At 39.0% G+C, this 55,828-nt stretch overlaps 1 protein-coding gene and 1 long non-coding RNA gene across 2 annotated transcripts; one reads left to right on the forward strand and one right to left on the reverse strand.

The window, feature by feature from the left end:
- Window positions 1-15,630: 15,630 nt before the first annotated feature.
- Window positions 15,631-40,643, reverse strand: GGH (gamma-glutamyl hydrolase). Its single transcript, XM_003902803.5, has 9 exons — window positions 39,781-40,643; window positions 37,009-37,123; window positions 31,573-31,623; window positions 28,249-28,333; window positions 27,187-27,325; window positions 24,806-24,912; window positions 24,633-24,723; window positions 18,165-18,302; window positions 15,631-16,088 (listed from the first exon to the last, which is right to left on the reverse strand). Exons 1-9 carry the CDS (start codon window positions 39,887-39,889, stop codon window positions 15,967-15,969), a joined length of 957 nt encoding a protein of 318 aa, XP_003902852.1. The 5' UTR covers window positions 39,890-40,643; the 3' UTR covers window positions 15,631-15,966.
- Window positions 29,771-35,183, forward strand: LOC108587246. Its single transcript, XR_001905588.3, has 3 exons — window positions 29,771-29,853; window positions 34,915-34,944; window positions 35,055-35,183. It is a non-coding gene; the product is annotated as an uncharacterized LOC108587246 (long non-coding RNA).
- Window positions 40,644-55,828: the final 15,185 nt, after the last annotated feature.

Raw genomic sequence — 55,828 nt, forward strand, 5'->3', positions numbered from 1 at the left:
GAGAGATACCATGCTGTTTTAAACAATCAGCTCCCATGTGAACTAATAGAGTGAGAACTCACTTATTTCTGTAGCGAGGGCATCAAGCCATTTAAAAGGGATCCATCCTCATGACACAAACACCACTATCTCCCACCTCCAACACTGGGGATGACATTTCAACATGAGATTCGGAAGGGACAAATATCCAAACTATATCATATGGTTTGCAGATATTTTCTTCCACTCCTTGAGTTATCTTTTCATTTTGTTAATTGTTTCCTTTGCTGTGCTGAAGCGGCTTAGTTTAATGAAATCCCGTTTGTCTATTTTTGCTTTTGTTGCCTGTGCTTTTGGGATCCTATCTAAAATATTATTGCCCGAAGCATTGTTGTGAAGCTTCCCCCTATATATTCTTTTAGTAGTTTTACAGTTTCAGGTCTACTATTTAAGTCTTCAATCAATTTTGAGATTTTTTTTTTAATATGATATGAGATGGATATCCAACTTTATTCTTCTGAATGTGGATATCTGATTTTCCCAGCACCATTTTTTGAAGAGACTGCCCTTTCCCCATTGTATGCTCTTGGCACCTTTGTCAAAAATCAATTGACTGTAAATGTGTGAGTTTATTGTGGTGTTGGTAAGAATGTAGAGAAATGGGACCCCTTTGCACTGCTGGTAGGACCGCACATTAGTACAGCCATAATGGAAAATAGTATGGAGGTGCCTCAAAAGACTAAAAATAGAACCACCATATAACCCAGCAATTCTGCTTCTTGATATGTAGTCAAAAGAATTGAAATACGTATGTTGAAAAGATAGCTGCACTCTCATGTTTACTGCAGCATTATTCACAATAGCCATGATATGGACTCAAACTAAATGTTCATCAATGAATGGATACAGAAAATATGGTATATATACACAATGGAATACTATTCAGCCTCTAACACGAAGGAAATTCTGTCATTTATGACAACATGAATGAAGCTGAAGGAAATGATGCTAAATGAAGTAAGCGAGGCACACAAAGACAAATACTGCATGGTCTCACTTATACATTGAATCCGAAAGAAATCAAATTCATAAAAGTAGAGAATAGAATGGTGGTTACTAGGGGTGGGGAGGGAAGGCAAGAAAGGAAATGGGGAGTTACTGGTCAAAAGGAGCAAAATTTCAATTAGGCAAGATAAATAAGTTTTTCATTGTTGTTGTTTCTTGGTTTTTGGTTTGTTTGTTTGTTTATTTATTTATTTATGTAGAGATAGAGTCTTGCTTCCTCATCCAGGCTGGAGTGCAGTGGCGTGATCTCAACTCACTGCAACCTCCGCCTCCCAGATTCAAGCAATTCTCCCACTTCAGTCTTCCAGGTAGCTGGGACTACAGGTTATTTGCCACCACATCTGGCTAATTTTTCTATTTTTACTAGAAATGGGGTTTCGCCATGTTGCCCAGACTGGTTTCGAACAGGAGTTCGAAACTCAAGATATCCGCCTGCCTCGGCCTCCCAAAGGGCTAGCATTACAGGGGTGAGGAATAAGTTTTTGAGATCTGTGGCACAGCAGGGTGACTATAGCCAATAATAGTGTATGATATATTTCAAAATAGCTATGAGAGTAAATTTCAGACGTCTCACTATAAAAAATGATAAGTAAATGAGGTGACGGATGTTAGTTAACTGAATTTAGTCATTCTACATTGTATACGTGTATCAAAAGATCACATTGTACTCCATAAATGTATACAATTATAATTTTACAATTAAAAACAATATTAATAAGAAAAATATTTTAAGGAGCATGTCTTCCTAGTGCCAAAGTGTTTCCAGAAGCAAAGAAGGACAACCACACCAAATAACAGATAAAGTTACATGAGGACTTGGGACATTGGATTCAGCCACCTGGAGGTCATTGGTAACCTTGACAAGAGTAGTTTCTATGGAGCACAGGGGTGAAAACACCAAAGTCCTGTGGAATAGATTTGAGAGACGATAGAAGGGGAGAAATGAGAGTCATCAAGTATAGATGACTCTTTCGAGAAGGTTTATTGTAAAAGTATACAGCAAATTAATGAGATAATGCGAGAATGTGCAGAGTCAACAGAGGACTTTTAAAGGTAGGAGGTACTATAGTATGTAAGTGTGATTACTGGAATGAGTCTGGAGAGACGTAAATATTGATGATGTAGGAGGAGGGGCCCATTTGCTTGTGTGATGCCCCTGGGTAGTAGAAAATGGAAAGGATCTGGTGCACAGTGGAGGAGGTGGTCTCAGCTGACAATACGTGATTGGCCAGAGCTTCAGGTAGGGAAGGGAGAGAATATGTGTACAGATGATGGTGGGGGAGGACTGAACAGTGGGGCTTGTTGGGGGTTCTTTTCTAATCCTTTTCAATATTTCTGAGCTAACAGAAGGAAGTTCATCAGCTTACAGTGAAGAGAGAGGAAAGGTGTTGGAGATTTGACAGGAAGGGTGAGAAGCAGTTGCTGGGGAGAATGAAGAAGGAAACAGACTAGGAAAGTGTATTCAGATGGTGCAGCAGCACTGAGGTCCTGCTTATCGTAGTGACAAAATCAGCTCAGTCCTCTTCAGGTGAGCACCAAATGAAAGAATTGGTTTGCATTTAGGGGCCATTTATACACAAAATACAGTGTTTTGGTTTTTATCATTATAGCTTTTTCAATAGTTTTTTGTTGATTGTGCACAGTAGAGTTTGAGAAAATTGAGAAATTATATGCACATCTGATGGCATTCACTGACCTTCCCTTTTTACTGATATTTATTCACCTAAGGATTATGGTTCCAGACTCATATTCAGTGGCTGTCAATATTATCCTGCTCTCAGCAGTTTCTCATGGGTGACACTTAAGTAGAACAAGCAAATATTAAAGAAAAAAAGACTTAAATTTCCTAGAAGCAGGTGACATTTCTCCTATTTGTTTCACAAACTTTCACAAGTGAGAAACATCATGAAAGACTTGGTCCTTGATCTCTTTCACCTCTTGAAAATGATGCAACTTTTCTTTCTAGTTTACAAGGTGAGTATTTTTTTGAATGTTTTAAATCTCAAAATTCAAACAATGGTGTCAAAGTGCCAGGCTGGGGATCACCATGGGGAGCCAGCTGGGGTCCTGTGCCCTGGGTGGCACTGAGGCTCACGCTGTACACGGGGCATGGGGACAGTTCTGGAGCTCAGGAAGAGGCTTTGGTCCCGAATATGGACCACAGGCCCAGGATGCACTGCTTATTCCTTAGACTTCACACTCTCAAATGCTTTCCTTCAAGAAATACAGTTTAAATTCCAGGCTTTGATTTAGGCACAGGGTTTACAAAAGTAAACAACTGTGGTCCTTCCTCCTCAAGAGCTAACTCCCAGTCCAGTGGAGAAGAAACGTATTAAATTAGTGAGCTCCAGGGAAGGCTAGAAGAGCCTGCAAAAGTCAAAGTCTATATGGAGCCAAGTGTCAGAGAGGGCCAAGGTAAATTTCATGGATCATTTCAGAAGGAGTGTGTTGAAGGGGAGGATTTAGATTACAAAATGTCTTATCTCCAACTGTGTAGCTTTAGGCAGGTCACAATCTCTGAGCACCCATTTTCCCATTTGCATAATGGGGTAGTAGTAATAATAATAAGTTACAAGAGGATGTGCTAATTAAATGTTTATCAACTGCCCTCTACGAGGGCTTTTCAAGTGCTCAGCAAATGTTAATTCCCTTCCCATGTTTCTGCCCTTGTATGTTTGAATTCTTTAACAATAAGTTGGAGCTAAATGTTTTCAGATTAGACATGGAAAAATTAAGATAATCAGAGAGTTCAATTGCAAGTTAAAAGTCATGCCTCTGGAATTAATTGAAGATTTATAATTAAGAGAAAGTTTCTACAAAATACCTAGCCTATAGTCTTCACAAATGTCAAGGTCACAAAAGACAAAAACTGAGGAGCAGATTAAGGACTATGGAGACATGAAAGTTAAATGCAACTTGTGATTCTGAATTGGATTCTAGACCTGAAAATACTTTTATTATTTACATAGTGGATGATGTCAGGACAATGTGTAAAATTTTAATAAGGTCTATTGATGTTGATAATTATGTAGTATTATGTAAGAGAGTGTCATTGCTTTTAGGAAATATACATTGAAGTATTTAGGTGTAAAAGGCAACACATCTGCAAGTTAATCTCAAGTGGTTAAAAATAATATGTATATATGTGTCGGTGAATATACACACACACCACACACATACACAGAGAATAGAGAATAGGAGAGAAAGAGAATAATAATGCAAATGTGTAAAATGTTAACATTTGGGTGTGGGTGAAGGGAATATGGGAATTTTTTGTACAATATTTGCAATTTCTCCATAAGACTAAAATTATTTCAAAATAAAGAGTTTCCCATTATAAAAGGCAAAATAAATGACTTTTAAGTCATAATGATCCAGGAAATCCTACAGAAAAAAAAAAAATCTAAATTAGCAGCCAGGCTTTAAAATGGAAACACATTAAAATGACCCAAGCCAGAATCCTGGCAAGGTTCACAGAATTCGAGAAGCCCTAATTAGAAGTGATGAGACCTGAACTGGTAATACCTTGACACACTCTCATTAGTTCAGCATCAGTTCTTGCCTTAAGGTACAGTTCAACAGGAGGGCACCATTTGTGTGGTTGCTGGGCACCCTGAGGCCCTTCATAGTTTGTCAGGCCTTTCTGTTTGAAAGTAAAGAAAAAGTAAAAGCTTAATTGTAGTAGCAGAACAGCAACAAAGTACATACAACTGATCCTACATGTAAATAGCTGGTTTGGGATCATGCCTTCTGGAAAACTTCATACTGTGATGATCACCTCTTGGAATGCTTTTATTCGTGTAAAGCAGAAGTCTGTAAGCCTTAACCAGGCTACTTTAATTATACCATTTCAATGTCAGAATGATTCAGGCCCCTCTTAATTTAATGAGCACAATCAATTTTTTATTTCTGACAAAAATCCATTACATAAAATATGAAAATATTCATATGTATAAAAATATAAATTAATAATTCTAATGTATTATATTTATGTGCAATAAGTAATTATATATTTATGCATAAATATATTATATATAATATAATAAGCCCTTAGGAATTAATTTAAAAGTTGCTAGAATTAATAAATGGCTCAATAAAAAGAACAGGTACAAAATTCACAGACAAACATATCAGTGGAATGCTAGTAAACAAACTCCCCACTCCCACATCCCTAAAAAATCTGTTAAAAAATTTTAGAGATACTCTTTTGATAGGTTCAAGAGGTGTATGTTTAAAACTTTCTATTTAAGATAGTAAACTAATCCCAATTGAGAAATACCAACAGATAATGAAATAACTGATCCAATGAGAAATGTATCATATAAAAAACTACTTAGCTGAACTAGGAGATATAAAAGACACTTTGTATGTTGCCATATCAAAAAAGCTAAACACTGTAAAGATATGGGGTTTTTTTCCAAATTAATACATAGGCTTATTGTATTCCCAATAAAATCCATGTTGTGGGGGAGAAGGGAGAGTTTGAGAAAATAATTGTAAAATTGATCTTACCGTATAAATAGGAAAAGATATCAAAACAAATTCTTTAAAAGAAAACAAATAAGAGTCTGTCTTATATTAAAATGTTACAAATATATTGCAATTAAATGAGAGGTATTGGCATAAGAAAAAGCACAAATTAATGAAACAAAATAGATGGCAGAAAACAGACAACAGTGTTTATAGTAATTCATTATATCCTATAGACAGCATCATGAATAACTGGAGAAAGAAATTATTTGACAATGATTCTGGAAAAACTAGTTGTAAATATGGAACAAAAAATTAGCTACTAACTTCACTTCATACTCCAAAATGAACTGTGGTTGAATTATAGCATTAAAAAATTATAATACAGAAAATCAGAAAAAAAAAATAAAACAAAAAGGAGGGCAATACTTTCTAGGCTTAAAAAAAGAGCTAAACAAACATTGAAAGAACATCTAAAAATGTGGCTACATTAAAAACAATGTCTTTATGTCAAGGAAAAAAGAAGACATAAAGTCAAGGAAGACTGAGATACAAACATTTTCTATAAAGATGACAAATAAAGGGTTAATAATGTTATGTAAAGAGCTATATACCTAACTTGTTAGCTTGAAAGTAGGGTAAAAGAAAAATAAAATAAAGTAAGAATTACATACCAAAATAAAAACAAACGATATACCAAATAAGATAAACATTAAGAAACTAATAAAAAGTAAAACAAACAAACAAACAAACAAAAATGAATAATTTGCAATATAGATAAAACAAATATTGAGCCTAGTGTGGTGGTGTGTGCCTATAGTCCCAGCTGCTTGGGAGACTGAGGCAGGAGGACCACTTGAGCCCAGAAGACGCTATACTATGATTATGCTCATGAATAGCCTCTGCATTCCAGCCTGAGCAATACCAAGAGACCCTGTCTCTAAAAAAAAAATTAATAATTAAAGAAATAAAGAAACAAATACTGCTGGGCACAGTGGCTCCTGCCTGTAATCCCAGCACTTTGGGAAGCCAAGGCAGGTGGATCACCTGAGGTTGGGAGTTCGAGACCAGCCTGACCAACATGGAGAAACACTGTCTCTACTAAAAATACAAAATTAGCTGGACATGGTGGTGCATGCCTGTAATCCCAGCTACTCTGGAGACTGAGGCAGGAGAATGGCTTGAACCCGGGAGGCAGAGGTTGCGGTGAGCCAAGATTGCGCTGTTGCACTCCAGCCTGGGCAACAAGACTGAAACTCTGTCTCAAAAAAAAAAAAAAAGAAAAGAAATAAAAAAAAAAAAATACTGAGCTCATTTATTCTCACTAGCCATCAAAGAAATGAGAGAAACAATAATGTACCTTTCCTCATTTATTAGCAAATAATGAAATAAAATGTTTCTCTTGCTTGGTCCATTCAGGCTGCTTTAACAAAACTTATTTCTCACAGTTCTGGAGGCTAGAAAGTCCAAGAACAAGCGTCTGGCAGATTTGATGTCTGGTGAGGGCCTCTTTCCTGGTTCATAGATGGACAGCTTCTTACTCTAACCTCACATGGTAGAAGAGGCAGTAGGTCTCTTTCAGGCCTCTTTTATAAGTACACTAACACCATTCACAAAGGCTCCACACTAAACACCTACCAAAGGCCCCACATCCTAATACTATCACCTTGGGGATTAGGATCTCAACCTATGAACTTGTGGGTGAAACAAGCATTCAGACTGTAGCAGTATTCAATAATATTCACGGCTACTGAGGGTCTGGTAAAATTGGTGCCATAAAGTGTTGCCAGACACAGTGGCTCATGCCTGTAATCCCAGCACTTTGGGAGGCCAAGGTGGGAGGATCGCCTGAGCCCAAGAGTTTGAGATCAGCCTGGGCAACATGGCGAAACCCCATCTCTACAAAAAGTACAAAAAATTAGCTGGGCATGATGGCGTACACCTGTAGTCCCAGCTACTCGGGAGGCTGAGGTGTGAGGATCACCTGAACCTGGGAGGTCAAGGCTGCAGTGAGCTGTGATTGCACCACTGCACCCCAGCCTGGGTAACAGACCCTGTCTCAAAATAATAATAATAATAATAATAATAATAACAACAACTAATTTTTTAAAATGTTGTCAGATACACTGTAAAATACATTGATTCTTGTGGAAAGCAACTTTGCAACTGAATCAAGAACCAAAGGTTTCCCAGTAATCCCATTTTGGAAATCAAGGAAATTATCCCAAAGTTCCTGTTCAGGAACCAGGGCAGGATGTCACTTGACACTGGTAGCACCAGCTGTCAGATGCCGCTATAGCTAAGGAAGATGCCGAATCAAAAAGCAGCGACGATCCCTAATCCCTGTGGGTCAAAGGCACCCCGGAGGTCCCTTTGGGTGACCCTTTGGTTGTCCCAGGCAGTGACCAGCAGCCAGGTAAGTATCTTATCAGAGGAAGTGAGGAAGTAGTCAGGGTAAAAACCACCGTTTATGTGAAAGGGAAATGGGCAGCAATGGTGGCAGAGGTGTGCTTGACCAGATGCAAGGGGCTCTAGGCCCTAACCTGAAAGCTCTCTTTCGCTTTGGATCTATCAGTGAAGAATCCTGAACAATGAACCTGATTCAGACGTTTCAGAATCCAGGCACAAACTGAGCGCTGGGATCAAATGTTGACTAACTTGGCCATCCATAAAGCCATCAGCTGTTGCTGGTAATCAGTGGAGAATGGAATGGGGGACTTGCACTCCAGGGGACAGCATCCACCATTTTTATGAGGGTGTCACATAAATCTCACAACCATAAGAGGAGGCAAATAGAAAGAGAAGTCCAAGCAAGAACTTCCTGGGGGCACTTGGAGATTAGATATGGCACAAGTCATCTGGCCAAGGCACAGAAGGCACAGAAGTGACTGTATTAACCACCTGTTTTCTAGCTTCAATATCGGATGCTTTGACCTGAGAGGCCTTCCTGAAGGGGAGGGAGGCCTGTGGGGGGAGGCGGGGTGCTGCTCCTCCCAGCGCCAGCTAATTCTTAGAGGTAACAAACCCTCCTGTGAGGGTGCCTTTCATAAGCAAACTAACCAATTCAGAGCCCGCTCCCCACCCCCTGCTTAATGAGCTCTTACACTGGGGGACACTATTCCCCTGTCCTAATCACCTCGGGAGCAGGCGAGGCACCGAGTTAAGCAAGTGAGCCAATCTTAAACCTGCTTAGCCTGTTCACCCGGCCTCGCCCACACCTTCCTGCAAACACCACAAAAAGGCTCTTTCCGGCGGCAGTTCGCCTCACTCTCTGCGCCTACAACCGACCTCAGCACCCCTCCTGTGGCCTGCGTGGGTGGCTGACCTGCCCCCCTCCTCCTGGAAACTGTAATAAACTATCATTTCATTGGCAATTGTCTCCTGATCTGTTGGCCTCATGATACTTAAATAAATAAAATCTACATTTTAAAAGGGGCTCAGGGGCAGACTGTCAGCCTCCTTCCAAGCTGGCAAATTTGAGCAGTCTTGTCTCAGTGTTTTCAGGGGTCCATGGTATCTAACTGGCTCAAGACTTGGACAAAGACAGCTCATGTATACAAAAGGAATCAACCCCCTTGCGATGCTTTCAGCGTCTCTTATGCTTATCTTGGGAGGAGTTGGGTCTCAGGAAGGACAGACACATGGTTGTCTGTAGGCTGCCAGCCCAGACGACAAGGACTGCCCAGTGGTCCCACAGTATTCGAAGCTAAATAAAATGGTTATTTTAAACCACTAAAATAATAAGAGTTGCTGCACAACAAACAAGAGCTTCTGATTCGGCTTGATGTCCTGAGGTTAGCACTCCCTCAATCTGGACCTGGAGCCCCTTCCTGTGGGAGGACTAGATGAACATGGAACTGAGCCTGGCAGTTCTGCAAATGAGGCTCCTGCCAGCCAGGAGAAGCATCGATAGGAACACCAAGGGTATCCTGAGGAAGGCAGTGAGGTCCAGCTCCAGGAAGCTGCAGCAACATTAGGCCACTGCAACGGACCTCATCTTCAGAAGGATTTTAAGCCGAAGCCCAAGGTAAAGGGGAACAAGGACTTTTATGCAGCTTGTTTTTGTGCAGGTATTAGGGACTCTGAGAAAGCCCGGTCCTTCCGGGTTTTTTTGTTTGTTTTTGTTTGTTTGTTTGTTTTCTATACACATGGGAGAAGATTCAAATGCAGTAATCACTTTCTTGCTCTTTTTTTTTTTTTCTTTTTAAATAGAGACAGAATCTCGCTATATTGCCCAGACTGGTTTCAAATTCCTGGGCTCAAATTATCCTCATGCATCAGCCTCCAAAACTGCTGAGATTACAGGCATGAACCCCCATGCTTGGCCAATTTCCTTGTTCTGTAAAGCTGCACTGCTTAAGCACAGGGCCAAATTGAGGTCTCTCACCACTTCTGCTTGAATAAAACCCACTCAGTTAATGCTGGGCTAGGCAGTCAGTCTTCCCCACATGTGGTAATGTTCTGCTCTCGTCATGTTCTGACCACAAGGCAGCAAACACTGGTGGAGCTGAGGCTGAGGCTGGGGCTGCAGACTGAACTTGTATATTACTCAGTTAATTACAAAGCCAGGCAAATCACCCCAAAGATCCAAACACCCAAGGGTGCTGGATAAGAAAAAAATCCTGAATATCAAACCCTCTCTGGGAGAGACCAGGGAGAGCATGGAAGAGAAGAGGTCTGGGGTAGGCAGTGGCTGGTGGCCTAAAGCAATTCTAACCCAGGAGGCCTCAACAGGGAGCCTACACCTGAGCATTGGAAGAAGCAGGGTTACTGTCAGTCTGTTGACTTTAAAGGCACCATCCTTCATGCTCAAAGGAGGCAAGTGTTTGGCAGCTTTTCCAGATGGAATGTCTTGCAGTTATTGAAAATTTTTTAAAGTGTAATTCTTGATACTGTATCTCCAAGACAGAGAGACAAGCCCCTAGTCACCTTCCTGAACACCATAAAGTTGTGATCTCCATCAGACACTGGGGCACTTGTCCTGGACACTCTCGGCTTGTGGGAACCTGCTTGCATGTCAAGCTTTCTTCAGTTCTGTTCCTAATTCCGAGCTCCATTGTCCAGTTACTAAATTGCTCTGGTCCTTTGGCTCTTGCACTTTGATTCCCCAGGTGGACTTTGGCTTGGATCTGCCTCCCTGCCCCACTTTGGGCCATAACAAGTAGAATTCCTGACCTGTCTGCACCCTCGATCCACCTCCTACACGGACCAATCCTAGCCTGCTGAGCTTAGTCACTCAGCAGGGCAATCCGACCCTCCCAGAGGGTAAAGACCCAGCAGCTCAGGCCGCCCTGCAGCAATAAGGAAATGTGCTTTTGATCTAGTTAAGTAAAAAGAGCAGAACACAAAGTATTGGCAACTGTGTGAAAACAGGCCAAGGGGAAATAACAAAAGGAGTTTCTTAATTCAATTCTTTTATTGTTCTAAAGTCCATTCTAAGTTCAAATCTTGTTTTATGTGGTTATTTTCCCTCAAAACTGGGGTCAATCATTATATTTAATTATATTAAGAGATTCACATATATTATTTGTTAGCTCCTTTGTCCTTGGGTAGAGACTAGCAAAGAGGAACCAAGTAATTTAGATTCTTTTGACTAGAGAAGAGAAAAAATGCAAATTCCCATCCTCACTTCATTTTACAAAACTGAAAGAGAAAGGATAGTTTTAACTAGTGGCAAAGTAAAACTGCTATTCTAGCTGCTCAAGGTGAATACTTTTATTGTGCAAATTATTAATTTTATTAAAAGTGTAGGAAATAATTTTTTAGATTATCAGAGACTATAAAAGAAAAAGTATCTTTCCTCGGTTTAAAAATGCAGAAAAAATGTAAAGGACTCAAAGTATGCAGAGTATAAACAGAAACTTTCATGGCTAAGGTTACACAGTTAGCGAATGGCACAAATAAAACCTGACCCTTGGCATCTGACTTCTGGTGCGCTTGCCCACTCTTCTCCACTGGGAAGCTGGATGGAAGGTATGACATACGAACTGGTTAAGAAAGAATTGCAATTTTTAGTTTGTGAACAGTTCATTGTAATAATCCAGGAGTGGTGTGGCTGGCCTAAAACAAATACTATGTAGGCTTCGTTAATGGAAATACAGTCTTCCCACTACCCAGTGTGAGCAACTAAATTCTCTTCCATTCTGAGATTCTCTAATTCCCTCAAACCCTTGAGTTTCTCCCTGAAAAACTTCTAAGATTAATTTGAATGCTGAACTATAGCAAAAGATGTTACAGTGTTATTGTAAAATTTTTCTAAAGGGAATCTATGCTATGAAACAAACTGACTCTAAATTAAGATTATGAGAAATTGTAATAAATGTCAGAGAACTGGAAGCCGAAAAGCATGCCAAATTTATGCAAAAAGGAACAAGTTCAACAGGAAAGCTAATGATTAGAAACTTTCCTTTAAATTTGGAAGAGAAACCATGACAAGATTTAGAGTACATTAAGTTGAGAAACCTTACGCTATAGGAAAAAACAAACAAACAAACAAACAAACAAAACTCAAGTTCATGCTCATTTGAAGCACTTCTCCTGCCCACACCCTTAGAAATGACCAAGGAATGCTTGATTGATTTGGTACCTTCCCTGCAGGCCTTCCCAGAAGCATCTCTCATTACATGAGGTGTTGATTCTTTCTTCAAACACACCCCCCCCAAAAAACACTCTGCTAGCTTAGATTTTGGACAGTTAAGCATCAGGGGAGAGAAAATCGGAATTGTATGTACAATCTATAGATTTATGTACATGATAGCACCTGGCCCTCAATACATGCTTAAAAGTGTTTTTATTGAGTCATCAGGACCTCCTCATAGATCAGAGTGGAAAACATCCAGTATTAGATGTAAGTCTATGTTTATGTTTATATTTAAATAAATATATATTTAAATAAATTAAATACAATATTTAACAAATGCAATTTACTTGTAAATGTTCCTTAGGTTTCTAACAATTTCCTAAAATCTACTATTCTAAATAATTGAGTGCAAACACAACCAGTTAAACATTAGGTTAGCTTGTTCTCTCCTGACATCTAGTGTTTCCTATACATTACTGCAAAACACCTCCAGTTTTTCATTTTTCATGTTTACAGGTTTATTATAAAGGACATTACAAAGGACACAGATGAAGAGACACATAGGGCGAGGTACCAGGGAAGGGGCACGGAGCTTCCATGCCCTCCCTGGGCGCGCCTCCCTACAGGAACCTCCCTGTGTTCAGCTATCCAGAAGCTCTCCAAACTCCATCCTCTTGGGCTTTAATGGAAGCTTCATGAGGTCAGCATTCCTTCCCCCAGGGTATACGGTGGGGCCCTCTCTGGAGAACCCCAGTTAATTTTTAACTACTAAAATAAAAATGCTGGCCAAGCGCGCAGTGGCTCATGCCTGTAATTCTAGCACTTTAGGAGACTGAGGCAGGGGGATCACTTGAAGTCAGGAATTCAAGACCAGTCTGACCAACATGGTGAAACCCCATCTCTACTAAAAATACAAAAATTAGCCAGCTGTGGTGGTGCGTGCCTGTAATCCCAGCTGCTTGGGAGGCTGACGCAGGAGAGTCACCTGAATCCCGGAGATGGAGGTTGCAGTGAGCTGAGATTGCACCACTGCACTCCATCCAGTCTGGGGTGACAGAACGAGACTCTGTTTCCAAAAAAAAAAAAAAAGAAGAAGAAGAAAAAGAAAAGAAAAAAGAAAAGAAAATGCTATGTGGAACAAAAATTTTATTTATTTTTGAAATAAATTTGTTTAAACGAAATAAAATCCCAAGCAAACAACAAAGTTGTGTCTGAGGAGTGAAAGACCTTTTTTGCTTAATTATTTCCATAGGAGAAAATTCTTTTAAATATTTTCTTGCAATTTGATAAAAATGGAAAGACCTAGCATGTAGGCAGGGCTGCTTGATTATTGCAATGGAGGGAGGGAACATGGGGGAAGCGCATGCAGCCCTTCTGTGCGCCAGGTTCCAGGTGCGAGGACTCCCATAGGACCATTTGTGCAACGAGGGATTCGGCCTACTGACAAGGTTTTGAGGATTTCCCTACTCTGCTATGTGGAAATGGAGACACTCAACATCTCCTCATAAAATATCTTGAGCCAGCCCTCAAGATACATAAAGCTGTGGGCCCTCAGAAACATCTGGCTCAACAGAAATGAGTGCAGGGCCTGCCTTTGAAGCCCAGCGTATCTACTCCATTTGGGATATTCCACACAGGAAGAGAATTGGAAATGCTGGAGGTAAGAGCTTTGGCAATCGCTCTCCAAAAACCCTTGGAAACTCCAATCAGTTTTGGCTGGGGAAGGGAACACATTAGCCGTCTCTTCCATACCCACCCAGTCCTTCCTGTTTCTGTTTTCTTATTCCTTTCTAATCCACACCTGCTCCCTCAGTCACACTTTCTTTCAGCCTCTGCCCTCTCCTGCTGACAGAGGGCTGTGACCTCCCCTCCTCCCCAGGCTCCCCACATCGGGCCGTCTTCCAGGAGTGGCCATCCATCTCTCAGGGCTTTCCAGACTGCTGTCCAGCAACTCCAACAGGCACCTCTAATCAACGACCTCTACAGCGTCCACTAATGGAGGGATGCCAGGCTTCTGAACGGCACTGCTCTCCTCACTTGCCTTCAAGCTGGCCTGTCTTTCCTGCTGATGGTGGTGGGCAGAGGCAAGGGTGTGGTCAGCTTTGAAAGAGATTCCATTCTTGGAATAAAGTTACCTAGCAAATAAAGTTTTCAAAAAAAAAAAAAATACATGATGGGAAAAACGATAAGCTGAACATGAGCAGAAACACATCTTCTTGCATTTGTGGTGGTCTATGAAGCACAGTAAGAACCTCTGGAAGCCAGTATTCAAGGAAAAGGATGGAGGATGCAGCATCATGAGTAACCAGAGTCCGGATGAAGTTGTTCTTGGGAACTGCACAGATAAGCAGTTCTGTATGGTTTCAACACAAATGGGTTGGGAAAAACCCCGGCACCGTGAGCAATAATAGTGTCACTACCTTTTTCTAGTGGTAGGAGACAAAAACTTAGCCAGGCACATTCAACAGTAAGACTCAACAAATACTCATGTTCACAGACAGAAACTAAATCTGCCACATTTCTAGTAAAGTTCTTTGTTAATTAAATGTATTAATCTCTTCCAATTTATATGTGCATTTGTCCCCACTCTCCAAAGATTACGGCTTAGCTCAGTGTCTGCAGGTGATTGTTCTTCTCTTATTGCGTGTGAAATCGTCCACGATGCCCTCCAACATCATCCCTACTCACGGTTCTCTATTTCCCCTTCTCTTGCAGAAGCTCTGGAAGCCCACAGAGAACAGATGTACAAATACCATTTACCATTCACAGCTCAGCAAACCCTCTCTCTCTTCCTTCCAGCAGCTTGGTTGTCCTCAAGGAGTTCCTAAATTTCATACTTCTGAGGGTTATATGGGATGGTGAAGGGTGGAGGAAAGTAGCACGGATTGAAAAATACATTAAAGTTGGCCAGGTGCAGTGGCTCATGCCTGTAATCCCAGCATTTTCGGAGGCCGAGGCTGGTGGATCACCTGAGGTCAGGAGTTTGAGACCAGCCTGGCCAACATGGCGAAACCCCATCTCTACTAAAAATACAAAATTTAGCCGGGTGTGGTGGCGCATGCTTGTAATCCCAGCTACTCAGGACACTGAGGCAGGAGAATCGCTTGAACTCAGGAAGCGGAGGTTGCAGTGAGCTGAGATTGTATCATTGCACTCCACCCTGGGTGACAAGAGAGAAGCTCCATCTCAAAAAAGAAAAAAAAAAAAAAAAGAAAAGAAAAAAAAAAGACAGAAAGAAAAGTACATTAAAGTGTGCCAAAATAAATATATGACAGCTTTTAAATTATTTTCCATGGGAAAAAACTTACAAGTAGTGACAATTACTTAGTGAGGGCCTACTGGGCTAGACACTGAAAGATAAAAAGTTCAAGACACAGACTCTGTTTTCAGGATGTGTACGCTTGAAATGTGAAGTTAACACAGGGCAGAAAAGGAGATACACACATACACACACATATCTATACACACATACCTACACACACACACACACATACTCCTGAGACCCAAAGGAGGGAGACATCACAATGAACAAGTGGTAGGATTTTAAAAGATTCTTTTCTTTTTCAGCAAGGAGGACGGGGTGGGCAGGTATTTATTTCCAAAGCAAATCAATTAGAAAAAAATTTGTATTTCAGTAAATTTATTTTTTCCAATCTTCAGATATAAGGCTTTTCCATGAAAACACTCTGATTATTTATGTCTCACTAATTATCAAACATTATATAAATAGTCCTATACTGAATGAAGAATCAGAGCCAGTCACATTATAGAAAAGAATCTGTGACTTTCTAATCTTGCCATGAGTAGCAAGTTATTCTAACAGTTTAATCATGGAATTATTCAAATTTGCTCTGTCAACAAATTGAAGATTCTCAATCAAATATATAACATTGCTGAAATGAAGAAATATTTCCAGTATAAACAGGACTGAACTGATAAATCAGTGCTTTCTCCTCTTCAGATTCAGATTGAAAATGATGGTTGTTTTTCCGAGCTGGAAGAAAAAAAAGTTAATTTTTAAAAATATTAGATGACAAAATCTTCAAGAGACTATTTTATAACATTTCTTCCTGCAATCAGCATTATTAAGTGGGAAAATATCAACAAGAAGAGAAATACGACTGCTCTGCCTATAGAGCAGCCATCTTTTTTTTTCTTTACTTCTCTAATAAACTTGCTTTCAAGGAGGAGGAGGAGGAGGAGAAGGGGGAGGGGGAGGGGGAAGAAGGAGGAGGAGGAGGAGGGAGGGAGGGAGGGAAATGCTTTACAACATTTCCCCAAATAAAGCAGTGCCCGATTTATGGCACAGTCGCCCACAGACACAGCAGCTGTGCTGCATTCGCCCTGCAGCATATCCCATGTGGTGCTCAATCAGCAACTCATTCAAATACTTACCAAGTGGCTATGTGTACACAAGACTTGATACACAGCCTGGGGATGGAACTATAAACAGAACAGATCCTAACACTCAAGAAGTTCAGCCTCGTAACCACACAGAATCATATGATAAAAATGTTTTTATGGCATATCATCACTGGATGCTACAAGAGTAAAAAGGATGGAGAAACTGGCGAAGCTGAGGCAGACGGAGAAGTGAGACATTTTCACAGGTAAGGCAGAATTACGAAAAACTAGGAGGCACAGTGAGAAGTTCGGCATGAGGGAAGCTGAAATGTGAGGAGGTGAGAGCTCCTAGAGCTCCCAAAGTCAAAGTAAATACAGGCTCTTACGGCATTTTTAGAAAGAAGAATGTTGGAAGATAAAGACCACATAGACTAAACGCCACGTGACTACTACTGCAGCAAATGCGGCACTGCCACTGCTGCCCTCATTCACTCCACACACACATGAAAACGTTCCTTTGGACTAATACTGTATATGGGATACTTTTTTTTTTTTAATTTGGAGTTTTTGTCATAAAACCACCCACTCAGCTTTGCATAATTCTAAAGCAGAGTAAACTCAGTAGGAAGTACTTAACTTCCCAGCAATGGCAGGAGAGTTGATAAAAACTTAGGGCAAGCTTGGAGATGGAATGACAACAAAGTTCACTGAAGTCTTTAAATGGCTATACCTCACCAAAGTGATCTCTATCCTTTACAAGTTGTTTCTGTACCTCTGTCTTACAGTCTCACTTAACATCATTGATAGGTTCTTGTACTACTTTTAAGCAAAACAATGTATAACAAAACCATTTTCCATCAATGTTATAATGAAACAGCTTCAAAGTAAACAATGTTGTTCAAGGACCTGCTATACACAGTTCTGCTTAAATCATAGGACTTATTGTACCTAAAATGCTCAACTAAGAAATGAGCATTTACAACCAAATTCTTGGTTTACCACAAACATAACACGGCATGAATATGTCTATGTTTTCATCACCAAAAAGCAGGCAGAGTTTATCTGCTTTCTCCACTATGCCAACGCCTACAGACAGGTAGCCTTAAAATCACCAACTGGTGGTATATATTCAATTTCTATCACTGTCTTGGAAAAGTAACACCTAATTCTCAGAGACTGTTATAATTAAAGCATTATTCTTAAAAATGGAGAGTAATGGGGAAGAATCTAAATGAAAAGTATCCGAGAAGAAAGAGCTCGGCATGGTAGTGTGCACCTGTAGTCCCAGCAACTCAGGATGCTGAGGCAGGAGGATCCCCTGAGCCCAGGAGTTTGAGGCTGCAATAAGCTATGATCACATCAATGCATTTCAGCCTAGGCAACAGAGCAAGATCCTGTCAAAACAAAACAAAACAAAACAAAAACAACAAAGAAAAAGAAAGAAAAAAAAAAAAACTCTCAACATTCTTTATGCTGTTGTTCAAGAATTCTGCCCACTGAAGCATGTATGATACTGTTAATTGAAATAACTGTCCTGGTTTTATCAGAATACCTAACATCTCAATTTCAGGGCTTTCACATTACTTAACATTTGTATTATTCATTAAAGTTAAACCTATAGAACTTTCAAAACATTTATAGAGCAAAAAGGTAGGTAAAAGTTCAGATGAGGGCAATTTTCTTCAAAACCACCCCAAAATGACAAAATTATATACCCTCATATTACCTTCATTAACAAAAAACTCTGCTAAATAAAATGCAGTTTTCACAGCATTAGGTGCATGGGAAATGCCATCCAAATTCTTCCACTCATAAGGTGCCTTCTCTGGATGCCACTGAACACCATATACTGGATATTTATATCCTGTAAGAACACAAATTAGTAAGTACTAAGAATGGTTTAAGATGTTACTTATAATGAAATTGGCTTATGTCTTATGTAAAACATATTATAACTCACAATAGCAGACAAGGTAAAATTGTACATATTCTCTCAGACACAAAATAATTTCCATTCACACTCACTGTGAAAATTCCCAGTAATGTACTTCACTGATTAGCAAACCTTTTACAATTTGTAGAGCGATTTGCTTTTCAAGATATTCATAGCAAAGTAGAAGCTGAGCTGAGGAATGTATCCCTGTCCAAAAGTCACATGCACATTTTATTGGTGATACAAGCTTCTTCCACAGTTGGTCTCCTTCTCTCCCGTCTCATAACATGCTTTCCTGTCCTCCCATAACGACTTATTCATATGAGAATGAAGTATGGCAGCACTTCTGGTGTCCTTTCACACAAGCCAGTTTGTCCCAGCCTGAACTGTGTCTCTCTCTCTCAGTCTATGGAATGACTGATGACTTTGTGGTATACATTTTTAAAATACTTTTTAGAAATTTAAAAGCAGACATAAAACAAGAAGGGACACAGAGCTACTGACAATCGTCGAAGCTAACTGAGACAGACACCCAGGGTTCATATTACTCTCTCTACTTTTACATAAGCATGAACAATTCCACAATTCAAGAAAATGTGAATATGTGTAATAGTTACCTTCAGAAAAATACACATATTCATCTCTTTTTCAGATGTGCCTTTCCCTCATTTTGATTTGAAAAAAATAAAAATCTCCCCTCTATTATTTTTTGCTTTGGAATTGTAACCATGACCACCATCAGAAAGTACTTGGAGGAATGAAGACAATTAATGAAAGAAGAGATATCTAGGGGTAAGAGCACTGTCCATTCTCATCCCAGTAAGCTTTCTGACTAGAGAGCAGGCCACAGAAGGGAAACATTTTATCCCAGCTTTGTGGATATTCACGAGAGGAAACTGCCGCCTCATGCAATTCCAGGCACTCAGCTCCCTGCCTCCCCCACTTTCGTGTGACACTACCATTTCTTCCTCTCTATTCTGGGACTACCTGTGAAGCTACCGGCAAGAGGCCCACAGGCTGGGGGACTAGCAAATTAACTGTGATGTACGGTTAACTGAAAGGCAGATCTTCTAGTAAATTTTCCAATGCATGAAGCACTATTGAGGACAAAAAATGTCTTAAATCATAAAAAGGATTTACATCCAATAGAATCAGAGACAGAAAGAGAAAGAGAGACATACATAACATATATATAAGAAGTCTTCAAAAAGCTCATGGAAAATGTGTATTATGAAAAAAATTATGCAAGGGTTTCAACTTTTTTGCACCAAAATAAACTTGAAGTAACTTGTATGAACAGGATCGAGTATGAGGCACTAAGAAGGATAAGACATCAGTTTTAAAAGAACCCCTATAACAGCAATATGAATTTTGCTAAAATTGAAGACAGAAAAAATAGCAAATTTATGGTGAAGCTTGGATGAAAGAATGGTGAAATCACTAACGCTTTATGAAAAATGTATGGGGATAATGACCCAAAGAAGTCAGCACTTTCCCAATGGATAACTCATTTTAAGACGGAATGACACAATGTTGAAGCCCTCCAGGCAGACTATCACATCAATTTGCCAGGAAAATATGTATCTTGTTCGTGTCTTAGTGGAAGAAGATCGACAATAAACAGCAGAATAGCCAATACCACAGACATCTCAATTGGGACAGCTTACACAACCCTGACTGAAAAACCAGAGTTGAACAAACTTCCCACTCGATGGGTGCCAAAACCACTGCACACAGATCAGCTGCACACAAGAGGAGAACTTTCAATGGACATTTTAACAGGTGGGATCAAGACCCTAGAGCATTACTTTGAAGAACTGCCACTGCAGATAAAACACGGCTTTACCAGTATGAACCTGAAAACACAATCAAAGCAATGGCTACCAAGACATGGAAGTGGTCCAGTCAAAGCCAAAGTGAACTGGTCAAGGGCAAAGGTCATAATGTTTTTTTGGATGCTCCAAGGCATTTTGCTTGTTGATTTTCTGGAGAACCAAAGAACAGTAACATTTGCTTTTTATGTGTTTTCAGAAAGTCAGCCAAAGCTTTAGCAGAAAAACGCCCAAGAAAGCTTCTCCAGAGTCCTTCTCCACCATGACATTGTTCCTGCTCATTCCTTTCATCCAACAAGGGCTATTTAGTGAGCATTTTGATGAGAACCCATTAGGATCTTATGGTCCTGATTTGGCTCCTTCTGACTTATTCTTGTTTCCTGATCTTAAAAAGTCTTTAAAGGGCACTTATTTCTGTTAAGAATGTAAAAAAGACTGCATTTGACATGGTTCAATTCACAGGACTCTCAGTTCTTTAGGGATGAACTAAAAGGCTGGTATCATCATGGGCAAAAATGTCTTAAACTTGATAGAGCTTGAGAAACAAAGTTTATAGTTTTTATTTTTATATTTTAATTCAATTTTTCCCATAAACTTTTTGAAGTCACCGACATTCAGTAACAAGTGAAATTTACTCTTCTTTAGTAAACTGCATTACTAAAAGACCAGTGCAGTTTCCTGAAAATGAGGAATCATACCCTGCCTCACTGATTTAGACAAAAGTATCAAGAGGGGAAAGAAAATATGCAAATAATAAAGCATCTCAAGTGTTCCTATTTTGGAGGTGGGAGAAAATTTTCAAATGAGCCTGGTATGGCATAGTCAAAAGCAGAACCAACATGGAACCTGATTCCCTAACTTCTAACCCAATATTCTATCATTTAAATAAGTAGGCATTCATTCAACATCTATGAGGTTTACATAAAGCCCTGGAAACACAAAGGAGAATAAGATACAGTTCCTGATCTCAAAGAGCTCTTCATCTAGAGGGATGGTAGAACAAGAGCAAATACGTGCTCTTAGGAAACATTCCCACATAGCACAAAGCACCAAGGTTGTGGAGAAGAGGAATGATGGTAGAGAAGGCCTCTAGGGATGACAAGTGGCCTGGGTTTTTCAAGACGGCTAAGAGTTCATCAGGAGAAACAAATAGGGGAAAGCGGGAGCTTTTCAGAGAAGAGGAAAGCACATGAGGAGCGCAGAGCCAAGAAGCATGGCTCTGTGGAAGGGCTGTGTGTAGCAGGGTCATGCTACTCTAGCAGGGTACAAGCTAGAGGTGAAGGCAGAGAGAGGGCGTGGAGGAAGTGAGCTCATAAATCTAGACTTCATCCTCCCATGAAGACGAGCCACTGAGGAGTTTTGTTCAGGCAATATTATCAGACTGGTTCTTCAGCAGAACACGAGTGGGTGGCTGGAAGAAGATGGGTTTTTGGAAGCCTTAGAAGGCTGCTGATGCAGCAATCCAGGTAGCAGGTGGTTAATGCTGATGTAGTGAGGTCTGCCGGATTGGGAGGAGGAAACATGACTAATACTTCCAAAGCCCTTCTACTGTCCTTCCCACCCCTTCAGCTCTCATATTTATTCATCACCCCATCCTTGCCTTAAATTTACCACCAAACAATACATTGTTTCTTTTTTGCTAAATTTTAATTATCATATAAATGAAAACATACAGCATGTATTCCCTTGGGACTTGCTTCAACTCAAAATTGTCTTCATAATTCATTCAGTGGTACACGCCAGTGTGCTCACTGATTTTAATAGCTATGTAGTATTACTTATCCTTTGCACTATTGGACTTTTGAGTGGTTTCCCATTTTTTTGCTGGTATGAACATAATGTCACGTACATTTCTACATACATGAAATTATTTAATTAAGGTATTTTTTAACCAATAAATAAAACTGCCAGGTAACAAAACTGGAAAATGTTTGATTTTACTAAGAAATGCCAAAATGTTTTCCAATCATAAGTGCATGAAAGCACCTGCTGTGCCACATCCTGGGTAACACTAGTTATCAGCAGGCTTCTTAATTTTGCCAATCTGATGGGTATAAAATGGTTTTTACTTTGGTTTCCATTTGCATTCCCTGATCATGAATTAATTCCCTGTAATTACACTGAGCAACTTATTTCACCAAGCCATAAGTGGACAAGTTTCTCTGGTATGGTATCTATTCAAATATCATATCCTTTTTTTTTTCTTTTTTTTTTTTGAGGCTGAGTCTCACTCTGTCGCCCAGGCTGGAGTGCAGTGGTGCAATCTCAGCTTACTGAAACCTCCGCCCGCTAGGTTCAAGCAATTCTCCTGCCTCAGCCTCCCAAGTAGCTGGGATTACAAGTGTGTGCCACCACGCCTGGCTAATTTTTGTATTTTTAGTAGAGACGCGGTTTCACTAGGTTGATCACGCTGGTCTCAAACTCCTGACCTCAAGCAATCTGCCGCCTTGGTCTCTGAAAGTTCTGGGATTACAGGCGTGAGTTACCATGCCCAGCCCTCATATCCATTTTTCATAAGTTATCTTTTCTTCTTAAATTACATAGCTTTACTGTATGTAAGCTAGACGCACAACTTTTGTCAGTTATATGCATTACAAATACCTCCCCTTTTTTTCCTTGTGTAATTTGTTTTCTTTTATGAACACAACTTCTTCATTTGATTGAATTCATCAATCTTTTCCTTTATGGTTTGTTTATATTTTGTCTTCAAAACTCCTTCCCTTAAACAAGATCATAAAGACAATTCTCCTTTACTTTTTCTAAAACCTTATTGTAGTGTGCCTTTCTCCTTAGGTCTTTTACCCACCTGAATTTTTTTTTTTTTAAACACAGAAAAAAGAGTCTGTCTCTGTCCTACTTTTTCCCATTCCTTCAAGAGTTCTGGTTAGGTATGTAAGAAATCACTTTACCCTCCAGATTCCCACCTTTCTTCTGACACATTTGGCATTTACATTTACATGTCTGGCTATGTTGGATGCTGAATGGTTCCTTCACATCTATCTTCTATTCTAGTTCATTAACTTCTCCTCAACTGTGTCTAACCTTCTGATTAACATGTCTACTGAGGGTTTTATTTCAATTACAATTTCTTCTTTTTTTTTTGAAACAGAGTCTCGCTTTGTCATCCAGGCTGGAGTGCAGTGGCACAGTCTCGACTCACTGCAACCTCCAAGTAGGGGACTACAGGCACATGCCACCATGTCCGGCTTTCTTTTTTTTTTTTTTTTTTTTTTTGTATTTTTAGTAGAGACGGGATTTCACCACATTGGCCAGGCTGGTCTTGAACTTCTGACCTCAGGTGATCCACCTCGGCCTCTCAGAGTGCTGGGATTACAGGTGTGAGCCACCACACCTAGCCTCAATTATAATTTCTAATAGCTGAATTTGGTTATTTTCAAATCTGATTGTTTCATGCCTATATTTGCAAGCATTCTTATTTCTTTCTTTAAAACTTAAAATATATTATACTTTATCTCATAATACTAATATCTAACATTTATGCAGGTCTGCTTCCACATCTGTTATCTCTGCAAGTTCTCATTCACAGTACTTTGCTTGCTTGTACATTAGTAGTATTTTGGCTGTGAAGTGTTCATTTTCCTTCAAACTTCATATATGGAAATTCCATGAAGCCTGGGATGGACCTCTGGTCCTCTCAAAATAATTATTTACATTTGCTTCAGCATCACATGTGAGGGCATTACCAGTCTGAGACAACCCTGAACAAAATTACTTACTTAAGATTTGTCCAACTTCCCAGTTAGTATAATGCTGGCCACACTAGGAGAACAGCCCATCATTATAAACATTCAAGGCTTTATTCACTGACCCCCATCCCACTCCCTTAGCCCCAAGGCTCAGGATGGGCAATTCTCCTTGCCATTCTGTAGGGCGGATTCCAGCTGTATTTTGAGTTCAGCCTGACATTGCAGGTATAGCCTTCCAAGTCCTGCTCCATGTAGAGGGTCCTGACTGTCTCAAGTTCTCCTGATTCAGTAACAACACTGGTTTAAATATTCCACTCAACTCTTAAAATTTTGAACCTGAGTATCTTTATTTGTTTGCCAATTCATCAGCGTATTTACTATGTTTTTCCGTTATCACCCACATTTATTTTGTTGTTGGCTGGAGGAAAGTCTATCAAGTTATTTAATCTGCAATATTGCCAGAAACAGAAGTCATTTTCTTCATTTCTTTCTTCATCTCCACCCCCTTTATTCTTTTACTTTTCTTCTTCACCACTTCATTCAGGAAAATACCCAGGAAAACTGCAATTAATTTGAAACACGGACAAAACACGTCTCCTGTCTCCGAAAATGCCCTAACATCCATCTTCAGGCCCCAAAGTAACATGATTTTAAGACATACAAAATCAAAACTCAAAAATATAAAATAAATGAAATAAAGTGTACATGCTATAGTGATATACCTTCCATTGATGAAATAAACTCAATCTCGCCATCTGTATTTGTAGTTAAGACACTGAAAAACTTCTTTAACTTTTCATTCATCGTAAAATTCTAGAATACGAAAACAAAACAAAATGATTACTTCTGCAGTTATTCTAAACATAATAATTTCATTGTGTAATTAGTGTGATACCTTCATGGAGAGGCTCCACTTATGGAAATTGGCAGTCAGAGGTTCTACTGCTAACGACAGCAACAACTCAGTAGGAAAATTCTGGAACATTCTGCTGTGTAATTGACCTGAAATAATTTAAGTACAAGAGAAATAATTTAAACACACAAAAAACAAAATCCACCGAAATCGCTTATCTGCACCCAAAGAGAAGCCATTATGAAGATATAATCAAGATGACTAAATGATACGCAAAACACATCATTTCCATAGAAGTATTCCAATCAAGTTACAAAATGTGTTTAACATAAACTCAAATATGCTCCAGATATAAGTAATTTTCTTCTAGAATTTTAACATGAATAAGTAAAATTCTTCTGATATGAGTATTGGCAAGCTATAGAACAGGCAGGGAATCTTAACTAGATTTCCACAGACTATTCTGAAAAACAGTTAAAACTTTCCATGGGTGTACGTATTTGCCCAGGAAAGGATCCAAAACTTTCAACATATTTTCAGAAGTATCTGGGACAAACAAATAAAAATAAAAACAATGTAGAAAAGAACACGAACCAAGCCAAGAAATTTTGACTCAGTAAACAGATCAAAAAGCAATATATCTTAGTGGTCAACCCTGAAGGTACTGCACAGACTCAAACACCAACAAACAGATTTTGAAAAAAAGAAACTGACGTTTTCAAGGCGATAGTGCCAGCTGTTGCAAACCAGGCCCCTTATTCTTGCTAGAGACTTCCATGAAAATCGCAGCTCCCTGAAACATTCCTTTTCTGTATAAACTGGGTTCTGGCAACAGAACCAAAGTACTCTGACCTAATACATGTACTTCCCACCGGGTTTTTGCAATTATTAAGTGAGACAATGGAAGAAAGAGCTTTCAAAAGCATAAAGCATTCTATAAGTTTTAAGTATGACTGCTACTTTCCTTGCAAAATCCTCAAGAGAACAGAAATAGCTGGTGGCTTCAATTCTAAGCATTCAGAGATCAAGTAACCAACAACAATCATTATCTACTTATACAGAGTGGTATCATTAAGAATCTTTCTGGTCTTCGTCCTGGGTTCCTGACAGGAAGCTTCTAAAACCCTTAGAATTCCTGGAGTGATAAAAGTATTTTTGTTATGCTAATGTGGTAATTCAAGGTGGGTCCCTCAAATATTTCAGGATGAAGACTAATCATTAGAAACACTAACTTCGGCCGGGCGCGGTGGCTCAAGCCTGTAATCCCAGCACTTTGGGAGGCCGAGACGGGCGGATCACGAGGTCAGGAGATCGAGACCATCCTGGCTAACACGGTGAAACCCCGTCTCTACTAAAAAAATACAAAAAACTAGCCGGGCGAGGTGGCAGACGCCTGTAGTCTCAGCTACTTGGGAGGCTGAGGCGGGAGAATGGCGTGAACCCGGGAGGCGGAGCTTGCAGTGAGCTGAGATCAGGCCACTGCACTCCAGCCTGGGTGACAGAGCGAGACTCCGTCTCAAAAAAAAAAAAAAAAAAAAGAAACACTAACTTCATGATCAGAAAGTTGAAACTTCGAGCCAGCCCAATCAATCTCCAAGTATGAAAGAGGGGCTGGAGATTTGAGTTCAGTCACATAGGCAATGATTCAATCAATTATTTCATAACAACATTCCAGTGAAAACTCTAGACACCAAAACTCACTGGAGTTCCTGGTTGCTGAGTAAATACAGCGCTTCCCGGTGGATCCTCTAATCCCAGCACTTTGGGAGGCCAAAGTGGGCGGATCACCAGAGGTCAGGAGTTTGAGACCAGCCTGGCCAACATGGTGAAACCTTGTCTCTACTAAAAAGACAAAATTCAGCCAGGTGTGGTGGCGCATGCCTGTAGTCCCAGCCACTCAGGAGGCTGGGGCAGGAGAATCCCTTGAACCCTGGAGATGGAGGTTGCAGTGAGCCGAGATTGCGTCACTGCGCTCCAGAGTGACAGACTCTGTCTTAAAAAAAAAAAAAAAAAAAACTTATTTAATTCTCACACACAAAAAAACCCCTAAGCGTTAGACCCTTTTGCAAATGAGGACACTGAACCTCAGAGGTAAAAATGATTCCTCAAGGTCAAAGTGAGAAAACTAGGACTCAAAACCAGATTCCATTTCAGAGTTCTTCATCACACACAGTCCTGATATCACTAGAAGCAATGAGTTATTAAAATTCACAATTCCTTAAGTCATCCTCATAAATGAGTATAAGGATGGTAATTCACATCTTCAACCTGTGTAAATAAATTAAATGCTAATGTTGTAAGCATTTTTTTCTTCAGGGAAAAGGCTAAAAAGAAAATAAAAATAAGCACTTTTACTTTCATATTTGCTACTTACTAATCCTGCCCAGCAAATATTTTTTAGAGGGTTGAAAGAGTACTCTTACCTCCAGTGAAGTTCAGCGGCATTGCCACGTCAACAGTATTTGTGACAGTTAATAAGAACTCTCCACTAATCAGTAGTGAAAGCTCTTCAAATCCAAGGCATGTGCCCCACACAGGAAAATAGTCTCCATCATGAAAACTCTTTGCAAGTAGAAAAAGAGAAAACTAAGTTTATTCAAACTTTTCAAAATAAAAATTAGCCATATCTTTTGTCATTACCAAACAGGCACCTGAGTTACACATGGATTTCTGAAGCATTCTCCAGGATCCATAAGTAGGCTATCACTTACTCTCCCTTCAGACCAAGCTCCCACACAGGCTGGAAAACATGAGCTGTGGACACACTGTATATCTTGACCCAAAGACTATAAAAGCCTACAGATTACTGACCTTAGCTATTAAAAGTTTGAAACAAGTATTTCAAAGGCTAAAAACACTTATTTAGGGAAATATTTAAGCGGGGATTGGTAAGATACTAGGGCTAGCAAGATTAATTTAAAAATCACTGTTAATAGTTGAGGAGAGAAACAGTAAGGGTTTGAGCTATGGTACAAAGGCAGTCCCACTGTGACCATTACAAAGGAGAAGTCAGAGGCTCAGAAGCTCTGCTTGGTAAATGAACATGGAGTCTACGGTACCTGTGAAGAAAGTTCTAATAGGATTGAATGAGTTGGGAAGAAGAACAGATTTCAAGAAGTGAGAATTAATAACACAGAAACAATGCCGCAAAAAAATAAAATAAAATAAGAGGACAGAGAGAGACATCAAAATGTCTACACCACATGAGGACATGGTTCACATTAACAAGCATCAAGAGAGGACCAGTCAGCAGGGCTCTGAAGGGTCTCTGGAAGCCCAGGATTAGATGAAGCACATGGAAAACACTTTTATTTGGGTGCAGCCAAGAACAGGTGCCTCAAGGTTAAAGGTATGATGAGGCTAAGGGTAATTTTGAAGGGAGCATTACTATCTGCTTAAAACAAGAACTACTCTCACTAAAACTTACAAAACTTACAAAACTTACAAAAATCCATCTGGAATAACAAGCAATAACTGATATTTACCTGTATGGACAAGTCGTAAAATATTTTGGCCACTTTAGCATAATCTGAGCGCCTCAGGTCAACACTTCCTCCAGGGAAAAGGATTCTGAAACAACGTCACATAAATCAAATAGGGTGTATTTTGCCACCCCTGACCCATACACACACAGAAAACAATCTTTTTATTTTAAAACAATTTTTCTTATTACATATGCAATAAGATCCTTGAAGAAAATTAGAAAAACAAAAAAGAAATTATAAAATATTTACAATCCCAGCCATTCAGAAACTACAGCAGTTAACAACACTTTAGAGAATATTTTCCAAAAACCTCTTCAAAAAGTTTATTTGATGAAATAGAGTATGGGAAAATTAAAAGTAAATAAGTAGGGGAGGGGCAAGAGTACACAGAGCTAGATATCAAAGACGGACAAAATTCCAGGTTTAGCCAGGTTTAAAAGAAGGTGATCTGTCATGCCAAATCAATTGCAGGTGGGTAGGACTTAGCTCACAAATAATTTAACTATAAAGAACAAGCTGGTCATAAAAAAGATATTTAAGCTGGAATTAAATTTCTACAAGAACTTAATTCTTATCACCCTGAGTCTCTTCAGAAATACACATGGTATTAGAACATTTTTTTCAAGAAACATAATTACGATTCTACAAAAAGTCTAGGAAAAGGAGGCAATCAAAAATATTTGATATTCTTTTACACACTTATAAAGGTGAAATATAGAAAACTATTTTCATGTTTTTATATCAACTTTTAAAATTAAACTTTTAAATTTATAATTTATAGCAACGTCTTGAAAGAACCAAGGATATTCAAAAGAGGTAAGAAAAATGGTATTAAACATATTAAAATTTTGAAAATATTTAAATACAAGTTTGAGGTATGTGAAATATCACTTGTGAGATTGTTGTTATTCAAGAAATATATTCTGTTTCTTCCACGAGCTAGACTCAGGACTTGCCTAGAGAGACAAACATGAGTGGTTTTGCTGTTAGGAAGATCACAGTCTGGTAGAAAACATATAAGCATCTGTGTGGGAGAATATCTACCACAAACCCAAGCAGAAAATCCCACAATTAAAAGTGGCTTAGGGAAGACTCATTAGCGTTCTCTCTTTCCATTAACTCAGTATTTTTTAATTTTTATGTTTTGCATCCCAGGTCTCCAGCTTACAGACATTAACTTAGGATTTAAAAAGCTGCCTCTGATCAAATATGGTATGTCTAACCCCAAAGTCCTTTCATGCAGCAAAACCTGACTGTCCCTCCTATATGACAAACTCCTTAAGGCATGGCTCTGTCTTTTCATCTCTGTTATTCCCCCTGCAAAATACTATGGGGTCCAATGCATAATAGTGACTCAATAAAGGTGCTTTTGAAGTCACATTAGAATACAGCTCATTTTCTGGTGACACTCTGAGATATAAATAAGGCCCCCAATTTAACCCACTTTGGAGTGCAGCTTTCAGTGACTACATGAGAGAGAAAAGGGGCCTACAGGAGCAAGAATTAGTGGCAATGCAGAAAGCAAGTGAGGAAGATAGAAAATGGACTCATTTTGGTGGTTTGCATGAAGACATACTGATCAAATGGACAGGCTAGCTCCCAAAAGTATGTATTACTGTCTACACTGCTACTTGATTTCAGATTCCTCTCCAAACAGGAATGCAATTGGGGAGAGGGTGGGAAGAAAATGAAGTGATTCAAAAGGTCTATTTTTGAGGTTCTACTATTACATTCTAGCCTAGACTTAATGATCTTTGTCCATGCCAAAGTACCTTGCACACAGCACATACTGGGCATTGTAAATGTTTTACTAAATTAAAATGATTTTACAGTAAATATTAACTGAACCAAACTGAACTGAAAGCAAATAATTTTCCAAACATGGCTTTTTTTTTAAATTATTATACTTTAAGTTCTAGGGTACATGTGTACAACGTGCAGGTTTGTTACATATGTATACTTGTGCCATGTTGGTGTGCTGCACCCATCAACTCATCAGCACCCATCAACTCGTCATTTATATCAGGTATAACTCCCAATGCAATCCCTCCCCCCTCCCGCCTCCCCCCTCCCCAAAATAGGCCCCAGTGTGTGATGTTCCCCTTCCCGAGTCCAAGTGATCTCATTGTTCAGTTCCCACCTATGAGTGAGAACATGCGGTGTTTGTAAACATGGCTTTTTAAAAGAAACAATAAATTAACATGGTTTTAGAAGTAAAAATAATAAAGCTCATTTTAAAAAACGTTTTAGAGTAAAATACTTCCTCCCACCCTATTCCCAATCAGAAATGACTGCCATTAAAATCTGCTGTGTTGATTTGTAGAAATATGCATATCTCTTCACCCTGACTTTTAACAAAAAGCAAGCGGGGTGTATGCTATACACACCATCACATGCCTTGCCTTTTTCACATGGGGGACAATGGTGATCCAAGTCAGCATCTACAGATAACCTCATTTTTTAATTCCTGCATAGTATTCTATTAAATGTACATAGTCTGTTTTATTTCACCAATTCTCATCTGATGGACTACTGGGTGACAGACAATACTACTAACACAATGCATATATTTGAGTCTAAGTCTTCATGCAATGTGGGATATACTTATAAAATAAAATTCCTCCTCAAGTTCCCAGGTCAAAGGGTGTATGTACTTCTAATTTCAATAGGTATTGCAACATTATCCCAAAATAGACTACATGATTTACATTTCCTCTAATAAAGTATGGGCATGCCTGTTTCCTCACAGGCCCTATAGAGTATACGCAAATTTTCTGATCTCTGTCAACTTGGTAATTAAATGTTTTTGACTGCTGTAATTAGCCTTCTTTCCTAAAATTAAGAGTAATGGTGGATATTTTTTTTCATATGATTAGAAGTCTTGTTCTGTGAGCTAACATATCTTTTGTGGTGAAACCAGAGAACAGAACAGTTTTTTCCAATACACCCGAAAAAAAAAAAAAAAATCAACATCCTCAGACTTTGGACTTATAAACTCCATATGCAAGCAGTATGCCATGCCATTCAAGGTAGCTTCAAACATTTAAGACAAGCATTAAAAGAACAAAGATTAAGTCACACGTTTAAAAAAATTATGTGTGTCTACTATGTAACAATTATACATTTTCTAACCTGCCTCTTCCTCTTTTGAAGAACTTTTGCATCTCCCAAGAAAATATATCCTATAAAAGAACTCAGAAAATACTATACCACTCTAAGATAGTTACAAAGAAACATGTATAATATTTGTATGATTTCCTTCACAAAAGCAGACATATATGTAGACCACTCATATACCGCATCAAACCAATGCTGCCAACTTACCCATTAATAGATTTGAAAAGTATTTCATAGTCTTTCTCTGTAAGATCCAGCCTGAAAACAATAAAAACAGTTATTGTTATATTTGTGAAACTTACAAGTAAACCTCTAAACGAAGTCACCACATTACTTTTAAAAAGCCAAATAAAAACTAATTTTTAATTACTAGACAATATTATCTACTTTCCTAGAGGCATTTTTGCAAACCACTTGAAAGCCACATAATTCTATCCTTGTTTTGCTAATCAAACAAGTAAATATGCTTTTCTGTGATCTAACGTAATTTAATATTGTGAAGTATGTTTTAGTATGCAAAACATTAAAGACTGTGAGATTTAGGCACCAGTAATTTCTCTACTAACCAAAAACTACAAAAAGAAATGTAAGAATAGTCAGTAGTTTTATGTAAAGACTCCTTTAAGTAACTTTATTTATCATGCCTATTTAACTACAGGCAGCTCTGGCAGATGAAAAAATATATAAATAAATGTCAAGTCTCTGCTTCATCTTACCTCAACAAACTAGTTGCAAGAGTCTAGGGACTACTCTGCATTTCAAAGTCAGGACGGTTCAGATCTAGTCTGAATTGACAGACTACAGAGATGACTGTAGAACAGCCTAAATGCCCAGGTAATTACTCTGAAAGACCCTGATCAAACACCCCTTAAGGGCCTCCTAACAATTGCCATATTATTGGTGACTTTATTCCCTTTCTCCAGAAAAAAAAGATGGGATTAATCTGTGACATACGGCGACAACATTTACTAAGTCACAGTAAGACATTTGCTTTCCCAAAAGTTCAATAAAATGCAACAATAAGGGAAGAGAGCACCAAGTCGGTGAAATCCTTGCAAGAACTCTCCCACATTTAGCAGCCTTTGGTTTCTGCGAGAGAATAAATGGTACCTGTCCTCTCAACCTGCCCTAAAGGAAGTAGACTTATGACTAGATGTCAACTAGTCCATTTCTGCCCTCAAAGAAGTTTTCGGGGGAGGTGAGATCCCTCACACCGATTATTAACTAGACACCTGTGATATCCAGAACACAGGCTGTGTTTTGCCAGCAAACAACTTTGGGATCTACTCTCAAGTCCAAACAAGCTTTGCAAGTCCAGGTCTGTCTTTCACAAGTTCATAGTAATCTCTTCCTGGCAGAGGGCCACAAAAGCAATGGGTAATACCAGAATGGTGCTTACCATGGTCTTAAGTGGAGAAATACTGACAGGTAGCCCTGCCTTGGGAAGTGACAGGGAGGTGAAATATGAATCTACATGTACCCAGTATTCTGCCAATCTAATCTCCCCAGATTGTGGCAATAAAAAGGAACCAACCAGTCAGGACCCAGAATTCTCCCCATGGATATTTAAACCAGAATGGGCAACCACTACCATCACGGACCAAAATGGATTTAGATCACACAGCTGCACTCCAAGGACTCCTGCCAGCTAGCAGTGCAAGCTAGTTTCAGTCATTTCATTAATTCTAAATAAATGGCTCCCACATTGTCCATGACTATAGTTTTGGTCCCCACTTATCACTATTAAGAGGCTTAATTGTCACAGGGGAAGGAGTGTGCCATGTCACAACTCTGGTGCCTAGGGGCCCTGGCAGAGAATATAACTGTAAGTTGCACATTGTCAGACATTTCCTGAAACAAAAGCCCCTTTCAACAAGGTATGAGAAACAGTTTATTCTCTCCTTAACTGTCAGGAAATGGCTTAAGCCTGGTGATGATGGCAAATGACACAGTTTTAGCAGCATGAAAAGGATGGCAAAGCACTGTTGCCAATGCGGAGTCTTTGCCCCATTTAAAACCCAATCCAAATAACTGTCTTCAAAAAAACCAAAAATTCAGACTCTTATAAAGTCTGATTTGTGGTCTTTGGGGTTTTTTTTGAGAAAGGTCCGGCTCTGTCACCCAGGCTGGAGTGCAGTAGCGCCATCTCAGTTCACTGCAACCTCCACCTCCTGGGTTCAAGTGATTTTCCCACCTCAGCCTCCTGAGTAGCTGGGCCGATAGGTGCACGCCACCACTCCCGGCTTTTTAAAAAATTTTTTATAAATAGGGGTTTTTCCATGTTGCCCAAGCTGGTCTCAAACTCATGAGCTTAAGTGATCTTCCCACCTCGGCCTCCCAAATTGCTGGGATAATAGACCTGAGCCACCGTGCCCAGCCTGATTTGTGTGAACAACACACATTTTTAAACCAAAAGCTGCAGCCCAAGGGCTGTTGTATGCTACCTCTGAGGAAGCAGGACATTCTGTTTTCCACTAGTCCCACACTGGGAATTTATGACAACCTGAGAGCACCAAGCACCTGAGAGAGAAGGTGGCAGGAAGAAGGCAGAAGGAAACCAAAGACAAATTTCTTGACCTATTTCAGAATGCTTCCCAGGTCTCCCATCTCTTCCTTTTAACTTCTAAACCACAGAAGTTGACTCCTAGCATCCAAAATTCAGAAATGAACCTAACATCATCATGATCATTTCAGTCTTATTTTGCATCAGATAATCCTTTGCAGGCTAGTCTGTGAACTTAGCCCCTATGTATTACACTGTTTCTACAGGATCTCATGATTCCAACAATATACCTTAAACGAACTCTGAGAACCCAAGCTAGAAATTAACCTATATGCTGACAGTCACGTTCTCAGCATCTCTCATAAATACCAATATTCTGCAATGTCATTCAGTTTCAAAACTCCCATGATTTCAAAACTTCCATCATCCTTACCTATTTTTTCTTCCCTGTGCCCTTTTATTAGTCATCATATATTGGTGATTTTTTTTTAAACAACACTTACCTATCATTCCCACACCACCGGTCTAAGCCAAGCCCTCAACACTTCACACCTAGCCTACTGCAACTACCTCTAAACTGGTCTACCTGCCTTAAGGCATTTTGTTTTATTTTTTTAAAGACTTTATTTTTTAGAGTAATTTCAGGTTCACAGCAAAATTAAGGGAAGGTTAAGGATTTCCTATACAACCCTTGCCCCAAAAGATGCATAGCTTCCTCCATTAACATCTTGGGTGGTACATTTTAACTGTTGATAAAAACACACTGACACATCATAATTGCCCAAATCCTAGTTTACATTGGGGTTCATTCTTGGAATTGTACTGTCTTCAATTATTTGGATGAGTGTGAGAAGGGCTGGTATTAATTCTGCTTTAGATGTTTGGTAGAATTCACCAGTGAAGCCAGCTGGTCTTGGGCTTTTCTGTGTTGAGAGGCTACTGATTACCATTTCAATCTCTTCACCGGTGACAGGTTTGTTTCCTGTTTCTTTATGATTCAGTCTTTGTAGACTGTGTGTTTCTAACAATTTATTCATTTCTTCTAGGTTACACGTGTTGTTGGCATACAGTTTCTTGTAAGTAGTCTTTATGAACCTTTTTATTTCTGTAGCATTAGTTGTAATGTCTCCTCTTTCATTTATGATTTTACTTCATTTATTATGTATAATTTCAACTTTTATTTTAGATTCAGAGGGTATGTGTGCAGATTTGTTACATGGGTATACTGTGTGATGCTGAGGTTTGGGGTACAAAAGATCCTGTCACCCAGGTAGTGAGTCCAGTATCCAACAGGTAAGTTTTCAGCCCTTATCCCCCTCCTCCTCTAGTAGCCTTCAGTATCTATTGCTGCCATCCTTGTTTCAATGTGTACCTAATGTTTAGCTCCCACTTATAAGTGAAAACATACGGTATTTGGTTTTCTGTTTCTGCATTAATTCACTTAGGCCTCCAGCTGCATCCACATCACAGCAAAGGATATGATTTCATTCTTTTTTATGGCTGTTCTGCCTTTTGTCTCTCCTATCTCCCATGCACATGGTCAGTGCTAACATCCTAGAACAGTCTGCATTTAAAAGCTTCCTTGATGAAAACTTGGAAACACTGTTCTGAAGACTCTCTAGAGCCTCTTACCCAGCTCTAAAACTCTGATGTTACATGGGTTTCAAATAAAATGTCATTTGTAAAATTAGATATGCTACTAAAATATGAAAGACTAATATCAAAAGCAAATGGTAATCTTGGTGTAGCAACAGTTAATTTAAATGTAAAAGATCATACGAGAAAACAATTCTCATAAATCTAAACCTAAAGCCATTTTGTGATACAATTCTCTAAATTGTAATATTGGCTTTATTAGTAGTAGTATATTTGAACAGTACTTTTGTTATAATTTTTGATGAGAAATTATTTACAGAAACAGGTTGTATAGAATAAATAGTGTTTTGTGTGTGAAATCACTCAAAATGGATTAGATGAGGGTGCTGAAAGATTATAAAATACATTAATTTTAGCTGACAAGATATTATAAATACATATAAGATTCTGGTTGTTAGCTCCTTCCAAATGAAAAATATGGGAAGAATTCAGTTCTAAATGAAAATATGAGATGAATCATCTCATTCTTATAGGAGCATTTTATCACAAAAATAATGTAGTGCCTTTAAAACTGCAATACCTATAATCTACACTGAAGCAACTCTAATGCATTAGTAATTTACAAACTTTTAAAGTAGAGTGTGAAGGTATTTTAAAAGTCATTTTCTAAAAATCTCCTTCATTCCCTAAGTGTTCTCTTATCCTAATATTATAAAATAAAGCTGGTTAAACTGTAGATTTTTTAAAAAAATTTTTTTTCAATGGCCTTTAGGGTAAAATTGATTTTTGGTTACATGGATTAATTGTATAGTGGTGAAGTCTGAGATTTCAACGCACCAGTCACCCAAGTAATGTACAGTGTACCAAATATGTAATTTTTTATCTCACACCCCCACAACCACCCTCTCCCACTCTGAGTTTGCATAAATTTTAGATTCTTTTACTCCATTACCTTCATAGTATCTGTGAGGACCACCTTTTCTGGGGTAAAGGAAACTATCATTTCATTCTTGATGCTAATGCATATGACATACAGTACCTCTAATGACGTTACAGGTAACACACAGCTTCCCACACTGAACAATTCAATGAGAGACTCTAAGCAACATGTTTGTGGCAAAAATCAGGTTCAATGTTACTGCATTTAAACGATATAATCATAAAGAGAAAGCACTAATTTTAGAGATATTATGCAGTAATTATTATTTTTTTGAGACGGAGTCTTGCTCTGTTGCTCAAACTGGAGTGCAGGTACAATCTCAACTCACTGCAACCTCCACCTCCCTGGTTCAAGCGATTCTCCTTCCTCAGCTTCCCCAGTAGCTGGGATTATAGATGTGCACCACTGCACTCAGCTAATTGTTGTATTTTTAGTAGAGACAGGGTTTCACCAGGTTGGCCAGGCTGGTCTCGAACTCCTGACCTCAGGTAGTCCACCCGCCTCGGCCTCCCGAATTGCTGGGATTATAGGCATGAGGCACCGCACCCGGCCATATGCAGCAATTTCTTTACAGAGTAAAATTTAAAAAAACACTGAATCATACCTTACTGGTACAACTCTTGCACCTGCAGACTCCAAATACTTTACATAGGATGCAGCAATATAGTATCTTCCATAGTTTTTCATGACTTTATTACGGCATTTTTGCATTAATATTCCTAATAACAAAAAAAAAAAGTTTAGTTTCAAGCAAATTTCTTCTTGCTCAGAAACTGAAATCTATCACAGCAAAAATATCATATTTTATTATTTCAATTCACAGAATTAAATAGGAAGTTTCTCCTCCAAGTCCACCCACAGGCTGTGGGAAAGAAGCAGAGGAGGCTAATCTTGGTTTCAAGTAGATCTATCTCTCACCACATCAGGGAAGCCAAAGAAGGACTACAGTAGCACATGCAGCCTTCACACAACTGTAGACCTAGAATCCATCTAAAGAATACAGATCCTTAAATCTACAAGACTGTCGCTCCTTTCCCACACATACTCACAGACACACTGATTCCCTGACAATGAAGCAAAGGAGTGAAAACATCTTCCATCCACACCTCTCCAACATTACTTTAGCCCAAACTATCAATATCTCTCCTCTCCCCACTGCACTATGATAATAGACTCTTAGAAGGTCTTCTTACATCTTTTCTTAAGAAATCCCTCAAGCTCCAAGCAGCTCCCCGCGTAGAAGCAAATCGGATCACATCACCATTCCTATTCCTACAGTCATTCAATATATACTGTTGAATCATACCTCATGCCAGGCAACAAACTAGGTGCTGGGGACACATGAATATGAGAGAACCAAACAAAAACCCCTACCCTGTGTGTATTAAATCAAATATGTATCAGGGAGGGGAGAGAGGCCAAACAATAAACAAGATAAAAAGGCATAATATATAGAGTGGCTGGTCGTAGGCACTAAGGAGAGAAAGAAGGTGGGGAAGGAGATCCCATCTGTGGAGGAAAGGACAGTGTCTTCAATATGGTGGCCAGGCAAGTCCTCCTTGAGAAGGTAAAACATGACATTTGAGCCAGGACTCCAGAGAGGTGACAGAGTAAACCATATTCACATATCTGGGAAAAGAGGAATCCAGGAAAAAGGAATGGCAAGAGAAATGGCCAGGTGTCAGGAAGGTGCCTGTCACATTGCAAGGAATCCATGTTACTAGAGCCAGGTGAGTGAAGGCAGAAAGCAATAGGAAAGGAGATCAGGGAGAGACAGATCAGCAAGCAGTCTCTGTAGGCCACCTGATAGGAAGAGCTGTTGTCTGTATTACTCACTTTTGTATTTCCAGCTTCTTACAATTGGCATTCATCAGGTATTCCGGTAACATATCAAACGACAAAATTTGTTCCATAAGACTTTTTGTCCTTACTGGTAGGTAAAATCATCTTTACTAAGGACTACAAAGTTTGACTAGGGAACAAAGAACTAGGAATGTCATAGGAAATGGAGTGGTACAGGGTACATGGAGTGAGGTACCACAAAGGTGACATGGGGCATCATGGGAGCACAAGGGTTACCAGAAAGAGAAGTACATCAAAGTGAGTTCCACCAACATCTCCCCTTCCCCTGGGCCCAGCATACTCACTTTTCCCATCCCTGGGAAAAGAGCTCAAGCTGTTCTCCCTCTCCCTCAAAATGTGACCAAAATTTCACCAATAAATTTAAGGCCATCTGATAACTTTTGTAGCTTCCTTGTCATCTTTTAATCCTTTGCACTTCCTAGAGCAAGACTGTGTACATAGTCGGTACTCGGTTAACGATTCTGTGCTGATCTCAGTGACCAAAAGCAAAGTCCCTTTTTTAAATATTTGACACAGGGCTACCCCTGATTCTAGGAAAGGGAAAACAATCCCCTCTGCTTTTTTTCTCTCCTCTGGACACACAATATGCAACCTGTTACATTAATTACAGCTTGAGTTAGTTCGTGGAGAATCAAATCACCATGTTAAACAGCTATGAAATAAGTTCCAAATATTAGTAAGCAATCCATTTGAAAATTGGGCACTACCTATATGAAAAAACATTCATCTAATTTCTGTTTAGTTACAGAATACAGTGATAATCTTCATAGAAAAAAAAATAGTATGAAAGGCATAATCCTACAGCCAAAATAAAACTAATCTTAATTCCACACAAATTTATTTGGGCAAATTTTAACCCCAGGATGATTTCTCCCAGGTAGCCTTCCTTGGGCCTGTCTCAAATGTGTGTTTTGGTAACACAGACTGATTTTACTATCTCTTTAAAACACAAATATGTTGGAAACGAAAAATTGTGTACTGCATTTTAACATCAAATAGAACCTACATTAGGATATTAGCCACTGTTGTCCTCTGCTACTGAACATGACAAAATCCAAATTATACCTTAATTTCTTGATTTTATATTACAATGCACTGGTATTTTAAATACGCCCTCAACCTGAGACATTTTGACAAATGTAATGCACGAACGTGTAGATGTAAATGAGTAAAAAATTCCCAACTATGTGCGAAAAAGAAATGTTTTATTTTAGTATAAATTCCTAGCTGTGTACAAAAAAAGAAAATCCGCAGGATTCTTCACGGTGCACCCTCCTCCCTCCCATCTTTAAGAGCCATATGAGTCTAAAGGAATGAACGAGACACTTCAACTAGGTACATTTCAGTACGATCCAAACGGTACCCAGCCCGGGGTCCTCCTTGCACCAAAAGCCAAGCACATCTGGGGTTTTTCCCCCGGCAGGACGCGACAGCTGGAGCGCGGCGGCGGGAGGCGCCCAGCGCCGACACCCAGCCCCTCCCCATATGCTGCGGCCCCGCACAGCTTCCTTACCGATGATGGGCTTCTTGGCGGTGTCACCGTGGGGTCTGGACAGCCGGAGGCTCGCCGCCCCGCAGAGTAGCAGGCCCAGCACGCACAGTAGGCGGCCCGGGCTCCCCATGGCGCTCGCCACCTCCCGCCGCCTTTCAAAAGCTCTGCGGGCCGGCGGGCTGGGGCTGCGGCGGGGACACCTCGCGGCCGCGCACTCGCGTGGGGCTCGGGTGGGCGGTGCTCCGCAGCGCGGGCCTATGGGAAATGCAGTCCCGGCGCGCGCTAGGCGGCCGTGGGGCGGCGGTGGGCGGCTCTGGGACTGCGGCCCGCGCTGCGCGCCCGCCCCGTTGCTCTGTCCCCGGTCCGCGACCGCGACCCCCACGGGTCACCTAACCGGAGACTCTGGAAACGCCTGGGGCGGGTACCGGGTGGTGTCCGCGTCCTTCCCTTTCAACTGTTATGTCGATGTGGCCTTCAATCAGCCCTACAAAGCTGGGCCGGCCAACCTGGGCCCTCGAGAGGGGAGGTTGGGTGTCCCTGGCAGCGTGTGGTAACCAGGCAGCGGGGAGGCTGGCGGGAGATTCTAGAAGGCCCCTGAGAACTGCGCGCCAACCGCACCGCCTACTTGAAAGTCGGGGCCCTATGTCTGGGAATGGTGACAACGTTCGCTGTACGGACAGCCTGTGTCTTCGAATGTGAATGTCCACATCTTGCTGTTTTGGGGGTCCCGGCATCTGTAGGAAGTGAAGAAGACTGGACGGCGATGTGAACACATACACAGGCGCATCACTAGGCTCAGAACTGGCCCAACTCCCAGCTTCTACTGCGAAGCGAGCACGCCCAGGCCACGCCTGCAAACGGGGTCAGTTCCTTTGATCAACCGCTCTCAGCGCCATCCACCGACGACCACTAAGTAGCCTATCCACCAGGGCAGAAAAGATGACTGGTTCCTATTCATTAAAACTGTTGTGATTGTTCCTAAATATATGGATATATAGCTCGTACTAGGTGAAATTTCCCATCTATAAGGGCCAACTTAAATTCAGAATAAAACAAGAATATTTGAAAACCTACTACATCAATGCTGGGTATTAAAGGTGAAAATATAAATTGGACAATGTCTTTTTCACAAGAGGTTTAAATTTAGTAAGGAAAAAAGGCAGAAAACATGACTCATAGAGACAATAGGTACAGTTTTAGCATATTGCAAGAAGAGTAAATGCAGTGAATGGTCTGGTTTAACAAGGAAATAATGCTACTGTAGAAGGGCGTGGTGAGAGGTAAGCAATAAAGGATGTGATGAAAGACATGAAAGGGTCGAGCTGGTTTTGAGCATGATTAAATAGACAAGTAGCCTTGTAAATATGAACTTGTGGTGCCAAAATAATTGATTATCCACGTAGGAAAAATTTTTTACCTGGCATTACACACAAAAATAAACTCCAGGTGAAGTGAATATGTAAATATGAAAGGCAAAATATTATACTTTGATAAGAAAATATAGAAATATGTGTTCACAACTTTGGCGGTCGGAAGTTTCAAAAAACATTAAAAATAAAAATGTTAATTAAAAATTGACTAATAACTAAGAAAATTAAAGCACAAACTTGGAAAACGTAGTTATAAAATATAAAGTATTTCTAAAATATGCAAAGAGGTAATAAGAACAATGACACACTAGAAAAATGGAAAAAATGTGAACAGCAAGCCAAACTTTCTGTAGTCATCCGAAAAATGCAAGTTAAGACAAGATAATATGTCACATCCATTAGACTGTGCAGAAAAACAGCCTGTTTCGTGGCAAGAGTGACACCAACTTGAAGCAAAACTATCTTGGGAGCTGATGTTTGACCCACTGCATACCAAAGTGTTCTGCAGCAAAGGTCTTTAAACAATGTTCATAACATACATACATAATCCCTCATAAAGATGCTTATCTAACGTCCCCAGTGATCACAATAGTCTGAGAGCTAACTAGTCGCACTTCTTTTTACCCTTATATCTTGCTAAATAAAGCATACTTTCAGGAGAGCAAGTGCAAGGGTTGCTTCTGTTTGTCTCTATTAAGTGTTTCTTTCTGAGAAACTGGATTGGTCAGCCTCTTTAGTCTCCCTGCTTCCTCGGTCTTTGGAAGCAGGTTTCTGTAAATTGACAAAAATGTAAGCCTTTGATAATAAGTGAAGGATGTAGTAAAATGAGAGTTTTCTGCATTTCTGATGGAATTGTAATTATTGTAACTATTTTTGAGAAAAATTAAGCAATATCTGGTAAAGGTGAAGATCTACATATTTTGTAACCCAGTACTTCTTAGATATAAGTATGTATCTAGATTAATGCATGTGCCTGTGAACAAAAAATATGTGTAAGTATGCTTTTTGGAGCATCTTTTTGTAATAGCAAAATATTAAATGTGAATGACCAATGTCATGAAGCTTTTCCCTTATGTTTTCTTCTAGTCATTTTACAGTTTCGGGTCTCATATTTAAGTGCTTAATTCACTTTAGTTGATTTTTGCACATGGTGAGAGATAAGGATCTAATTTCCAGTTTTTCCCAACACTGATTATTGAAGAAGATGCCCTTTCCCCGTTGTGTGTTCTTGACACCTTTGTCAAAAATCAATTGACAACATATGTGTTGGGCCTTCGATTCTGGCGCATTGGTCAATGCCCGTATTTTTATGCCGGTACAATGATATTTTGATTAAATTACTATAATTGTAATGTGTCTTGAAATCACAGAGTATGATGCCTTCAACTTTGATTTTTTTTTCTCAAGATTGTTTTAGGTATGTGGGGTCTTTTGTGGTTTCATACAAATTTAAGGATTTTTTTACATTTATGTGAAAAAAGTGACATTGGAATTTTTGTAGGGATTACAATGAATCTGTAGATTGCTGCAGGTAGTATAGACGCATTCACAATATTAACTATTCCAATCCGTGAACATGAGGTATCTTTCCATTTACTTGTATTTTCTTCAATTTCTTTCATGTGTTTTATAGTTTTCAGTGTACAGGACTTTTGCTTACTCATTAAATGTACACCTAAGTATTTAGTGTTTTGTTACTATTTTAAATGGGATTGTTTTGTTAATTTCATTTTAATTTGTTATTAGTATATAAAAATGCTACTGACTTTTATATGTTGATTTTGTATTCTGCAACTTTACTGTTCATTTATCAGTTCTAATAATTTTTTGGTGGATTTACATATAAGATCATGTCATCAGAAAATAGAGATATTTTCACTTCTTCATTTCCTATTAGGCTTCAATTTTTCCTCTTGCCTAATTGCTCTAGTTGGGACTTCCAGTACTATATTGAAGTGGTGAGAATAGGCATGCTTGTCTTGTCACTAGAGGAAAAGCTTTCAGTGTTTTACTATTGAGAATGATGTTAGCTAAGGGTTTGTCATATGTAACCTTTATTGTGCTGAGGTACATTCCCTCCATACCTATATCCAATTTGTTAAGAATTTTATCATAAAAGGATGCTGAGTTTTTTCAAATGTTGTTTCTGCATGTATTGAAATCATTATATGATTTTCATCCTTTAATAATGTGGTGTATCACATATTGATTTGTGTGTGTATATATGTCTATTATAGTCGATATAGGCAATGCATATTGTAATGTCTCCTCTTTCACTTCTGATCTTATTTGAGTAGTCTCTTGTTTTCCTAGTCTAGCCATGGGTTTGTCAACTTTGTTTATCATTTCAAAACACCAACTTAGTTTTGTTGACATTTTCTATTGTTTTTCTAGTCTCTATTTCATTTATTTCTGTGCTGAGTTTTGTTATTTCCTCTCATCTGCTATCATTGGCTTAGTTTATACTTATATTTCTAGTTTCTTGAGTGGTAACATTAGATTATTTGTAACCTTACTTTATTTGATATAGATGTTCATTGCTATGAATTTCCCTCTTAAGATTGCTTTTGCTGTCTCCCATAAGTTTTGATATATTGTCTTAACATTTTCGTTTGTCTCATGGTAATTTTTTATCTTCTATTTGCTTTCTTCTTTAACCTATTGGTTGTTTAGGAGAATGTTGTTTCATTTCCACACATTTGTGTATTTTCCAAGATATCTGTAATCCTGGAGGTTATTGATTTCTGATTTCATGCCATTGTGATCTCAAAAGATTCTTAATATGATTTCAATTCTCTTAAATTTGTTAAGATTTGTTTTGTGCATTAACATATGGGCTATCCTGGAGAATGTTCTATGTGCACTTAAGAAGGATGTCTATTTTGTTGCTATTGGATACAGTGTTGTGTGTATTTCTATTTGGTCTATTTAAAGTGTAATTCAAGTCCATGGTTTCTTTATGGATTTTCTCTCTAGACGATCTGTCCATTATTGCAAGTGGAATATGGAGAGCCCCTACTGTAATATTATTAAATTCTATTTTTCCTTTAGATCGTTTAGTAATTGCTTTGTGTATTTAGGTGCTCTGATCTTAGGTAGGTGTATATTTACAATTGTCATGTCTTTGTGGTGATTTAAATTCTTTGTTATGTAATGGCCTTCTTTTTCTCTTTTTGTAGTATTTAACTTAAATCTATTTTGTCTGATATAAGTATAGCTACCCCAGCTCTCTTTTCGTTTCTATTTGCATGGAATATCTTTTCCATCCCTTTACTTTCAGTCTGTGTGTGTCCTTATTACTAAAGTGAGTCTCTTGTATGCAGCTTATGATTAGATCTTGCTTTTTTTAAATCTATTCAGCTGCTCCATGTATTTTATTGGACAGTATAATCCATTTACATTGAAAGTCATTATGGACAAGTAAGTGCTTACCACTGCCATTTTGTAATTTCTCTTCTGATTGTATTATAGGTCTTTTGCTTCCTTCTTTCTCTCTTACTATCTTCCTTTGTGGTTTGGTGGCTTTGTATGGTTGTATACTTTTTATCCTTTCTTTTTATATTGTGTGTAACTACTATAAATGTTTGCTTTGTGATTACCATGAGGCTTACATAATATAGCTTATCCTTAAAACAGTTTACTTTAATCTGATAAAACTTGTCTTTAATTGCATATAAAAACTCTACACTTTCACTCCCTCCCACCCACATTTCATTATTTTGATGTCAAAATTTACATATTTGGTAATTTGTATTCATTAATAATTTGCATAGCTATAGTTGGTTTTAATAGTTTTGTCTGGACACCACTGATAGCTGTTCCTGACATGCATGTGCAAGCATTGACTCCACTGCCACCACCCTGACGAAGTGCTTTGGTTGGCACTCCTCATCAGAGTATTGTTACCAGCAGACTGGGAGCACCTTAACCCCTAAGGTGCAGTAGGTGCTTAACCTCAAGGTGCCAGAGAACAAACCTATGGGCCTGGTACTAGACGTCCAGGATTACAGCAAGCAGCTCAAGAGTACTTAGCTGAGCTTTGGTCCCCTGAAATCTTCCAGAAAGAAAACCAGTCAACTAAACCCAACTTATACCACAGTCAAACTCTTATGGTATTAAGGAATATAAAAGCAAAAAACCCCATCCAAAAGACAGCAACTTTAAAGACTAAAGGAACATCAGGCCACTGTGTTCCTGGCCTGAGAAACAACCCGTGCAAGAACTCTTGCAACTCAAAAAGTCAGAGTGTCTTCTTACATCCAAATGATAGTAGTAACTCCTCAGCAATGTTTCTTAACCAGGCTGAAATGGCTAAAATGAGAGACATAGAATTTGGAATCTGGATAGGGATGAAGATCATTGAGATTCAGGAGAAAGTTGAAATAAAATCATACAAGAGATGAAAGACAAAATAACCATTTTAAGAAAGAACCAAACCAATCTGATGGAGCTGAAAACCTCACTAAAATAATATAATAATAAAATTGCAAGTATTAACAGCAGAATAGACCAAGGTGAGGAAAGACTCTCATAGTTCAAAGATTGTTTCATTGAATCAACTCAGTCAGACAAAAATAAAGAAAAAAGAATAAACAAAGCCACTGAGAAATATGGGATTATATAAAGAGAACTAAACTACAACTTAATTGGCATCCCTGAAAGAGAGAGAAAGATCAAGCAACTTGAAAAACATATTTGAGAATACTGACCACAAAAATGTCTCCAACCTCACTAGAAAGAACATTCAAATATGAGAAATGCAGAGAACACCTGAAAGATACTGTATAAGATGACCATCTCCAAAACACATAGTCATCAGATTCTCCAAGGTCAATGTGAAGGAAAAAATGTTGAAGGCAGCTGGAAAGAAGGGGCAGGTCACCTAAAAAGGAAATATCATCAGGCTAACAGCAGACCTTTCAGCAGAAACCCTACAACCAGAAGAGATGGGGGCCTATATTCAGCATTCTTAAAGAAAAGAAATTCTAACTAATAATTTTGTATCCAGCCAAACTAAACTCAATAAGCAAAGGAAAAATAAGATCTTAAAAGACAAGCCAATGCTAAGGGAATTTGTTACCACTAGACCTACTTTATGAAAGATCCTTAAGGGAGTATTAAACATAGAAACAAAAGATCATTACCAGCCACCACAAAAACACACTTAAATACATGGACCATTGACACTATAAAGCAATTACATATTCAAGTATACATAACAACCAGCTAACAACACAATGACAGGATCAAATCTGCACACATCAATATTAACCTTGAATGTAAATGGGCCAAATGCCCCACTTAAAAGGCACAGAGTGGCAACTTGGATAAAGAAGCGAGACCCCATCATATGCTGTCTTCAAGAGACCTATTTCTCATGCAATGACAGTCATAGTTTCAAAGTAAACGGATGGAGAAAAATCTACCAAGCAAACGGAAAACAAACAAATGGAAATCTACCAAGCAAAAGGAAAAAATATAGGGTTTCATATTTTAATTTCAGATAAAGCAGACTTTAAGCTGAAAACAATAAAAAAAGATGAAGAATGGCATTACATAATAATAAAGATATGTTTGAGCCTAGTTATAATGATTTAAAATTCACGGTCCAAAACCATAATTACATTTGCACCAACCTAATAGTTGTAATGTTAGGTTGTTAACTTGAGACCTTTCTCTCTGATGTGGGTGTTTAGTGCTATAAATTTCACTCTTAAAACTGCCTCACCTTTGCCCCAGAGATTCCAGTAGGTTGTATCTTTGTTCTCATTTTCTTTATTTCTGCCTTAATATCATTATTTATCCAAAAGCCATTCAGGAGCAGGTTATTCAATTTCTGTGCAATTGTATGTTTGAGTAGATTTCGTAGTCTTGATTTTTATTTATTTATTTATTTATTTATTTATTTATTTATTTATTCGAGAAGGAGTCTCACTCTGTCACCCAGGCTAGAGTGCAGTGGCAAGATCTTGGCTGACTGCAACTCCACCTCCTGGGTTCAAGCAATCCTCATGCCTCAGTCTTCTGAGTAGCTGGCACTACAGGCACATGCCACCATGCCCAGCTAATTTTTGTGTTTTTTGTAGAGACGGAGTTTTGCCATGTTGGCCAGGCTGGTCTTGAACTCCCGACCTCAGGTGTTCCACCCACCTTGACCTCTCAAAGTGCTGGGATTACGTGTGTGAGCCACCACACCCTGCCGTTAGTCTTGATTTCTAATTTCATTGCACTGTAGTCCAAGAGATTATGATTTTAGTTATTTTGCATTTGCTCAGGTGTGTTTTATTTCTGATTATCTGATCAATTTTAAAGTATATGTCATGTGGCAATGAGAATGTATATTCTGTTTTTTCTGCGTGAAGAGTTCTGTAGGTGTCTATCAGGTTCCTCTGATCCAGTGCTAAATTCAGACCCTGAATATCTTTGTTAATTTTCTGTCTCAATGATCTGTCTAATATCATCAATGGAGTGTTAAAGTCTCTCATTATTGTTGTGTAGGAGTCTAAGTCTTTTTGAAGGTCTCTAAGAACTTCCTTTATGAATCTGGGTGCTCCTGTGTTGGGTGCATATATGTTTAGTATAGTTAGGTCTTCCTGCTGAATTGAACCTTTTATCATTATGTAATGCCCTTCTTTGGTTTTTTAAAATCTTTGTTGGTTGAAAGTCTGTTTTGTCTGAAATTAAGATTGCAATCCCTGCTCTTTTGTTGTTGTTGTTTTCCATTTACTTGGTGGATTTTTCTCCATCTTTTATTTTGACCCTATGTGTGTCATTGCACGTGAGATGGGTCTCTTGAAAACAGCATACCAATGAGTCTTGGTTATTTATCCAGCTTGCCCCTCTGTGCCTTTTAACTGGGGCACTTAACCCAATTACTTTCAAGGTTAGTATTGTTATGTGTGGATTTGATCCTGTCATGATGTTAGCAGGTTATTTCATAGACTTGTTTACGTGGTTGCTTTATAGTATCACTGGTCTGCGTGCCTCAGTGTTTTTTTGTTTGTACTGGCTGGTAACAGTCTCTCCTTTCCATATTTAGTGCTTCCTTCAGGAACTCTTGTAAGGCAGGTCTGGTGGTAATGAATTCCCACAGTATTTGCTTGTCTGAAAGGGTCTTATTTCTCCTTCACTTATGAAGTTTAGTTTAGCCAGATATGAAATTCTGGATTGTAATTTCTTTATTTAAGAATTTTGATTATTTGCCCCCAATCTCTTCTGGTTTGTAGGGTTTCTGCTGAGAGGTCGGCTGTTAATATGATGGGCTTCCCTTTGTAGAAAACCTGGCCTTTCTCTCTAGCTGCCTTTACCATTTTTTCTTTCATTTTGACCTTGGAGACTGATAATTATGAGTCTTGGGGATGATACTTGAAGAAGTGGTAGTTAGTTGGTGAGAGGTCATGTGAATATGGTGGATGACGTAAAACTTCATAGCCCAATTTGTTCGACTTTTGAAGCCTTGGTTGTGTGACGTGTGATTAGGCATTGCCATGGAGAAGATTTGGGCCCTTTATGTTGACCAATGCCGGTTGCAGGCACTGCAGTTTTTAGTGCATCTCATTGATTTGCTGAGCATACTTCTCAGATGTAATGGTTTCACTGGGATTCAGAAAGCTGAATAGTAGTGGATCAGATTGGCAGCAGACCACCAAACAGTGACCATGATCTTTTTTTGGTGCAAGTTCAGCTTTGGGAAGTGCTTTGGAGCTTCTTCTTGGTCCAACCACTGAGCTGGTTGTCTCTGGTTGTGGCATAAAATCCACTTTTCATCGTACATCACAATCTGATTGAGAAGTGGTTCATTGTTGTTGCATAGAATAAGAGAAGATGACACTTAAAATGATGACTTTTTAAAAATTTTCAGTCAGCTCATGAGGCGCCCACTTATTGAGCTTTTTCACTGTCCCAATTTGCTTCAAATGCCGAATGACTATAGAGTGGTTGATGTTGAGTTCTTTGGCAACTTCTCATGTAGTTATAAGAGGATCAGCTTCAATAATTGCTCTCAATTGGTCATTGTCAAATTCCAATGTCAGTTCACTACACTCTTCATTTTCAAGGCTCTTGTCTCCTTTGCAAAACCTCTTGAACCACCACTGTCCTGTACATTCACTAGCAGTTCCTAGCCGACATGCATTGTTGATGTTGCAAGTTGTCTCTGCTGCTTTATGACCCATTTTGAACTCGAATAAGAAAACAGCTAGAATTTACTTTTTGTCTAACATCATTTCCAGAGTCTAAAATAAACATAAAATAAACAGCAAGTGATAAGTCATTAGCAAAAAAAGCAAGAAATGTGCATTAAAACAATGTACAACATAACCACATTTATTTAAGAATGTGTTCTGACATCAAACATCAAATTCCAACAATGCAAAAACTGCGATCACATTTTTACCAACTTAATAAAAGATCTAGAGAACCAAGAGAAACCCAACCTCAAAACTAGAAGACAAGAAACAACTAAAATCAGACATTAACTGAAGGAGATTGAAATACAAAAACCATTAAAAAAATCAATGAGGTAGGGCACGGTGGCTAACACCTGTAATCCCAGCACTTTGGGAGGCCATGGTGGGCAGATCACCTGAGGTCAGGAGTCCAAGACCAGCCTGACCAATGTGAAGAAACTTCGTCTCTACTAAAAATACAAAAATTACCTGGGCATGGTGGCAAATGCCTGTAATCCTAGCTACTCAGGAGGCTGAGGCAGGAGAATCTCTTGAACCTGGGAGGTGGAAGTTGTGGTGAGCTGAGATAGTGCCATTGCACTCCAGCCTGGGCAACAAGAGCAAAACTCCGTTTCAAAAAAAAAGAAAAAAAAAAAAAAAAAAGAATCCAGGAGCTGCTTTTTTGAAAAAATTAATAAAATAGATAAACTACTAGCTAGACTAATAAAGAAGAAAAGAGAGAATATCAAAATTAACACAATTAGAAACAACAAGGGGGATATTACCACTGACCCCACAGAAATACACACAATCATGAGAGAATATTATAAACACCTTTGTGGACATAAACCAGAAGATCTAGAAGAAATGGACAAATTCCTGGACACAAACACTCTCCCAAGACTGAACCAGGAAGAAATTGAATCCCTGGACAGCCCAGTAATGAAGTGTGAAACTGAATCAGTAATAAATAGCCTACCAACTGAAAAAAAGAAAAAAGAAAAAAAAATCCCAGGATCAGATGCATTCACAGACTATTCCTGATTCATGGGGTTAGGTCAAAATACCATCATTAACAGGGGTTTAGAAGAAGTTGATTCCAACCCTCATGGATAATTTTGAGTGGTTTAAGATGTCAGTGGAGATAGTAATGCACATGTGGTAGAAATAGCAAGATAACTAGAATTAGAAGTTGAGCCTGAAGATGTGACTGAATTGCTCTAACCTCATGATGAAACTTGATTGGATGAGAAGTTGCTATGAACATTGTTGAAACTTAATGGGTAAAGCAACTACCAGGTTTGACAGGATTGACTCCAATTTTGAAAGAAGTTCTACTGTGGGTAAAATGCTACAAAAAGCTTCACATGCTATAGAGAAATCTTTTGTGAAAGAGTCAATTGATGCAGCCAACTTCATTGTTATTGTATTTTAAGAAATTGCCACAGCCACCCCAAACTTCAGCAACTACCACTCTGATCAAGTCAGCAGCCATCAATATTGAGGCAAGACCCTCCACCAGCAAAAAGATACAATTTGTTGAAGTCTCAGATGACCATTAGCATTTTTTAGCAATAAAGTATTTTTAAGGTGTGTACATTGGGGTTTTTTTAGACACAATGCTATTGCACACATAATAAAATACAGTAGAGTATAAACAAAACTTTCCTATGTACTGGGAAACCAAACAAAAAATTATGACTTGCTTGATTGCAATATTTGCTTTGTTGAGGTGGTCTGGAACCAAACCCACAATATCCCTGAGGTATGCCTGTATTATGCTCTGATGGTGATCTGGAACTGAGAAGGGCTCTGGAGACGAGGCATTTAATCAAGGGGATACTTATAAGCAAAAGCAGAAAAATAACTATGAGAGGTGTGTTAAGGAGTAAAACCAAGACTTGAGGCCAGGAAGCAACCAATCTAGTGGATTCCAGGAAATTCATGTGACGAGGTCCTTTTTTGATTGAGTTAGGATTGTGGTGGCAGCAGCATACATTTCCTCATTAGCAACTAAATATTCTAGTTTATGATGTAGAGGTCAGAGATATTTTAGATAACAATCATGCAGCAGCTGCTTCCAAAGAAAACATGTCTCACCTCTAGATGCCAAGGTCATATTGAATGCCAGTCAGTTGTGGAACTCTGTGTATTGAGTCTTTTGAAATTCTGGGGTGGAAAGAGTGAAGTTCTTTATTTGGTTGTTTGCAGTGATGGTCATCTCCCATATTACATCTTGGAACATGTGAGAGTTTCTCTTCACTCTGAGTATCCCATACTGCAGCTGCTCCAGGCAAAAAAGTGGCCTAAATGTGATCAAATGCAGCTTTAAATTCTGGAGATTTCCTACTATCTCAGCTTCATTTTCAAGGGTCTCTGAGCTCTAACAATGAAAGGAAGAATGCAGTAATATTTTGGTGCCGACCTCTACATTTTCAGGAGGCACAGTTACTAGTGCACCATCAAGACCAATGATGGACATTAAAAGGGATACAGAAGAATTTAAATAGTTTAAGAAGGTAATTGAGCTATATATATGGTAGGGGTTGACAAGATTGGCTAGATAACACCAGCCTGTCCAGTGTTCTAGGAGATACCAGTAGTTTCCTCTTCCATAAATGAAATAGTTGTCTTCTATGGCTAACCAAGTGAAGTGGGAGCAATTCTCTTCCACTATACTAGGTTGAGGAAACAGTATGGCTATAAGGGGAATATCTTGATTGGTACTTTTCCATATGTAAATCTTTAGTCTCTGCATGGCAATTCCCCATGGTAAACTTATTTCATATAACATGGTATTTTCTGTGGGAAAATGACTAATAGTTACAAGTACTGTCATCGGAGTTGACACAATAAATCCTATAAAGCCAGAAACTAGAATCTAGAACACTGCTGTCTATAAAATTGTGAGAGAAATAAAAATGACTTTTTATAAAAGTGGTTCAGATTCTATTTGGATACTTGTGTGATTGATGTGAAATATAGGAAGAATTTCCTAACATTGTGCAGAGGAAAACAGCTAAATCAATAACTATGCAGATTTTAAAAATGATAAGAATAATTTGGGGGAAGATGATATATTAGTAAAGTCTTGCACTTCTATAAAGAAATAACTGAGCCTGGGCAATTTATAAAGAAAAAACGTTTAATTGGCTCATGGTTCTGCAAGCTATACAGGAAGCATAGTGGCTTCTGCTTCTGGGGAGGCCTCAGGAAGCTTCCAATCATGGTGAAAAGTAAAAAGGAGTGAAGCGTCTCACATGGCAGGAGCAGGAGCAAGAGAGAGTGAGGGCACACATGCTGCACATTTTTTAAAAACCAGATCTCAAAAATGAGAACTCATTCACTATTACAAGAACAGCATCAACAGTGTTGTGCTAAACCATTCACAAGAAGTCCGTCCCCATGATCCAACCACCTCCCACCAGGTCCCACCTCCAACACTGGGGACTACAATGCAACATGAGATTTGGTGAGAACACGGATCCAAACTATATCAGATGGTTGGTCCAAGAAAGAAAAGGATGAATAAAAGCAATGATTTTAAGAAAGATTTTAAGATTGGGTAATATCTTCAGTACAAGCCATCCATAAGTTTTGAGCATCCTTTCTGAAGGTAGGTAAATGGGAAATAGAGAAGAAAGAAATGGTAGGGAGGGCAAAAAGGAAAAGAACAGACTTGCCTCAGAAATCTTTTGTACTTATGAGTGCAAAAGGATAATAAGGACAATAAGAAGGACACAAAGGGAGAATATGGAGGGAATTAAAAATAGGGAGATCTTGTTATGGTGTCTTGGGTAGAAGTCAGCCACCTGATGGCATCATGCAGTTGTTCTTGGGAAAGCAGTCTTCCTCATGTCATCATCTGCTTCTAGGGGCTCTTGAAAGACCTCCAATTTAATGTTTCCTTTTGGGGTGAATTTCTATTTGAAGGCTTGTATTTTTTAAATTATGAAATGTGAACCTAAGGTTGTATGCTTTGTAGTCTTGCAGCAGTTTTGGTGGTGAAGAAGAGAGCTGTGATTTGGCTGAGGACACCTGAAGTATATCCATCCCTTTCGTGTATAAAAAGGGAAAGGTTAATGAGTAATTGGGGCATCTAGCAGTGAGGGAAGAGGATAGAGAGAACTTGAGGCTTTGAAATGCAGACTCAAAAGCCCAGTTAAGGGGTTTTAGGACAGTCTACTCAGGGAGGAGCAATAGCAGAAAAGTTAGGGATCCAGTTTTGGCATTAGCCTATGTATTTTAGAAACAGAGTTGTCTTTTGGCCTTAGGGGAAAGGAAAGTGATGATGATCTTAATTCTTTTAGGAGACAAAGTGTGTCCTTCAAGGGAGATATGTTCTAGGCACTTGAGGTCTGTTAATTTTATGTTGGGTTTAATGATGTTATGTCCCTTGTGGGCAACAGTTTGAAGTAAATATGGAGTGTTAACAATCACCATTGAACTGAGGAGGGGTCATCTACCTTCTGAATTCAGGTAATATTGGAGCTCAGACACTTTCAGAGGTGACTGATGGACTGAAGTTCCTCAAATGAGGCTGGCCTGAGTCATGAGTGGATGAGACTGAGCAGAAGGGAAGGATAGCTGGTACAATGCAGGGGCTATGCCTGACCATTCCCATCTCAGACCCCCACATCTTCCCAAGAGCATGATTCTCTGAGAAAGAGAGGGATACAGTGCACAGCAAAGTTCTGCTGTGGGAAACCCACCAAAAGAGCTCAATGCAGCAGCAGCACATGTTTTATTGTTGACTGGAGAGAGAGCCACACAGAAAAGCAAATTGCAACAGGTTTTTATTTAACAATGGTTAATGATTCTCCTGAACAACCCCTTAGGGACCAGCCTATAATATTTATGAATATATATGAGATTAAAAGAATTGAAATTCAAAATCAATTAAAAATCAAACCTAATTTGTTAAGATACTTAAAACAGAGACATTGGAGTGAAGTTAGAGATGGAAATAAAGACTAGTGGGTAAGAACTTTTGTAAGACAGCTAACACTTAGAATGAGTGGGAAAAAGTAGAGGGAGAAAGTCAAGTCTAAGAGCTTATGAGGGGCTGTTGAGGTCATCCCAACTTCTCAGTAAATGATACTCTATTTAGCATAGTGCAAGGCTTCATTTGCACTATGTATGACTTGTGGCTGTCCCCGCTGATGGCTGTCACCCACCCTTGCAACAAGAAATATGCCTATGCCATGTCTACCCTGTGAGTATTGACCCTGTGATAGACACTAGTTAGATACTGGTTATACAAGGATGGAAAAGACAGTGTTTGCATTTAAGAATACTTTCTAGAAAGGAGAGAGGCAGGTAACTGCCTGTAAGTTCAAACAGGAGAACACACAAGTGGGAGCAAAGAATTCTTACTGGGGATGGTTAGTGAATGTTTCACAGAGGGGACAACGGGGCAGGACTTATATCTCTATATGAGCAGACAGAACAAGGGCGTCGAACAGAGGAGACAAAGAACAAAGGTTCAGAGTCCAAAATATTCCTCACTTCCCTTCCACCTCATTCCTCCACTCCTTTCTGCCAGTTCCGATGTGTCTTATATGGAAGGGATGATATTGTCACAGTGGTGAAAAGGTTGGTGTGCCTGGAGTATAGGTGGAGTTGAGTCCTACAATGTGAGAATGAAAAAACAGGTTGTTCCTGGGTGTGAAGGGCCTTGGGTGCCAATTAGCAGTTTACCCTACTTACAGTGCTGCTCCCCTGAAGATCAGAAAGGTAAGTCAGGCAGCATGGAAAGCGTGGGGTAAAGGGAGGAACAATGAAAAACCTGAAGTCCAAGAGGAAGCTATTGCAGAAGACTGGATGAAAGATGACAAGCCTCAGAGATGGATCAGAGTCAGACATTTCTGGGTAAGACTGATAGAATTTGATGGCCACTGATCTCCATGGCCTGCAGAATCTGATCTGACAGGAGCATGGTGGTGGTGTGGAATATGTGGACTTTATAGCCAGGCCAGCCGAGTTCAGTCTGATTCTGCCTTGCAAAGCTCTGTGATTCTGAGCAAAGGATGTGCAAATTGGTCTAATGCCATTTAACCTTTTTTTTTTTTTTTTTGCAAAGATGAAATGATGCCATGTATGTAAATCTAATATAGTCCCTGGCACATAAGTAATTCATGCACCTTAGTGCCCTTCAGCTGGTGTTTAAGGCCTCTTATAATTTGATTCACATGGATCTTTCTAGGTAAATGAACCACTCTCCTGTACTCATCCCTTTCCTCCAAAAATAGGAGGCTTTTTTGATGTAGGCATTTCTGCTTATAAATTTCCCTCTTGGTCCTACTTTTGTTGTATCTCACAGATTTTGGTATGTTGTGTTTCTATTTTCATTGCTTTCAAGAAATTTTTAAATATCCTTCTTAATTTCTTCATTAACCCATAGGTCATTCAAGAGGATGTTGTTTAATTTCCATGTATTTGTACAGTTTCCAAGGGTTTTTTTGTTACTGATTTCTAGTTTTGTTCCATTATGGGCTGTAAAGAGATTTGGTATGATTTTTTCAAAATTGA

This window comes from Papio anubis, chromosome 8 (assembly GCF_008728515.1).
Source record: "Papio anubis isolate 15944 chromosome 8, Panubis1.0, whole genome shotgun sequence".
Taxonomy (NCBI): domain Eukaryota; kingdom Metazoa; phylum Chordata; class Mammalia; order Primates; family Cercopithecidae; genus Papio; species Papio anubis.

Bases quoted from the DNA above. Each gene is read 5' to 3' on its own strand.
- GGH (XM_003902803.5), bottom strand. From the start codon at position 39,889: ATGGGGAGCCCGGGCCGCCTACTGTGCGTGCTGGGCCTGCTACTCTGC. The intron at 37,124-39,780 runs GTAAGGAAGCTG...TTTTGTTATTAG, and splicing joins CGCCAAGAAGCCCATCATCG to GAATATTAATGCAAAAATGC. The intron at 28,334-31,572 runs GTAAGTTGGCAG...ACGTTGTTTCAG, and splicing joins CTTTTCAAATCTATTAATGG to AATCCTTTTCCCTGGAGGAA.